This window comes from Triticum urartu, chromosome 7A, assembly GCF_056163025.1.
Source record: "Triticum urartu cultivar PI428250 chromosome 7A, HENAU_Tu73, whole genome shotgun sequence".
In the NCBI taxonomy this organism is placed as follows: Eukaryota; Viridiplantae; Streptophyta; class Magnoliopsida; order Poales; family Poaceae; genus Triticum; species Triticum urartu.
The window spans coordinates 681,345,118-681,417,206 of NC_141879.1; the positions used below are offsets into that span (position 1 = coordinate 681,345,118).

A 72,089-nucleotide genomic window follows, 5' to 3' on the forward strand; every position below is an offset into this window, starting at 1 on the left:
TTGTGTTGGTGATTAGTGGACTCGTGTGCGAAAACTATTTTACTAGTGGTGTCTTGTAGGATAGCTTAGCCAAGAGTCAAAGCTGGCTTGCTGCAATAAATCCACCACCTTCTTGAGAATGAGCATGTATAGTAGGATCTGGTGTATGACTTGCTGAGTACCTTTGTACTTATGTTGCTTTAATTACTATTTTTAGACGATAACACCGCCCCCTCCGACGGGTTTTATGTATACCTCGACGTTGATGAGTGACGTGCCACCCAGGTGATAATTCTGCCCATGGAGGGCCCTTTGTAGACAGACAGGCTTCGTCAAGCCTTCTTTCTTTCTAGTATCTGTACTCAGACTTATTTGCTTCCGCATGTGCTTGTATGCTTGTATGACTTGAGTGTCGGGTCATGTGACCCCTACCTGTATTAACATGTTATGTATGGCTCTCCGGAGCCTTTAAATAAAGTACTTGAGTTGTAGAGTTTTGTTGTGATGCCATGTTGTATTTACACATATCGAGCATATTGTGTGTATGATTGAAATGCTTGGTATGTGTGGGATCCAACAATCTAGTTGTTTATCCTTGGCAGCCTCTCTTATGGGGAAATGTAGTCTAGTGCCTCCTTGAGCCATAGTAGTCTGCTACAGCCCGGTTCACCGGAGTCATGCTAGCCCAGCACTACTGCTCAGGACACTTGACTGGCCGGCATGTGTTTCACTTCGTTCATGTGTCTGTCCCTTTGGGGAAATGTCACGCGGTGACATCCGGAGTCCTTCCTAGCCTGCTACAGCCCGGGTTCCCCGGAGTCCTGTTAGCCCAGTGCTACAGCCCGGATTCACACGCTGTTGACCGACATGCTCGATGTGATTCATGTATGCCTGTCCCCATAGGTTTGTGCCGCTTTGGGTTCACGACTAGCCATGTCAGCCCGGGTTCTCTGTCATATGGATGCTAGCGACACTATCATATACGTGAGCTAAAAGGCGCAAACGGTCCTGGGCCATGGTAAGGCGACACTCGTGGGAATACCGTGCGTGAGGCTGCAAAGTGATATGAGGTGTTACCGGCTAGATCGATGTGACTTGGAATCGGGGTCCTGATAGCGTTGGCATCAGAGCCGGACTGCTGGTAGGTTCGTTGAGCCAAACTGGTCGATGTCGAGTCTAGAAATGCTTTAGTTATATGTAGGGGAATTGATTGTGGGAGGGAACGTAAGGCTCTTTTACTCCTTTGCCTTATGCCCTCTGGTCTGAGTCATTCTCTTCTCTTTCTACGTGGGTTAAGGACTAGGCTCTCTTCTCTCTAGCAGGTTCACGTGTTACTAATCCGTAGTAGCTTATAGGATTGTTGTTACAAGCCTCAGTTCAGTTTCTACTACTTTTAGTATGTTGTGAGTTGAACCAGAACCTTGATATGATGTTGTTGAGTGGTTTTGCAAACTGTTGTGAATGTCTCAAATCTTTTTCTGAGCATTTACAGCCGTTATGTTGTCCGATTTCTCCTTGAAAATTCTAATGCCTTTGCATTATTTTGTGCTTTCAGATGGCCACCCGTTCCCAGAACCAAGTGGTTCATCTGACTCGGTGCCTCGATGTACCCGGTCACACGGCCATGCTGGTCCGGGTGATGGTCGAGACAGGCTATCGATGGTATCCTGAGTATACTGTCGAGGAGCAGTTCCGAGACTTCAATCAGAGCCGGTACCTTTGTACCGTCAGGATATATCCCTCTTATCCTGGAGCCACTGAACCCCTCCACTGCTCTTATGGACTTGGGGTTACTATTGAGATGTCCATGCAGGACGCGGCTTACTCAATGATGACTATCATTCGAGCCAGAACTGCCTTGCTCCAGAACATCGATTTCGCTACATGCCAGCCTCACTCCCTGGAGCACAGGGGTACTATCAGGCTTTGTACTATGACTCTACACATGAGGAGTCACTACTCTGCACCACTGCCGAGATGCTCGAGGACAAGGACCGCGAAAATCAGGCCTTGCGGATGGAGCTCTTCAAGTCTTGTTCTGATCACTGGGCCACTTTGACTCGGTTTGCACCTGCTGTGCAGGTGGGATACATGGACATGAGGGACGTGTACCCTTTGCGGTTTGGGTTGCCAGATTGTATGGACTGGCGTGATGTAGGAGGCATCACCCCTCCTCGTGGTCCCCGTCTGCCACCATTTGTGGGAGCAAGGCCACATCCGAGTCCCTATGGACCGCAAGCTCCACAGGACCGTCTGTTCCCAGATGATCATGTTCCGCTTCCAGGTTTTGGTGGTGACTTTTATGAGGATTACTACGGAGCTGTCTGAGCTAGTAGTAGTTTCACTAGTACTGTAATAGTTGTATTCTCCACAGTCCTGCGTGACCCATGGGATACGACTTGGTGTGTATCATGCTCCGGAGGTGTAGAAAATAATGTATAGGATCTTGGAATGCCTCCGATGAGATGTAATGTCTCTCACCATAGTTGTACTCTAGCCTGGGCTTGTACTAAACTATGTACGGTGCGTATGACCAATGGTATATATATGGCAGTTTCTATATTACCATGTCGTGCAATGAACATCTCAGCATTCCATGTTATCCATTACATTCTGCACTTCCTTGCCAAGATTGTGCCATCCTTGTCTAAACCACTGTCTTGTTTTTCCTAGGATGGTCAACACCCGCAGCAACCCTGCTGCCCCGGGGCAGGGGGGAAGCCAGTGCAGCTAGGGATGAGAATCTGCCTCACCCGCCTTCTCTGGCCGAAGTTATGCTGGAGGCAGAAAGAAACAAGCGTGAGACTAACTGCTTGCTGGAGCAGATTGAGCAGAACACTGCATGTCATCAGCGAAACGACTTGGTGTCAATCAATGACTTTATCAAGTTGTACCCACCAAAGTTTAATCATTCCATCGAGCCCCTCGACGCGGATGACTGGCTTCGCAGCATCACCCACAAGCTACGTTCTGCCAACGTAGCCGAAGCTGATAAGGTTACCTATGCTGCATATCACCTCGAAGGCCCTGCTAGCCTTTGGTGGGAAAACTTTGAGGCTATGCGCCCGGTCGGCCAAATCACTACTTGGGCTGAATTCAGTGAGGCTTTCCGTGAGCATCACATCCCGAAAGGTCTCATGGATCGTAAGAGGGAAGAGTTCTGCAATTTCACCCAAGGCAGACTGACTGTGGATGCATATAGTCGTGAGTTTGGAAATCTGGCACGTTATGCTCCTGAAGAGGTATCCACCGATGCTAAGAAGCAGGCAAGGTTTCGTAAGGGACTTAGCCCCGAGCTTCACCGCGATCTTCGTCTGCACGAGTGCACCTCCTTCCAGAAGTTGGTCAATAAGGCCATCAGTGATGAGACAGGTCAGACTGACTATGACGCTTCACGCAAGCACTCCCGTGATTTTGGTTCTTCATCTGGCTCTGGATCTCAGAAGCGCCGGGTGTGGATTCCAAGCACAGCCCTGCCACCCAGGTTCACTCCGAGGCCATCCTTTGAGGCGCCTCGCCCCAACCAGCAGTTTGCACCACCTAAGACCTATGGTGGCCCCGCTGCTAATGCTGCTCCGCGCCCCAATGTTGTGACATGTTTCAAGTGTGGAGAGCCGGGTCACTACAGTCGAGAGTGTCCCCAGAACAACAACCCCAACCAGTCTGGAAAGTCTGTTGGCCGTGGTAAGCCAGCGGGAAAGACATTCTACGCCAAGCCAGCCACCACTACACGTGGCCATGTCAACTATGTCTCAGCTGAGGAGGCTCATGATGATCCTAACGTCGTCCTTGGTACGCTCCTTGTTAATTGCCATCCGGCATCTATTCTTTTTGATACTGGAGCATCTCATTCATTCATATCTGAGAGCTATGCTCGATTGCATAACACGACATTCTGTGACATGCCCACTTCCATGGTAATTCAAACTCCGGGTTCCAAATGGCAAACTTCTAGTGTAAGCCATGGGAATGAAATTCTTGTCGATAGACTTGTCTTCCTTGCATCCTTAATAGCTCTCAAGTCCTCGGACATAAACATCATCTTGGGTATGGACTGGATGTCAGCTCATTATGCTAAGATTGATTGTGCCACTAGAACCGTTCAACTTACTCACCCATCGGGCAAGACAGTCAATGTCTTAACTCGAGTGGCCAAGCGCCAGCTTTACTCCCTAAATGCCAACCCCCTTCCAGACCTTAAAGATATTCTGGTAGTCCGAGACTTCCCGGATGTCTTTCCAGAAGAACTGCCAGGTGTTCCACCTGACAAGGATGTCAAGTTCGTGATAGACCTTGTTCGAGGAACCGTCCCAATTTCTAGAAGACCCTATAAGATGGCACCCTTAGAACTAGCCGAGCTTAAGATTCAACTCAATGAGTCCTTGAAAAGGGGTTTCATCCGTCCTAGTTCTTCTCCTTGGGCTTGCCCCGTCCTCTTCGTCAAGAAGGATGGAACGGATCGGATGGTTGTAGATTACCGACATGTCAACTTTGTCACTATCAAGAACAAGTATCCGCTCCCCAGGATCAACGATCTATATGATCAGCTCGCTGGATCCTCAGTCTTCTCCAAATTGGATTTGAGGTTGGGCTACCATAAAATCAAAATCAAAAACGGGGACATTCCCAAAACGGCTTTTGTTACTCGTTATGGCCAATACGAGTACACTGTTATGTCCTTCGGTTTAACCAATGCCCCAGCCACCTCCTCTCGGTTAATGAACTCGGTCTTCATGGAGTATTTGGATAAATTCGTCGTGGTATATCTCGATGATATACTCATCTACTCCAAGAGTGAGGAAGAACATGCCAAACATCTAAGGCTAGTATTGACGAAACTTTGAGAGCATCGCCTTTATGCCAAATTCTCCAAGTGTGAATTTTGGTTGCCAGAAGTGACCTATCTAGGCCATGTAATCTCTGGTAAGGGTATTGCTGTCAATCCCGAGCGAGTTCAAGCCGTCCTTGATTGGACACCACCTGAGACGGTCAAGCAAGTTCGGAGCTTCCTTGGCTTAGCAAGCTATTGTCGCCGCTTCGTCGAGAATTTCTCCAAGGTTGCTAAACCTCTAACTGAACTCCTCAAGAAAGATAAAAAGTTCAAGTGGACCCCACAATGCGAGTTCAGCTTGCAGGAACTGAAAATATGCCTGACATCTGCTCCCGTACTGGTACCACCAGATTTCTCCAAGGACTTTATTATCTATTGCGACGCCTCGCGACAAGGACTAGGTTGCATACTCATGAAAGATCGACAGGTAATTGCCTATGCTTCACGGCAATTACACCCCCATGAGGAAAATTATCCCACACATGATCTAGAGCTTGCAGCTGTAGTCCATGCACTTAAAACTTGGCGACATTACCTTCTCGGTAATCGTTGCAAGATCTTCACTGATCACCAAAGTTTGAAATATATCTTCACCCAACCGGATTTGAATCTCAGGCAAAGACGTTGGGTCGAGTTGACCTCGGATTACGACCTAGGAATAACTTACACCCCGGGCAAAGCCAATGTCATGGCTGATGCGCTAAGTCATAAATCTTATTGTAACAACCTGATGTTACAACAAAGTCAACCACTTCTCCATGAGGAATTTAGTAAGCTTAACCTTCACATAGTTCCTCGAGGATTCCTATCCACCCTGGTGGCGAAGCCTAACCTTACGGATCAAATCATAGCTGCCCAGAAGCGTGATAAGGGCATATCCCTGATTAAGGAAAACATCGCTAGCGGAGTTCCTAAATGTTTTTCCATGGATGAGCGAGGTGTTGTCTTCTTCGAGAACCTCTTGGTGGTTCCCAAGAAACAACATCTACGTCAGTTGATTCTTAAGGAAGCTCATGAATCCCCTCTCACCATTCATCCCGGTAGTACTAAAATGTATCAAGACCTACGCCAGAGGTTTTGGTGGACTAGGATGAAGAGAGAAATTGCTCAATACATTGCTAGTTGCGACATCTGTCGTCGTGTTAAAGCAGAGCATCAACGGCCTGCTGGCACCCTTCAACCTTTGGCTATTCCTGAATGGAAATGGGATAAAATCAGTATGGATTTCATTACTGGGTTTCCCAGGACCAAGAGAGGGAATAATGCTATCTTCGTCGTTGTCGATCGTCTTTCCAAAGTATCCCACTTCCTACCTGTTCATGAGAGTATTACCGCTAGCCAGCTAGCTGACTTATACATCTCCCGAATAGTGTCTCTTCATGGTGGCCCATTGGAAATTAACTCAGACCATGGGAGTCTCTTCACCTCTCGATTTTGGGAGAGTTTCCAAAATGCTATGGGAACTCGTCTCTCTTTTAGCACCGCCTTCCACACCCAATCAAGTGGTCAAGTAGAGCGAGTAAATCAAATTCTGGAGGATATGCTCCGAGCTTCTGTCATCTCATTCGGAATGGATTGGGAGAAATGCCTTCCATTCGCGGAGTTCGCTTATAACAATAGTTATCAAGCTAGCTTGGGCAAAGCTCCTTTCGAAGTTCTCTATGGACGAAAATGTCGAACGCCTCTTAACTGGTCAGAAACCGGGGAAAGACAACTCTTTGGCCCGGATATGATTCAGGAAGCAGAAGAGCAGGTTCGCGTTATTCGTGAGAAATTGAAAACAGCCCAATCTCGTCAAAAGAGCCAATATGACCGTAAACACAAGCTCATGACTTATGAAGTCGGTGAGAAGGCTTACCTTCGGGTTACTCCTTTAAAGGGAACCCATCGTTTCGGTATCAAAGGCAAATTGGCTCCTCGTTACATTGGACCCTTTCGCATTCTTGCCAAACGAGGAGAAGTTGCCTACCAATTGGAACTACCTCCGCATATTTCCAAAGTTCACGATGTCTTCCACGTTTCTCAACTCAGGCATTGCTTCGCGGATCCTATCCGTGGAGTGGACCATGAAACGCTTGATCTCCAAGATAATCTCACATATCGGGAATATCCCGTTCATATCCTTGATCAAGCCGAGCGTACCACTCGACGACATAACATCAAGTTTCTCAAGGTTCAATGGTCACACCATTCTGAGAAAGAAGCCACTTGGGAAAGGGAGGATCGTCTTCGACTTGAGTACCCCACCTTCTTTCCAACGGATCCTAAATCTTGGGACGAGATTCTTTTGAGTGGGGGTGAGTTGTCACACCCTAGCTAGTTCATGCATTAGAGTGTTGCATCATGTCTTCTTTTCCAGAAAACTGAAATGGGGATGACAGAACCCCCAGCACCCCCCTGAAAACCAACTAGGGTTTACTAAAATCTTTTTCAGTGAACCTAAAATGCCCTTCTAAAATGTTCATCATCTTTGCCTTGGTCTAGAACCTTTGACAAAAATGGTGCACACTTTTCTAGGACATCATAAGGTCATTGGATTAAACCATATGCTATTTGCATTTGGACATTTAAATGCTACTAAATATTTTAAATGTCCAAATAATCCCAGACTGAAATGTTCCATGAGGGATATGTTCTAAACAGTGGGCATGTGCAGTTTGGTGATTTTTGGAAATGCCTAAGTATTTTTAGAAAAGCCACAAACTTGCATAAATAAAGAAAACAGAAAAATAAAAGGGAAACTAACTTACCTGGCAAAGCCACCTGGCGGCCCAGCACTATGCTGGCCCGTGCTAGCCAGCTGCTTCGTCCCCGCCAGGCAGGCAGGGAGGTGACGCCGGCGTGCGTGAGCTCGCCAGCGCGTCAGCTGCTTGCCGCCCTCGCCCCTGGACACGTGGGCGAGCTCCACATCACCGCCCCGACCCCGCAGACACCTTGCTCACTCCTCTGCCTCTCTCCCTCGCCCTCTCCCACCATGGCCGACGCTGCCGCGCCCGTGCCACCGTGATAACCGTGTCCGTCGTCGTCCCCGTGCCGCGTCACCGTGTCCGTTCGCTCCGCCGTCATCGACTACGTCGAGCAGGCCGAGCCCCGAGCGCTCGCCCGCTCTGGAGTCGCCCCCGACCACGTCTCCCCCAACTCCGGCCGCCAAGATCGCCATCATTGCCCCGCTCAGCTCTGGCCTTCCCCGAGCCCGCGTCGACGCTTGCTGCAACCGCCGTGAGCTCAGCTCCGTCCTCCCCCTCTCCGTTAACTCTCTCCTGCATCGTATGCACCGCACCACGTTCACCCGCACCCGCCGCCGCCTAGCTCGTCGCCGACGTGACTCCGCCACCCACCGGCCACACCATCGTGACCAACGCACTCACCGCACTCGCAGAAGCCCATAGCACCTCCCACGCGCCTCGCCGTGCCCCGTAGCCTCGGGTTTGACCTCACCCGAGCTCCGGCAACCACACACCTCGTCGCCGGCGATGTTTCCGGCCACCCCAGCCCCACCCACTGCCACCACTCGATGCGGCTCACTCCCCGCATCACGTAGATGTGCTCCGTCGTCGTTTTGGTCGCCAGAGCACGAAACCCGCACCGCTCCGCCGCGTCTGGCCTCACCGGCGGCTAAACGCCTGTGAATTTGACCCTGGTTGACCCCGTGTGGGCCCAGGTTGACTCCCCCTGAGTCTATGACAAGTGGGACCGCTCTGCTAATTAACTTAGATTAGCACTAACTAAATTTAGTTAGTTAATTAACTATTGACACGCGGGTCCCACTGGTCAGGTTTGACCTGGACCAGCCCCGTTGACCACTGACGTCACCCTGACGCAATGTTGACGCAATAATTCAATTACTGGAATTATCCTTATATAGGAAATTCCAGAAAATATTACAAACTTCAAAAATTCATAACTTTTAATCTGTAACTCCAAATGCAAAGATTTATATATGAAAGTTGATCAGAAAAATTCAATCTTTCCATATGTAATGGTTTCATGCATGACAAAACACTTTAACCCTGCTGTTTAGGTGAAACAAGCTAATGCACTTATATGGCTTAAGAACATAAGCTTCCATTTGAATCCTTGATGATTGTGTTTCACAAATGGACTCAAACCAACTTGTTTCACAATGCATTAGCCAGGACACCTCATATTGCCATGTCATAGCATGCATCATATTGTTGCATATTGCCATGTGATGATTGTGTTTGGTGGTGTCTTTCGTGGTAGGTTCTGCCTCCGAGGATATTTCCGAGTATCCAATTGAAGGGCAGTACCCTACTACTACTCCATCAGGCAAGCAGCCCCATTGATCATATCGATACAATCCCATGTTCTCGCTCCTGCTCTCATTTACTGCATTAAAACAACAACGTTTCAAACCGCTGTGTGCTGCGGTAGTTGCACCCTTATCCTCTGCATGACTTGTCATTGCCACAGTAACTAGATGAAACCCACTAGCATGTGTACGAGTTGATTGAGCCATGTATGTGTTTCCTACCTTGCTATGCCTGCTATGCTTAGAGTTGTGTCAGGTCTGGTTCATCTGGGTGATGGGCTAGAGTGAAATGATTACGTCGGTAATGTCAGGGATGTGTTGAACATGATTTGGTAAAGGTATCGATGAGAGGACATGTAGGATTACATGGTGGGTTGTTTCATTGAGGCTGTCCCTAAGAACTGAGATATGTATGCGTGACTTAAGATTCAGCTACTACCACACATTGGGCCTTGAAATATGACCCCGCTCGACTTACTGACCCCTCTCGTCCTCTGTCCAGGAGTTGCAACTAGTTTCTGGTGTTTATAGGTTATGTGTTGGCGGCCGTGCGTAGCGCTGACCCCAGGGGTGGGCTATGATGTGGTAGATACACCATGGCACAGTGTACCGAGTCGTCCGTTTGGTGTCTCGGGAACCCTGCACACATCGTTTGGGGCCGTTGAGGACACCCCGGCCGGATTTCCTTGCGGATGGAACCCGAATAGGCGATAAACCTGGACTAGAGACTTGTGTGGTTAGTCAGGTGGTGGTCTACACCCACGTCGGCTTTCGCTTGAAGTCTGCCGAGCACATGTCGTGTGCAGATGCTAAGTGGTGGAAACATGTGTGACGAAGTACACCCCTGCAGGTTATAAAACTATTCGAATAGCCGCGTCTGCAGTAAAGGACTACTTGGTTGCCTATACAGTTCATAGACAAGTTAATGATTACTACTAAAAGACTCAAGATAAGTGTGAGTACCGAGGATGGCCCTCTCGTAGGATGACGAGGGAGGATCCATGGTGGAGTTTTGTGTTGGTGATTAGTGGACTCGTGTGCGAAAACTATTTTACTAGTGGTGTCTCGTAGGATAGCTTAGCCAAGAGTCAAAGCTGGCTTGCTGCAATAACTCCACCACCTTCTTGAGAATGAGCATGTATAGTAGGATCTGTTGTAAGACTTGCTGAGTACCTTTGTACTCATGTTGCTTTAATTACTATTTTCAGACGACAACACCGCCCCCTCCGACGGGTTTTACGTAGACCTCGACGTCGATGAGTGACTTGCCACCCATGTGGTGATTCTGGCCATGGAGGGGCCTTTGTAGATAGACAGGCTTTGTTAATCCTTCTTTCTTTCTAGTGTTTGTACTCAGACTTATTTGCTTCCGCATGTGCTTGTATGCTTGTATGACTTGAGTGTCGGGTCATGTGACCCCTACCTGTATGAACATGTTATGTATGGCTCTCCGGAGCCTTTAAATAAAGTACTTGATTGTAGAGTTTTTTTGTGATGCCATGTTGTATTTACACATATCGAGCATATTGTGTGTATGATTGAAATGCTTGGTATGTGTGGGATCCGACAATCTAGTTGTTTATCCCTGGCAGCCTCTCTTATGGGGAAATGTAGTCTAGTGCCTCCTTGAGCCATAGTAGTCCGCTACAGCCCGGTTCACCGGAGTCCTGCTAGCCCAGCACTGCTGCTCAGGACACTTGACTGGCCGGCATGTGTTTCACTTTGTTCCTGTGTCTGTCCCTTCGGGGAAATCTCACGCGGTGACATCCGGAGTCCTGCCTAGCCTGCTACAGCCCGGGTTCCCCGGAGTCCTGTTAGCCCAGTGCTATAGCCCGGATTCACACGCTGCTGACCGACATGCTCGATGTGATTCATGTATGCCTGTCCCCATAGGTTTGTGCCGCTTTGGGTTCACGACTAGCCATGTCGGCCCGGGTTCTCTGTCATATGGATGCTAGCGACACTATCATATATGTGAGCCAAAAGGCGCAAACGGTCCCGGGCCATGGTAAGGCGACACCCGTGGGAATACCGTGCGTGAGGCCTCAAAGTGATATGAGGTGTTACCAGCTAGATCGATGTGACTTGGAATCGGGGTCCTGACATAGTATGAATTCTTTGAATATCCATGATGCTAATGATATGCAAAGCCACAAGCTTGGGGATGCTATGTTTGATGAAGATGATATTTTTTGTCCCCCAAGTTTTGATGAGCAAATTTATTATGATGATAGCATACCTCCTATTTATGATGATTATATTGATGAAAGTGGGTTTGGAAGAGTGTCAAGTTTAGGAAGTAATGATCTCACTATTTTGGAGGATGTTGAATCTTATTGTGATAATTATAAAAGTGGATTTGGAGAGGTCATGACTTTATTTAGTAATGATTCCACTATTTTGGAAGAGGTTCCAATTGATTATGAGAACAAAGTTGCTATCTATGATGATTATTGTGTTGACACGTATGCTATAGAGAATAATGATATCCATGAAACTTTTCATCATGATTTTAACTTTCAATTGGATTATGCCTCGCACGATAGTTATTTTGTTGAGTTGCTCCCACTACTATTCATGAGAAGAAATTTACTTATGTGGAGAGTAATAAAAATTCTATGCTTGTAGATCATGAAAAGAATGCTTTATGTGATGGTTATATTGTTGAATTCATTCATGATGCTACTGAAAATTATTATGAGAGAGGAACATATGCTTTTACATATTGCAATAATATCAAGTTTCCTCTCTATGTGCTTAAAGTTTTAAAGTTTTAAAGTTATGGTTGTTTTGCCTTCCTATGCTAGTTGATTATTGTTCCCATGAGTTGTTTGCTCACAAAATCCCTATGCATAGGAAGTGGGTTAGGCTTAAATGTGCTAGTTATATTCTTCATGATGCTCTCTTTATGTTTCAATTCCTATCTTTTATGTGAGCATCATTGAAATCATCATGCCTAGCTAGGGGCGTTAAACGATAGCGCTTGTTGGGAGGCAACCCAATCTTTATTTTTGTTCTTTGCTTTTTGCTCCTGTTTAGTAATAAATAATTCATCTAGCCTCTGTTTAGATGTGGTTTTATGTTTTAATTAGTGTTTGTGCCAAGTAGAACCTTTGGGAAGACTTGGGTGAAGTCTTTGCGATCTTGCTGTAAAAAACAGGAACTTTAGCGCTCACGAGTTTTGCTGCCATTTTTTACTGGAGAGTGTGATTAGGTTGATTCTTTTTGCAGATGATTAATAGACAAATTCCTCAGGTCCACCAATTTATTTGAGAATTTTATGAGTTACATAATTATTCGAAACCTACAGATTACTACAGACTATTCTGTTTTTGACAGATTCTGTTTTCTATGTGTTGTTTGCTTATTTTGATGAATTTATGAGTAGTATCGGAGGGTATGAACCATAGATAAGTTGGAATACAGTAGATATTACACTAATATAAATAAAGAATGAGTTCAAAATAGTACCTAAGTGGTGATTTATTTTCTTATACTAACGGAGCTTACGAGTTTTCTGTTAAGTTTTGTGTTGTGAAGTTTTCAAGTTTTGGGTAAAGATTCGATGGACTATGGAATAAGGAGTGGCAAGAGTCTAAGCCTGGGGATGCCCAAGGCACCCCAAGGTAATATTCAAGGACAACCAAGAGCCTCAGCTTGGGGATGCCTCGGATGGCATCCCCTCTTTTCGTCTTCGTTCATCGGTAACTTTACTTGGAGCTATATTTTTATTCACCACATGATATGTGTTTTTCTTGGAGCGTCATTTAATTTTATTTTATTTTTGCTTTCTGTTTGAATAATATCCCAAGATCTGAAATTAAATGTTAGAGAGTCTTCATATAGCTGCATAATTATTCGACTACTCATTGATCTTCACTTATATCTTTCGGAGTAGTTTGTCATTTGCTCTAGTGCTTCACTTATATCCTTTTAGAGCACGGTGGTGGTTTTATTTTATAGAAATAGATGAACTCTCATGCTTCACTTATATTATTTTATGAGTCTTTTAGAATAGCATGGTAATTTGCTTTGGTTATGAAACTAGTCCTAATATGATGGGATCCAAGATGGGTATAATAAAAACTTTCATATAAGTGCATTGAATACTATGAGAAGTTTGATACTTGATAATTGTTTTGAGATATGAAGATGGTAATATTAGAGTCGTGCTAGTTGAGTAATTGTGAATTTGATAAATACTTGTGTTGAGGTTTGCAAGTCCCGTAGCATGCACGTATGGTAACTGTTGTGTGACAAATTTGAAGCATGAGGTGTTTCTTTGATTGCCTTCCTTATGAGTGGCGGTCGGGGACGAGCGATGGTCTTTTCCTACCAATCTATCCCCCTAGGAGCATGCGCGTAGTGCTTGGTTTTTGATGACTTGTAGATTTTTGCAATAAGTATGTGAGTTCTTTATGACTAATGTTGAGTCCATGGATTATACACACTCTCACCCTTCCATCATTGCATTGCCCTTTCTCACCTCGAGAGTTGGTGCAAACTTCGCCGGTGCATCCAAACCCCGTGATATGATACGCTCTGTCACACATAAGCCTCCTTATAGCTTCCTCAAAACAGCCACCATACCTACCTATTATGGCATTTCCATAGGCATTCCGAGATATATTTCCATGCAACTTTCCACTGTTCTGTTTATTATGACACACATCATCATTGTCATATTGCCTTGCATGATCATGTAGTTGACATCGTATTTGTGGCTAAGCCACCATGCATAATTTATCATACATGTCACTCTTGATTCATTGCCCATCCCGGTACACCACCGGAGTCATTCATATAGAGTCATACTTTGTTCTAGTATCGAGTTGTAATCATTGAGTTGTAAATAAATAGAAGTGTGATGATCATCATTAATAGAGCATTATCCCTGGAAAAAAAGGCCAAATAAAAAAGGAAGGCCCAAAAAAAGGGGGCAATGCTACTATCCTTTTTTCCACACTTGTGTTTCAAAGTAGCACCACGTCTTTATAATAGAGAATCTCTTGTTTCGTCATTTTCATATACTAGTGGGAATTATTCATTATAGAACTTGGCTTGTATATTCCAACAATGGGCTTCCTCAAATGCCCTAGGTCTTCATGAGCAAGCAAGTTGGATGCACACCCACTTAGTTTCTCTTGTTGAGCTTTCATACATTTATAGCTCTAGTGCATCTATTGCATGGCAATCCCTACTCCTTGCATTGACATCAATTGATGGGCATATTCCTAGCCCATTGATTAGCCACGTCGATGTGAGACTTTCTCCTTTTTTTGTCTTCTCCACATAACCCCCATCATCATATTATATTCCACCCATAGTGCTATATCCATGGCTCACGCTCATGTATTGCGTGAAAGTTGAAAAAATTTTGAGATTACTAAAGTGTGAAACAATTGCTTAGCTTGTCATCGGGGTTGTGCATGAGGAGAGCATTCTTGTGTGACGAAAATGGAGCATGACCAAACTATATGATTTTGTAGGGATGAACATTCTTTTGCCATGTTATTTTGAGAAGATATAATTGCTTAGTTAGTATGCTTGAAGTATTATTATTTTTATGTCAATATTAAACTTTTGTGTTGAATCTTATGGATCTGAATATTCTTGCCACAATAAAGAGGATTACATAGATAAATATGTTAGGTAGCATTCCACATCAAAAATTATGTTTTTATCATTTACCTACTCGAGGACGAGCAGGAATTAAGCTTGGGGATGCTTGATACGTCTCCAACGTATCTATAATATTTTATTGTTCCATGCTATTATATTATCAACCTTGGATGTTTTATATGCATTTATATGCTATTTTATATGATTTTTGGGACTAACCTATTAACCTAGAGCCCAGTGTCAGTTTCTGTTTTTCCTTGTTTTTGAGTTTTACAGAAAAGGAATACAAAACGGAGTCCAATTGACGTGCCAATTTTTGACGATTTTTTATGTACCAAAAGAAGACCCCGGAGTGAAAGAGTTGGGCCAGAAGAGTCCCGGGCCGTCCACGAGGGTGGGGGAGCCCCCCCCCCCCCAGGCGTGTGGGCCTGCCTCGTGGACGACTCGGGCACCTTCTTGACATGAGACCGACGCCAAAAATTCCTATAAATACATAAACCTCCAGAAAATAACCTAGATCAGGAGTTCCGCCGCCGCAAGCCTCTGTAGCTACCGAAAACCAATCTAGACCCGTTCCAGCACCCTGCCGGAGGGGGAATCCCTCTCTGGTGGCCATCTTCATCATCCCGGCGCTCTCCATGCCGAGGAGGGAGTAGTTCACCCTCGGGGCTGAGGGTATGTACCAGTAGCTATGTGTTTGATTTCTCTCTCGTGTTCTTGAGTCGGCACGATCTTGATGTATCGCGGGCTTTTCTATTATATTTGGATCTTATGATGTTTCTCCCCCTCTACTCTCTTGTGATGAATTGAGTTTTCCCTTTGAAGTTATCTTATCGGATTGAGTCTTTAAGGATTTGAGAACACTTGATGTATGTCTTGCATGTGCTTATCTGTGGTGACAATGGGATATCACGTGATCCACTTGATGTATGTTTTGGTGATCAACTTGCGAGTTCCGTGACCTCGTGAACTTATGCATAGGAGTTGGCACACATTTTCGTCTTGACTCTCCGGTAGAAACTTTGGGGCACTTTTTGAAGTTCTTTGTGTTGGTTGAATAGATGAATCTGAGATTGTGTGATGCATATTGTATAATCATACCCACGGATACTTGAGGTGACATTGGAGTATCTAGGTGACATTAGGGTTTTGGTTGATTTGTGTCTTAAGGTGTTATTATAGTATGAACTCTATGATAGATTGAACAGAAAGAATAGCTTCGTGTTATTTTACTACGGACTCTTGAATAGATCAATCAGAAAGAATAACTTTGAGGTGGTTTCGTACCCTATAATAATCTCTTCGTTTGTTTTCAGCTATTAGTGACTTTGGGGTGGCTCTTTGTTGCATGTTGAGGGATTGTTATATGATCCAATTATGTTATTATTGTTGAGAGAACTTGCACTAGTGAAAATATGAACCCTAGGCCTTGTTTCCTAGCATTGCAATACCGTTTACGCTCACTTTTACCATTAGTTACATTGCTGTTTTTATATTTTCAGATTGCAAAAACATCTATCTACCATCCATATTGCACTTGTATCACCCTCTCTTCGCCGAACTAGTGCACCTATACAATTTACCATTGTATTGGGTGTGTTGGGGACACAAGAGACTCTTTTGTTATTTGGTTGCAGGGTTGCTTGAGAGAGACCATCTTCATCCTACACCTCCCATGGATTGATAAACCTTAGGTCATCCACTTGAGGGAAATTTGCTACTGTCCTACAAACCTCTGCACTTGGAGGCCCAACAACGTCTATAAGAAGAAGGTTGTGTAGTAGACATCATGCCCTAACCACCACCTCCAACGCTTCTTCTTCGTCCTCTGGCTCCAGAGCGATGAACTCTGGTGCCACCAATGTCTTAGTCCAGAATGCTACGACATGTTGGTCTTGAGGAGCTCTGTACCCCATGTACTTGGCCCATCTTGCCCTCTGACCAGCATCGTCGGAGTCGACCTCATGCATGGCCCATCGCAGGATGTCCACTGACATGGTGACCTTCGTTGGGTCAGGAATCAACATCTTCAACTCCTCCATATCACCTTCTTTACCACAGTGTTTGCCTCCTTGTGCATGTTGTCGATGCTAGTGAAGTTGGAGCATAATTCCATGGTATTCTTGAACTTGGTGCAATCACCAAGTGAGCACCGGAGGAAGAAGGCCCTCCATTCAGTGCCCAGGGGAAGGGGATGGGTTCATGGTGTTGAGTGTGACAGTAGAGCCTTTGGGTGGGTAAATATAGGGGCTTTTGTACGATAGGATTTAATGTTGATCAATTGTGATGTTCATAATGCACATCAAGATGGAGAAAAAAGCAAGGTGTATGTGCCGACCATGGAGAAGGGGAACGAGGTGATGCTGCCCACGACTGAGGATGTGGTGCTAGAGGAGCCCCCGGCAGCAAGCACCGGAACTACGGGCACTACCATGAGGTGGAAGGGCCAACTCACTTTCTGCAAGGTGATCCTTGCCCTGAAGCTAGAGTGCTTGCCTATGCCCCTAGACTTCGCGAAGCACTTCTTGGCCGTGTTGACGGAGTTCAAGCTAAAGACGAACACGGGTTGCGCTGGAGGCTCACTATCCGGCTAATGAATGGCAGGGTCACCCTCAATCAGGGTTGGGCGCCCTTCGCCGCTGTCCACCAGATCAAGATCGGGTACATGGTGACCTTCAAGTTGCTGACTCCCAACACCCTGAAGGTGATCATCTTCAACGGTGATGGCATTGAAGTGGTCACCAAGTGCAGGAGGCACAACGACGCCCTCGCCGTGAACATCCAGGAGAGCTCTCTATTGTTCGTGTTGGTTTGGTTTGGACTATGTCGTACTGGTTTGGTTGAAAACTGCTTGGTTTAAGTGTCGTACTATGTTGAAAACTGCTTGGTTTGGTTTGAAACTATGTTTATATGCTATCTATTTGTATGCATTTGGTTTGTTTTGTCTACCTAATGTGTTGGTAACCTCATCACCTTCACGAGGAATTTACCAGACAACATGTGTTGCATGTAATGAAACACCATGGCTTGTGTTTTTGCCTAAACAAACGGGCAACCAAACAACTTACCTTTCGTTTCACCTCACGCAGGTTAGAGGGTATGCAGGCAACCAAACAACATGCATATGTTGATTTTTTGCCTGTTTTTCCTCAGCCAGGCTGAACTGAGACACGGATGCAGTGCAGGCAAAATCCTTACTCACAACCAAACACACCCAACTTGTATATAAGGTTGAATGGGCCAAGCGAGCGTTTTGAGTCAATCCAATGTACCAACTCGACCCGACTCACCTCTGCCCGAGAAGGTAACAAACTGAGCCGAGTTAGGAAATTGGGCTCATACGGTGAACAAGTCGAGCCTATTATGGCTTGGTCCAACTCGGTGGCTCATTCTCGCCCAAGCCCATGAATGATCGGAGCTTTAGAGTCGTCATAGGAATGCCACGGGTATACCACGGGTGAGACACGTGTGACAAGGATAACATATACCGTCTCCTCCTTGTGCTCGGGGACGAGGCGAATGACAGAATTCATCTTATGTCGCATTCTGTGACAAAATGACCGGGTTTCTCACAAGGATTAAGCGAGTGAACGAGTCTGGCATGGCCCATTTGTACAACGCCAATGTGGTACATGATCCAATTTTGCGAAGCTTCTAGAAGGTTTTTGGTCTGTTTTGGGAACACTATTGAAGCTCTTGAACTGGGTTTTTTTCCTTGGTGTTTTCTTCTACTAATTTTTCTGATTATCTCTTCTTTCGTTTTCTTTTTTCCTTTTTTAAAAAATCACAAACTTCATAAAATATTCCGGTTTTGAATTTTTTTTCACAAATTCAAAAAATACTCACACTTTTTAAAAAATACCAGAATTTCAAATTTTGTTCATGTTTTCATTTTTTAACAAATTCAAATAATATTCGTGTTTTAGGAAGATGTTTGATTTTTCCAAAAAGTATTCATGTTTTCCAATTTGTTCGAAATTTAAAAAATATTCCTGTTTTCAAAATTTGTTATTCACGTTTTAAAATGTTTTTTCAGGAATTTTAAAAATGTTCAAGTTTTTCATCATTTGTAAAAAGTTCAAAATATATATCTATTCAAATTAGCTCACAAATTCAAAAATGGTTCATATTTTTCAAAAAATATTGTTTATAAAAATATAAATAAATAATTATTCATAATTTCAAGAAATATTTGAAAATATCAAAAAATATTTTGTATCTTCCGTGCAAGTAGTTCTTAAATATTCGCACTGCATATTGCTCCCTCCGTTCACAAATATAAAATGTTCTAGCTTTTTTTCTTAATCGAATGTATATACACACATTTTGTGTGTTTGTTCACTCATTTTAGTCCATATATAATCCATAACGAACTGTTGAAAACATCTTATATTCGTGAACAGGGGAGCAGTCACTAACACTAACCAGCTCTAGTGGCCATCAGCGGGGGGTCGCGTGCTAGCAAATCGGTGCAATAAGAGGCACATATGAGGTCCCGTGAATGGCACTGTTTTTTTATTTCTGGCCATCGTGTTGCTTTTTTGGGGAATTTTCACACCGCTCGTCGTTGGCTGCTCCCGCATGGGCCGGCCCAGGCGAGGGACTCCCCTGTGCGAAATGGTGGCAGTCGTCGCAATAAGCAGCACATAGGACTAGGAGGTCTCGTGAATGGCGTCGTTCCCAACTTCCCATCATCTGGACAGAGGCCGTAGATCCTTTTGTAGAACTTGTGCCAAGCCGCCACCACGTCCCGAAACAACACGTCGAGGCTCATCATTGCACTACTTGTATCGTATAATCCTTTCATCATCAATAATATTGTGAATGATACTCCCTCCATTCACAAATATATAATATAAAATGTTTTGGATATGTCAATATGGACAACATACGAACTGAAATGAGTGAACAAACACACCAAGATGTTCTATATACATCTGATTCAGAGAAAAAGCTAGAACGTTGTATATTTATGAATGAAGGGAGTACCTATAAATTGATGAGTGATCTCACAAAAGATATGGACGGGCATGTAAATTCCTTGCAGGTGCGGCGCTTGAGCAAATCGTGGCGCTTCTTCTTTGAGTTGGTCTTTCGGATTCCAATTCTCCCCGGGTCCGTCCATTGGAGTCGACGAAACTCCAACATAGATTGTGGACGGAGTTGACGAAACTCCAACATAGATTCCTACCATCCTCTTTGGGCGGCGGTCCATACGCGATAGCAATCATTTTGGATCCATTCAAGTGTTCAGGGGCGAGGACTGTGGCTCTAGGACGTTGGTCCTTAAGGGCGCGTGCACAAAGACTTTTCGGCTGTCATCGACAAGGTCAAGCCGGCTCCGATAGGGTAGCGGCGACAACACACGTCGGAGGATCTTCTGCCATCGGTAGTTGTCATTTGATGGTCTAGAGATCTTGTCATTTTTATGATGTTTGAGGTGTTATACATGTGGTGAAGTTTTATAATAGATTTAGCTCCCTTTTCACAAAAAGAGTAAATAATAATTGATAAGTTTATGGCACAAAAGATATGGGCTGACATGTGATGATATGTTGGAGCTCCTAATTAAAAAGATATATGGACTGACATGTCAAGATATGTTGGACTCTCAATGTCGTGATATGTCAAGATAGTTTCTCATAAGAAGGGCTAGAAATGCTCTTAATTAAAAAAATCTCAAAGATATGCTTGCAAGACGTGTACAAGATAGCAACTGACTAGTATAGATGTGAAAATAGAAATCAGATATTTTACCATCACCGTATATTCAATATAATCTGAATAAAAGATGTCATTTCCAACATCGTTAATGATGATGTGCAACATTTTTCTTGATGTGGAGGAGAAAAAAAGCTTTGGTTCAATTTTATATTATAAGAGTTAAAAATACAGGAATTTTCCCTAAGAATTATGTTCTCATATAAATTGTCCCAAATTACTTGTCACTTCAATGGATGTATTAGTGCTAGATACATCCATTTGACTAGATATATCCATTTAAGCGACAATTAATTTGGGGCAAAGGGAGTATGAATCAGCTAAGATCTCCCTTTTTATCCGTGGAGAAATACCGTCTTTCCCTCGCTCCATGCCAGTTAAATCACACTTCGTTGTTTCTTTGTGGTTATTTCTGCATTCATCATCAATAGTGGGCAATCTCTTCCATTTCCCCACTGCTCCCAGCCCAACACTCTCGTGTCCTAAAATCATAGGACTGAAGGGTTGTTACTAAAGCGCCCCCCCCCCTCCCCCTCCTCTTTACTTCCGGTTCTTATATGAATCGGGACTAAAGGCTCTCCACGTGGCCGCCATCGGGAGCTTCACCAACCGGGACTAAAGAAAATTTTATGAATTTTTTTAAAAAATTATTTTTTAAAAATTTTATTGTTGATTTTCAAATTTCTAGATTATTTTATAATTTAATCTCTAATCATCCCTCATCACTGCTCAATTTAATCTCTAATCTCTAATAATCCATCATCATCTCAAATCATCTAACTTTACGGCCGGTCATCCATCCTCTCACTACTCCAGTCTGAGCACGCTTAACTTTCGGGTTCTATTCCCCCTCGTTTCCAAGTCTGCACTTATTGTTTCCTGACAATAGTAAGATGTCAACCCTATTAACCCTCAGGAGTTTAGTTTGAGCATGAAGTCACACGTTTCATTGTTTGAGTTTGAAACTATTATTATAAAAAACAATAATTATTTAGTAACACTAATATTTCTTGAATAAGTAGTCTGACCATATTTGACCAGATTTGACCAAAATTCAAAAAAATTAAAATAATTATTTAGTAACACTAATATTCTTGAATAATTATGTAGTAACACTAATACTTCTTGAATAAGTAGTTTGACCATAGTTTGACCAGATTTAACCAAAATTCAAAAAAAACTGAAATTTGAGCATATCTTTTTTTCCTTTTAGAATTTGAGGATTCTAAAAATTTGCAAACAGGCCATAGGCCGTCAAAATCGGATGCAGATTTTTGTGCTGAAAAATTTGATATATTATACATTTTTTCCTGACATCGTATGCAAAAGTTATAGCCGTTTTACATTTTCATGACACTTTTTTGCAAAACATGTCCAAATTTAAGTTTTTAAATTTTCCTAACTAGTAGATGTAGTAATATAACTACATCTCGAAGGATTTTATTTTTTGAAGTTTTTATCATTTTCTTTTGTTTTTTCAAAACTGAAATGGTGATACACCGGGGGGTAGAGTTTGAGAAATGTGTCCTTTAGTCCCGGTTTGAGACACGAACCGGGACTAAAGGGCATTGCACCCTTTAGTCCCGGATCATGTCTCCTTTAGTCCCGGTTTGAGACACGAACCGGGACTAAAGTGTGCGATGCCCTTTAGTCCCGGTTCGTGTCTCAAACCAGGACTAAAGGGCCCATTTGAACCGGGACTAAAAAGCCCATTTGAACCAGGACTAATGCCTTTAGCCGTTCGAATCGGGACTAATGTTCGTAATGCAACCGGGACTAATGTGTATATTGCGCTCAAACCAAAGCCCTGTTTTCTACTAGTGTAAGGAGTCGCCCAAATCATAGGACTTTTTGGTTTCGCCCGCCAACAACTACATATGCAGAGCAAGAAAGGACACACAAAGTGGTACATACACACATGTAAATTTGTGTAGACAATTCCCGCATTTATTGATCGTTGTTCGGGCTACATGCCGCTGCTGGATCTAACGATACTCATAATTATAACTTTTTTTACGGGATACTCATGATAACAACTTGCCAAGCGAGTAAGCCAGCAATGCCTTGTTTCGGTCGGCCAAAACCAAGGGGTACACCGGCGACGTGTACATAGCCGGCCCTATGAACCGGTCCCTGCAACTATTCAGGCTGGCCAGCGCGCTGAGGTAGTCGTCGTTGATCCCCTGAAAGAAGCAGTTCGGCAGCATCACGACGAGGGTGTGGTCGAGGGAGTTCAACGCCGCGCCGTAGTCAGTGAGGCACGCCCCGTAGAATGCCCTTTCCTGGACGGAGATGGACGCGTTCTTCTGGAGCTGGTAGGTCAGCGTGTGCGACGTGGTCCTCGTGGACTCCACGGCGGCGCTTAGCACGAGGATGGCGTACGCGGTGGTCTCTTCTTTGTGCGACGGAGATAGGTCGATGTGGCCCTGTTGCATCGTCTTGATGCAGAGGTCGTAGATGAGCTTCGTACCGCAACCATGGTAGCAGGTCGCCACAGCGCCGTTGTATGGCACGCCGGGGCACTTGAGGCGGGCGGTGACGGACACGCAGAGGAGTGCAAGGATGAGGAGGAGGAGAATGATCTTCATTGCGGCTCTACCTTGGATTTCTCTGTGCCATCGAAGATGCAAAATATTGCACTATTTGTAGCATGTGTGCTCTTTAATCCTTCAAATGTCATTGTAAATGCATATCTTTTATTGGTTTGAATTGATTAAAGATATGGATAATCATCTATCCAACATTGTCAAATCCATATTTAGCGTGTAATTAATAACATGCCAAATATAGAATATCCATGTAATTAACGTGTAACTGATAACCTACCTAATACTAATGTGCAATAAAAAAATCCCCGATATCGATGTGCAGTTAATTTCCTGCCTTATATTAACGTGCATTGCACGTATGCATTACTATTCTACTTAAAACATGTAACATTATGTATTTAGCCCATTCTACTTCTCGCTCGTCCTATATTTATCCTTTCGTCCACTCCTCATCATCGTTTAGTTTCTTCACCCCTCTTGTCTTTTTCTTCTTTAGCCCTCATTGGAACAAGGGACAATTCCATTTCTCCCCCTAACTTGAGCCACCACCTGGCATTTGCCCCTAATTTTCAGGTATGCTCAAAAATACCCCTCTTCCGTCAAGTCACCTTACAGAAATGCCCTTGCCGTCCGGTCAAAGGGGTTTGACCGTCCGATGAACAGTAACATGGTGAACATTAAATTCGAAAAAAAATAGCAAAAAAAATCAAAAAAATCTGAAATTTTGTGGGATCGAAGATACTCAAGGGCGCAAGGTGCGTGCAAATTTTCAAGCTATTTGGACATTCCAGAAACTCATGGAAAAGGAAAAAATGTAAATCTATACGCTGTGAACAGTAAATTAGAAAAAAATAGCAAGAAAAATTTAAAAAGTATGAATTTTTTTGGCATCAAAGAGGCTTGGGTGCGCAAGGCGCTTGCAATTTTTTTTGATCAAATGACATGCGAGGTGCTCTAGCAAAAAAAAACAAAATAGTGCATTTTTCAGAGTTTTTTTCTGCGTCAAATATAGTTTTTTTTTCTCCATGAGCTCCTACAGTGTCGAAACACAACAAAAATTTGCACGCACCTTGCGCACCCCAGCCTCTTTGATGCCAAATTTTTTCATATTTTTTTGAATTTTCTTACTATTTTTTTTGAATTTACTATTTACAGCGTATATTTTAAAGTTTTTCCTTTGACACGATCTCCTGGAATGTTCAAACTGTGCCAAAATTTGTACGCACCTTGCTCCCTTGAGTATCTTCGATCCCACAAAATTTCAGATTTTTTTGATTTTTTTTGCTATTTTTTTCGAATTTACTGTTCACCATGTTACTGTTCATCGGACGGTCAAACCCCTTTGACCGGACGGTAACGGCAGAAAAGGTCATTTCTGTAAGGTAACTTAACGGAAGAGGGGTATTTTTGAGCATACCTGAAAATTAGGGGCAAATGCCAGGTGGTGGCTCAAGTTAGGGGGATAAATGGAATTGTCCCTTGGAACAAACATATCTTGCTGAAGTGATCACTCCATCGAGTTCGCTCTTGTTTTCATCATTTGTCCTTACATCAAAACCAATATGACTCTCCATAACATGTCCAGAAGTTCCAAGCCTCTTTTGTGGAATTAAATTTCATACCAATCCGAGGCATCCAACTAGGAACCACATGTGTCCTGTAAAAATTACACATGACATATTTGTTTGATGCTTACACTACAGTCACTAGTAATAATGTACATGTAATACACGTTTATATTAGGTAGGATATTAGTTGCACGTTATATTAGTTAAGATATATCTGTTGCACGTTGGTATTTGGTAAGATATCAATTACTTTTTCGCGGGAATGGTAGGATATTAATTACATGACAGATTTTAAAGGATAGCGTTGAGTCAAAACGTGTTTATAACCAATCGCAGTGATGGGTAATTAAAGTGTTAAACGTGTTTGGTGCTCAACATTGAAGCGATTTGAACCGTTAGATAACATGATTTGACGGTCGAGATGGTTTGGGTCTGCCCATTTGGGTTTTTTTTATATTGGTATAGATATAGATAAGGTGATATGACCTAAGAATTTAACAAAGGTCAATACGTGTTAGCATCCTCATTAGCGCTAGTCATATTCTCCATTAGACCTTCTCTTCACCTTTAGTGTAATCTGTGATGTCATAGCAAACTCAATCTAGAAATCCCCTTGCTGCTTGAGAACGTGAACACAATCAGAACATATGCCACATACCTTAAGAATGATCGTCTTCTTTTTTGTTGCTAGGAGAAGGACAACAAAAGAGAGATCATGTCCATTAATCTCCTGTCATGTTTTGGAAATCCCAGGTACTTGACGAGCAAATCACCCCTGTTGCAGGTAAATATTTGAATACATTCATGCATTTTCTCTTGAGCTTGTCCAAAACAATAGAGATCACTGCTATTAAAATTATTATTATTCTTCACTCTTAATGTACTCTAAAAGATGTCGAAAATAAGTTTTGCATCTTGTCCTTATCATTCTCTATTATTAAGAAAATAGTCGCATAGCAAACCCAATCCACGAATTGTGTGCCTTGAGACAGTACCCGTGTAGTAATAGTAACCCCTCTCCACAATACACATCCACTCGGCCGAACCGAAGCCGCAGTTTACCCCCCACCAAAACTCGACTAAAAGTCAAGCAAAAACCTAAATCGCAGCGCGACGGCGACGGCGACGCGCCGATGGGCAACGCCGGAAGCAGCGGCCGCCCCAACCTGCCACCGCCGCGGCCTCATCTGCATGGGGTGCCCCCACCGTACTACCACCAGTACCCGCCGTGGCGCCCGGGCGCCGCCGCGCCGCCGCCGGTGCCGTTCCCCACGCACGTGGAGCGGCACAGGGCCGTTGCGGTGAGCGCCGGCGTCAACGTCAAGGGGCATACCCTGCGGCTGGAGCGCGACGACGACGGCGGCGGCCACCTGCTCGCCTTCTCCTTCGACGCCGACGCCCCCGGGAGGTCAGCCCCCCTCGTACTCTTCTCTGTTTTGCTGATTAGATGGAGGCCTGTAGTGTCGTTGTGGACCCTTGTGGCCGATCATTAGGCTTTATCCCGTGATGATATTAGTTAGCCAGTGTAAAATTTCTGCCGTCATGTACATATTTTGTTGGAGCCATGATACTTTCATATTTGGTTGGAGCCACATGATACTTTTGTTTTGTGTTTTGTTGTCCATTTGAACAAAACTGGGACATTCTGTGTCAACTTTCTGAATTCTTCATATTTGAGTCCGAGTAACAAGGAGCAGTAACCTGTAGAAACAGATTTATGGCGCACTTATGGCTCATGTATGTGCTTGTCTTGGTGAAGAAGGGAGGTCTTCACTTGATATGTTAGAGTACTGTATATTGTTTGCACGGCTTGTTGTTGAAGGAAGTAGTAGGCCTAGGTATGGAATCTGAACTTAATCATATTCATGTGTGTGGGAAAGTGAAAAACTCAGGGTACATGAGGCTCAATGGAGCTTTAATGGTCTTGGGCTGTCTACTACCTTCTGTAATTTTACCATGGCAAAGCTATGCTTAATGAATTTCTCCAAATGCATGCCTGGCTCTGTCCCGTTCCGAGGTTTGACTATCCCCATTTTATGCCCATTTGTTGCATAGTGTTTATTAGTAGCATCTCATGCTTTGTACCTGTGTAGTGCGTGCCTCTACTTCTTTTAATATTTTGACAAGACTGTCATGTTATTTTTAATCAAATACTGACTCTTAATTTCTGATCCTGCAAACAGCATAACAGTCTACTTCTTTGCACAAGAAGCTGATGATTCTGTCCTGAAGGGTACAAAGGAAAATTTGCTCAAACCTGTCACGGTAACTTTTAAGGAAGGTCATGGTCAGGAGTTCAGGCAACCTAGTGGAACTGGAATCAAGCTCTCAATGTTTGAGGAATCTGAGCTAACTAAGGTTGGGGAGGATCATGTATTTCCGCTTGCATTCAAAGTGGAAGTGGGTTTGCCAAGTAACCAAGAATTAGGAAGGGAACATGATGCTGAAGACTCGAAGTCTTTGGCTAAATTTGCTGTGTTTGTTAAGAAAGACAGTGCTGAATATGGGATCAACATTGTGCAGCAGATACTGTGGGTAAATGGAACCAGATATGTCTTGCAGGAGATATACGGTATTGGGAACAGGAACACAGCTGACAGGAATGTTAATGAGGATGATTCTGGAAAAGAATGTGTGGTTTGTCTAACAGAACCAAGAGATACAACTGTTCTTCCATGCAGGCATATGGTAGGTTATCCTTTTGTACTAAATGTCCTTTAGATGTATAGATGTAGATATAAGGCTTATGGCTGTTGAAACTTGTTTTAAATATAAAAATTGATAACCTTTCTTCTTAAAGATAATTAGGATGGAAACAGGCCTGGCAAGATTAGTTATATTACCCACATCCACAAATGCATTGCATCCTAGAAAGCGCGTTGTCAAAGAGTTCTAACTGTGACTACTACTATATAAAAAATTAGTTTGCCAAAGTGAAAATAATTTTATTATATCTGTGGAATAATATGTCATAATATAATACTCCCTCCGTTCCTAAATATAAGTCTTTTTAGAGATTTCAATATAGACTACATACGGATGTATATATACATATTTTAGAGTGTAGATTCACTCATTTTGCTCCGTATGTAGTCCATATTGGAATTCTCTAGAAAGACTTATATTTAGGAATGGAGGGAGTATCTTATACTTCTCTTCTAAGCTGTACAGAAAGCAATGATGAAAGATGATTGCTGGAGGTCATGTCACTGTCTAAAACATCATCTAGAGTATTTTTTTAACAAAGTTAGTATCAGTTTTGTAGAGTCTTTGGTTCTTATTTCATTGTGGAATTTTCTTTTTTGGGTATTTTTTTTGTGTGCACATTCATCATTGCATATTTGATTAACATTAAAAAGCACCCACAATTGCTGTGAAATGCACTCAGTAATCTGGTTAGCATGCATCGAAATAACTATTCGTTTCTTATCAGGAAAGTTTACCAAGTCTTGCTGTTTAGCTAGTTACTTGTAATATCCATTCCCATTTCTTTCTGCTTTCTTCAATGCTTGCTATTTTGGCAAAGATACATCCTGCACTGTTTCCATGCTTTCCTGACAAATGAATAGGAAAAGTTTTAGAGCACATCAGGCCTCATTTGTAGTCGCCCATAGATGGAAGAACTACTACTTACCAAAGCCACAAAATGTGAATATCATGAATTTCTGTTTTGTACGTACATAGTTGGAAACACTGCAAAATCTTCAAAATTACTACAGATATGGGCCATATGGGCATATACGGCAGTGCAGCGTGGCACAGTATATCAACTGTAAACTGGCCCCTAGCTTGAAACCAACACAAGAACCTTATGTCTGTAGCAGCGTGCCCAATGTTTCTACCTTTTCTCATACATCTAGCTGAAATTAATACAATCGTGTTTCATATATTCCTCAAGATGCAACCATTTTATCTTATGTTGCAGATGAAAATAAGCCAAATTTCATTGACCTGTCATCTTCATGAAACCAGTGAAACTGAAAATCATGCCGTGTGCTCTTTTGCAGTGCCTATGCAGGGAGTGTGCTCAGACATTAAGGTTCCAGACCAACAAATGCCCCATGTGCAGGCAGCCTGTTGAGAGCCTTCTTGAGATTAAGGTTGATAGCACACCCAGGCATCAAGGAGGAGATCAGTAGTTTGGGAACCCTCAAAGGAAGTTCCGTTTGATTGTTAGCAACTGTAATTGGATGTATATATATCGCGTGTTAAAATGAAATTACCGTGCTTTCGGCAAAGAACAGAACATGGAAGGTATACACTAAGCTGACCGTGATGTTCTCTTTGCGTGTGACATGGAATTTAAAACAGGCAACATCTATTGTCTGGGCTTGAGCTTTCAAATCTACGACTGGTTCTAACGTTACACGTAGCTCTGTTGAAGGTTTCCATTTTCGTTTGTGAAGTGTTATGTCTGCATCTGTTTAGCATGTGTTGTGGTATGTTGTTTGTTGTGAAAATCGTTTGTATTAGAACATGAAGGAGAAAACCTTTGCAGTATAAAATTTGAGGAAATCTGGTCAGTATAAATTTATATAAATATCTGAGAAAATCTGGTCAGCATAAGTATCTAGTGATCTTGTTGATTAAGATTAAGATAGGATTGATTGAGGACCTGCTGCAGGCAGGATTCATTCCCCTAGAAGTAAAAACAACATGTCAACAAGAACTGGGATAGATTCATTGCCAAAGGAAAAACGATGAACCTTCAGATTGTATACAACATGCATTTTTTGAGAGAAGTGCATATTTCAACCCTCAACTCTTGCCCTAGTCTAATCTATAACTCAACTATACCGTCTAAAAATCAACCTCAAATTCTTATAATCGGTCAGGATTCAACCCTCTCCTCCCCACACCTTGGTTTTGACACAGTTGACCATCCAGTCATCAAGCCATGTTCGTATAAATTTCAACATTTCCAGGCAAAACCAAAAAAATCTGTAAAATAAAAAATCCAGAAAAACAAGAAATATTTCTGTAAAATTAAAAAATCAAATAAATTATATAAAAAATTTTAAAATCGAAAAAAGCGGTAATATTCTGCCCAATTTTTGCGAAATGTTGTCAGAAAATAAATTTTCCATTACTTTCTGAAAAAATATGTAAAATCAAGAAAACAATACTAAGCATTCTGGAAAGCTTCAACTTTTTTGCTTAAAAATAATGAAAATTATCATCAAATTATAATTTTGCCGAAAAAATTTCAAAATTTCAAAATTCCCGCATTTTTTTTAAAAACATGTATACTTTGGAAAACAATACTAAGAATTTTAGGAAAGTTTCAAAAAACTTAAATTAATGTACATTATCGTCAAATTTCATTTTCCCCAAATTTAGAATTTGTTTATTAAAAAATATAAGGTTTTTTCTGGAATTTTCTATTTACAGATTTTTTTATTTCTCTGGAATTTTTCAATTTTTGCTGAGTGGCTTGCTGACCGGATGATCAACGGGTCAAACCCAGGGTGTGGAGAGGGGAGGGTTGAATCCTCACCGGTTTTAAGAGTTCGGCATTGATTCTTAGATGGTATTATAGTTGTGTTTTGTAGATTAGGCTAGGGTAGGCGTTGAGAGTTGAGATATGCACTTCTTTTAGGGGAAATGAACGAGGAAACGAAAGTGAACAACGAGGAGCCCAGGACCACCGTTATCAGCCCGAAGCCCAAACAAAGCAAAGAAAAAAAAGAAGAGAGAGAGAGAGAGTCGTCGGCCTGTTCCCGGAGAGGAAAAGCTCGCCGCCGGCATCGACCGGGCGCCCCCGCCGTTACAGGTGAGAATCGCGGCGCGTTTCCCGCTGCTTGCTTCGCCCGCCCGTTGTTCCCCTGGTACTGATCGGAAGCTGCCGCGCCGCGTAGTAGACGCGCGCATAGCTGCTGCGGAAGCCATTCGATCGATTCCTCAATCCAACTTGAAATTCCTAGGTTTCCATCTCCCCCCCGAGAGCTCCGGACCACCGTGCGAGCAGGAACCGGAAGGGTGATGGATAGAGGAGGAGACGGCTCTGATCTGGAGCTGCAGAAGCAACAATGGGCGAGGTCTGTATATGCCCAATCCATCGATTCCATGAGCTTTCCATTCAGTTCGTCTCAGGTTGAATCAAAGGGAGTAGATTCGATTCATGCCGTCTGGTGATGCAGGACGCAGGATTTGCTCAGGGGTAGGCTCGTTCTTGAGGATGATTTCGAGTGGTCTTTACCTTCGGTGAGCTCGAAGTCAGACCAGAGTGATGCCAGGGGCAAGCTGAAGTATATAGGCGGGGTTGACATTAGCTTCCTGAAAGAAGACCCGTCTACAGCGTGTGCCGCGGTGGTGGTTCTGGATGCCGATACCTTGGAAATCGTCCATGAGGAGTTCGATGTTGTCCGGATGCAAGTGCCTTACATTCCGGGTTTTCTTGCTTTCAGAGAGGTATGACACACCATATATGCACTTTCTTTCGCTGAATTTGTTTGGAACAATGAAGATATAGACACGTGCAGTTTATCTATGGTAGACACTTTGTTCTTCAGTTGGACCTCTACAGTTTAATTTGCTTTGACAGTAAATAAGTAAGATAAAATTCTTGGACTACTGTTGTATCACCGAACAATCTTGTCTTTACTTGCATCAATGGTACAAAGTTTATTATGTCTGGACAGTAGTCCTCAAATGTGCAAATCAGGCTGAAAAAAATCTGATTCAATCAGTGTTATTTGTTACGTGCTCGACATGCCTTCAGCTTATTGTTATCTCTAGAGTCAGAAGTGAGTCTAGTGTTGCCAGGGCAATGTCTAGTTATTATAGAACATAGGAGAGGTAATCGTGATTGACTTTGCTTCCTTGTTTGGTTGCAAACATCTGTGATCATTTATCTTTCTTCAGTTTATGAATCTGCATGAATCATATGTAAGAAAACTATCTACCTGTGCAGGCCCCCATTCTTCTAGGACTCCTGGAGAAGATGAAGATCAATGCTCATCATTTCTACCCTCAGGTAGAATTATCCTTTGTGGTGCTTGCAACTCTACTAATCTTAGCCTGTATTTGGTGAATAACACTAATTTAGAACATGATGTTCTGTATAGCATTTCTGTTAGCAAACAGGAACTTCCGTAGAAGAAAAAGCTGCAAGCATGCTTAAGTTAGATGACATCACTTGCCGAAATGTCCACATAAGGGAATAGGAACCAGATGTAACGATTCTTTGGCAAATAGGGTTACTGAGGATATATTCTCAACTATCTCATGGGGTCGCATGCCTTATTTCCTGTTGGTGTACCTGTGATGACGAGAACAAAAAGTACAGTACTATGCAGTCAGAGAATTCGTTTTGGATTAAAATCTCATGTGAATTTACATTTTACATATAACAGTAGTAGTTTTCTAATTCAACATGTAGTAATCATCTTTCTTTGCCAGTGCATTTTCTAAGGTTTATCATTCTGCTTTGGCAGTTACTCATGGTTGATGGAAATGGGTTACTCCATCCACGAGGTAACAGACCAATTACAGTCACACTTATGCACTCTTTACAGTTTTCAAGTAATAGTAGCAAGTTTGGCAGTAGTAGAATACGCTGCACATGTGAAATTAGGTTCTAGAATCATATAATATGTACGCGGTGTTATTGGATTTTTTTTATTGATATAGTTCGTAAGACTGAGGTGATTTCTGTGTTTATGAAAGAATGAGTTCATTTGTAATCCCTGAAGCCCTTAACATGTAATCCTGGTGATACAATACATCTTGTTACGTTATGCATATTTGTGGCAAGCTGCATTAGCTGTAGTTAATATATGTGAATTGGTCATCCTCTAATAAATATATGTTCAGCAGGTTTTGGTTTAGCATGTCATCTTGGTGTCCTTGCAGACCTGCCAACCATCGGAGTTGGAAAAAATGTAGGTTAATTTTACTGCTGTTGCAATTTTTTTTTTTGTAGTGTCTCGAGTTCTTCTCCCACAGTTGTACTTTTAGGGAAGACTAAATCCTCAGCATTTTCAATGCTCCAGTTGCACCATGTGGATGGTCTTGACCAATCTGAAGTCAGAAAACAGCTTGAAGCAAAAGGAAACTGCAATAAGGAATGTATTTCATTGACTGGGCAGTCTGGGACGACATGGGGAGCGGTAAGAGACTCTATATTGCACCAAAAATTTATATTATATTGCTAAACGTGTAACGGGGTTTCCTTTCTTTTATATACTTCCTGTTAATGAAATGTATGTTTGTTGCACATGAACTCAAACAACTTGTCCTAGGCAATGTGTTCATGCCCTGGTTCATCGAGGCCAATCTACATCTCAGTTGGTCATCGCATTTCGCTCGACTCTGCCATTGGGATAGTGAAGTACTGCTGTAGATATCGTGTTCCAGAGCCTACACGCCAGGTTAAATTTAAAGAATATCATATATCGAGTTTCCACACGTCGGCAGTTGCATTTTGTGTACTAATTGGCCATCCTTTGCCCAGGCTGATATAAGATCGAAGGTATTCCTCCAAAAGTACCAAAGATTACAGCAGTAACAAGATTCGACAATGGCAAACTGTACCCTTGGATAGCCTTCTCATCTTTCTAGCTGTTGTGAAATTTGAGAAAGAAACTGACGAGGCATTGGAACCTCAAGTAACCAATGTACAGCCTTCTCTAATACTAGTATGGAATTGCATTTTATCCCAGAACAGTTTGGCTGTAAAATAGATTGTGATGCCCTTTTTTTTATCAATATCTGAATTTGTCCATCTTGCTGTGCACATGCACAATGCACATAGCAATTAGCAAGAAGAATCAAGGACCTGGATATACATCGCAGCAGTGCTGCTTTGTGCGGCCGTAAAAGCACCGGTATATCTTGGAGTACAACTATTCGCAAAGAAAAAAAAATCTTGCAGTACAATAAAGCCACAATGGGAAGACATTGTACTGCTTTAATATCACTAGCATATCTTCTGCATTTAGTCTGATATTTTTTTTCTTCTCAAAAGGATTTCCCCAATTATCAAAGTATCTATCTCTGATTTACACTTCAGCAAAAGCACTGGTATATTTCCTTCCAGTACAATAAAGCCATGATGGGAAGGCATTGTACTGCCGTAAATCTCAAGCACATCTTGCATTTAATCTGATAGATTTCCTTCTCGAAGGGATGTTACCGATCAATTAACAGCATATATATTTTGATTAAGCTCAGGCTTCGAGCCATGTAATCTACTTTGCTTGCTCCGTGCTGCTTTCGGCCTCCGTGCTCGTGTTTGTGATCTAAGACTCTGTCAGTCACGCTGCCTAGTTGTCGGCTTTATTAATTTAAAGCCGGACGCGTCCAGCGTCTTCGTTCTAAAAAATATATATTTTTTGATCTAACCGATTATGCTCTTTAATGCACACTGCCTATATAAACATGTGGAGATGAGATACCAGCAGTGCAGCATATACAAAGAACACTTCTGCTTAATTTCCAGAGACCTACGTAGACAACATTGAGATGGCTGCAACTTTTCACTCCGTCGTTTGCAAGATCCTTGTGATTGCTATAGTTTGTGCTGCCCTCCTTTTCTCATCAGGTATCTATGCTCTCTACTCCATCCAAATCTGCTTTTGTAAATCTAAGATCAGCACAGTTTCCATCTCTATTATTAAATCAGTTGTGTAAGCTGTAACTGGTTATTTGCACTAATCCTCTGAAGTGAAGCACTTCTCATCCAAATACACACATCGTGTGACCTGATAAAACTTCATTCAGGACATATCTGATTTCGCAGAAAACAAAAGGCATACTGGTTACTTTTCTCTGTTACAAATTGGAACTTACCGTTAGGGTTTTGGATGCAGGAATGGCGCAGTACATGTGCATGGGCAAATGCGCGGACATACCCGACTGCGACAACTACTGCAAGACGAAGGGAGTGTACCCCAAGGGAGGGGTGTGCCTGCCCCTCCACCATTACTGCTGCTGCTACATTTAGCGGGGTCGGACGTCGTCCCCTTCCCGACTTTCCCCGTGAATTTTTGTTATCAGTCGTCGATGGCACAATTGATGGCATCTAAATAAAATGGAAACACTTTTATGAAATTTTACGGGGCTCGGGACGGGACTCGTTTGCTTGTCTGATGAAACATTTTGTGAAATAGCTGTAGCTATCTTCTTGGATTGCTGTTTGGATTTTACAGTGCCGCAAACGGGGCGGAGTTGTTCGTGCTCCCGCACCCATCGGGTTACTTAGCTAGAGGATTCACCACATGATCGAGGAACAGAACTTCGCCGGTTCTGTCCTCGGCGATGGCCAACAAGAACGGCCGGTCCGCCACGAAATCCACCGGAGGTTGTACTATGTTTCCACCTTGATCTGTGGGCATGCCTGTGGTGGCGGCAGCAGCAGTGCTGAGCTCGTCCACCTCGATGGTACGCTCTGCTGATGGAGAGCCCGTCTCCATGGGTCACCATGTCCGAGAAGTCACCGCCTCCAAAAGCTCCGCCGACTCCCCCAAAAGCTCCGCCGACTCCCATCTCTCTCATGTCCGACGACACCTCGAACTTGGGGACCATGAACCGCCTGACCAGAACCTTGGCCGCCGGCGTGTAGTTCTTGACGAACTCCGGTGTCATGACGATGTTGACGTAGAGATCAGCGAGCTTGACGCCGACGGTGGTGCTGTCCGGGAGAAATAGAAGCATGTAGAATGCGGTCGCTTGCTGCACATCGTTCTTGCTGCGGTAGTAGGGCAGCTTGACAGTCCTGAAGCGGGGGAAGACGGCGACGAGCCTGTCGCCGTCATGAACGGCGCGCGCACGGTGGTGCCGTCGTCGACGTGGAACCGCGCGGTGAACGTCGCCGACGGGTCAAACGGCTGGGAAGTGGACTGCGTCGACGAGGGCCACCGCCGTCGTCAAGTTGACGGAGCCGGCAGGGAGGACGTCGTGGATGAGGTTGTCCGTCGCGCTCGCCACGGCCAAGCATAGCACAACCCTCCAGAAACAATTAGATATACACGCAAAACAAATAGCTCAGTATAGTTAAGTTGGTCAATGGAATGAGTTCAGTGGTGCAGCTAACGACTGCTGTCCATTGCCAGTTCCTTTTGGTGGCTTCTCTGGGGTCTTCTAACCGTGAGGGCATATGCTGGCTTCGGAATGCCTGCTCTTTAGTCGATTTGTTTTACAAAGGTAGATTTTATTAGTCAAAATGAAGTATCAAGTGGATATAAACATAGTGAGCACACACTTAACCTTTATTTTTGAGATGAACATAACCAATAAATACACATACACATATAAACACGTCTGTAAGAGACTAAAGCTATGCCTAGGTAAGAAAAAAGGAGAAGAAAAACCCTGAAACGATCAAAACAACGATCGCTAAACTACAATAATGACCATATCCGCGCCAGTCATCTCTTGGCACCATAAAGACAATGAGGTTCTTCAATAACAACGCCATCAGAAGGAGAACGACCCTCAATCACCACCATCAACAGATCCAATCACCAAATGCCATATTCTAGGTTTTCACTATGAGGAACAAGTATGAGCATATCTCAAACTAATAGTGCAAGGCATATTTGCAGAGGTGTTTTGGTGCCCTGGGGCGTCTACATCCGCACATGAACAATAATCTTGAAAAAAATTAGTAAACGATTTCAAAAGAAAATAAAAAATAGCATCCAAGATGCTTGCAAGGAGCGTGCAAATTTTTGTGCTGAAACGGCATTCGAGGAGCTCTAAAAAAATTCAACAACAAAGAAACTTTGAAAAGACATTTTGGAGACTCACTTTTTTTGTGAATAGCTCCTTGAATGTTGTTTCCCCACGGAATTTTGCTCCCTCCTTGCAAACTCGAGCGTCTTGAATGCCAAAGAAATTCTTTTTTTGTATATAGCTCCACGAACGTTGTTTCGCCACGAATTTTTGCTCTCTCCTTGCAAACTCGAGCATCTTGGATACCCAATTTTTTTAGATTTTTGGGATTTTTAAAACTATTTTTAGAGTTCACTGTTGATAAAGTGCAGATGAGCCTGGGCTCATCTATCGATTACCACATCTTAGCACCCTTTCCTTATTCTAGAACTCCCTTAAACTTCTTCTCAAATCTTAACTCCTAGAAAATGAGGATTATAAAAGGTTTGGAGGTTCCCTCCAAAAATTAACTCCTGGAAATAAAAAGAATTGTGCAAAGGTAAGTCATTGGAATCTCAAACTGATACTAGGTTAAGACCATGTAGTGTTTAACTATACATAACAGTCCATAACTAAACATCCCAGTGCACAATTAAACTAGATACCACTTTATTAAAGGTAAAACGAGTTAAATAGAGCTAAAATGAACTAATCATCATTATAGAAGAGGTAGACCAGGCCTTGTCGGAGCCTGATGCCCTGGCGTTGTGGGTGCCTCATCGAGCTCATTATCGTTGTCGAAACTTGAGAAGGCCATCGTGACGCCCGCCACGGCCACACCCCCACCGCCTCTACCACGAGTAGGCGTACTCGTGGGTGGGGAGGCCGCGAGGTAGAGCAGAGTCGAGAGCTCGGTGGTGGTGGCGGCGATTCAGAATAAATGGGTTACGACGGGCGTGCATTAGGGTTTGGATGGGGCTACGGTGCGGTTTTATAACGGCAGGGGGAGTGGTCAATTGGGCGGCACGCTGGTGGTTGAGCCATTATTTTTCATTGGGAGAAAGGAAAGAGGATATTTGGGGAAAAATGCCATGGCTGCTCAAATTTGAGCAGAAGTGCAAACTTTTGAGCAGTTATAGCCATAGGGAAATGGTTAGTTGGGGTCTAACTCCTTAAAAGGGAAGTTAAGGAAATTGGAGGGAACTTCAAAGCATAATTGTTTGTTTTGGGACCCTCTTAGCTGGTGAACGTTTGCTGGGGAGGATGACATTTACGAATGATTTTCATGACAATTTTAGTTATATAAGAAGTGATAATTTCTTCAGACTAGCATGCCAATTCCTTCCTAGAGAAGACAATTTTGTTGAAAAAGGGCCATCGGCTGCGAGGGTGTTCGCTTGGAGTTCCTTCCAAGCAAACGTTTGCCAGTTAGCATTATTGTTGTTTGTGTGCACAAGATGATAGAGGTAGTTTTTTTTTGTGTGTGTGTGTGTGTGTGTGTGTGATTTCAGCAATATTTTCATGATTTTTTTTGGAGAATTCATTTCGGATCCTATAGTTTGCGGACAAACATTGGACCCGTTTCCTTTGGGATATCCAAATCTTTGGAAAGCAAGCAACCTGCTATCAGAAAGCTAGCTCTGTCTGTTACAGAACACACGGGCGCGTGTGAGTTACAGTAAAAAGCAGACTGGCGGGAGTAATCCAATTTTACACAACCACGTACGTCCACATCTTTTTTAGTGGATCCAATAAATACATGAAGATGATGCCAAACAAAGGACTGGAGTAATTAATAAGTTCACGCATATCTTCTCACTGCTGTCCTATGCCCTTTAATGCTCGGTCTATATAAACATGCTGTTGAGATGAGGATTCCTGCGATGCATCGGCATATACTAGACTCAAGAAGACATTCATAGTTTCCGCAAGATGGCTGCAACCTCTCTCTCTCTCATCTTCAAGATCCTCGTCATCGCGCTAGCCAGTTCTTCCCTCCTTCTCACCCCAGGTATGTGTGTCGATCCATGGCTCTTTAGGTCTCTACCACTCCAATGGAAGCCTTCAATTTCTATCTAAGATCAGTGCAGGTTCTCTCGAAACGGCGAGACCGGATAAATGCTACTCCTACCTTTGTAACTCAATATAACACATTTTCTAACACTATGTCGACAGTGTAAAAAAACGCCTTATATTAAGTTACGGAGCGAGTTTGTTTGAACATAGGATCTTCCGCTGATTCTACAGATATTGAACAAATTTTGTTAAAAAGTCCTATATCATCTTGTGATTTAACTTTTGAACTGAATCAGTCTTGACTCAGTTTTAGTAACATTGTGGTTATGGACGCATGCATGCAGGAGAGGGCAAGTACGTGTGTCAAGGCAAATGCGAGGACATACCGGACTGCGACAACTGGTGCAAGTCGCCCGGCGGTTACTCCAAAGGAGGGCAGTGCGTGCCGCCGCTCTACCAGTTCTGCTGCTGCATTGAATAGTCATCCATTATATTTCTCAAATGTCTTGTAATCGTGTGTACAATCAGCATCGGTAATAAAATGTGAGTCGGTAGGAGTTAAAGGTAATTCTTTGACCAGTGGGGAGACCACAGGAGCGAACATACTCGCTAGGCACACGTGCCCCGGCACGGTAAATGGTCTCTAACGCACCATCTCGGTTTCAAAGTGTTATGAAGCACCAGACCACGGTATTTCATGGTGATCATGGTGACGGGATGGTGCTCGATGCCGTCGCCCCCCATCGTCCACGACCAACTCTAGATGGTGCTCGTCGCAGCCCCGTCGAGCACGATGACACGAAAATCTTGCCATTGCACGTGCCATTGCTGTGGTGACATGTCGGCCATTTTCCCCTAAGCAGTTTTCACTGACCTGTAACTGATAGAACAATCCGGGGCGCACGTCGATCTACCGACGACAAGCAATCACACAAGCATAAACTTTTGCATTTGTTTCTACCATGATTCTGCGGCAACACATGGGTTACCCTCTAGTTCTTAAAGAAAGGAAAGCTCGGACATGGCACTGACCGGCGCACAAAGTTTCAGAAAAGTGGCTCCTCCATACCAGAAAGATGTGAAGGCATTGATCTGCAACCCCTTCAGCTCGCTCTCGGGTGCCAGCTCGGACCATTCCGCTGCAAAATACCTCAGCATGCTTCTCTCTGACAGAAAACTTACCAAAACCGACTGTCAGCCAGTCATGGACAAATTTGGTTCCAAATGCACCATCAGGAAGATTGGCTGGATGAACATTTCGGGCACGCTTATCCTGGTGCTCATGGCCCTCTCTGCCCTCCTCACTTTCTACATGATTTCCATTGCTCAACCGTAGCGCCAGACAAGATGATTGTGCGAAGTATGCCAAGACCATACAGGTTTCGTTTTCTGACTGTGAGCGCTGTTTGGATTATAAGCTGATGATCTACACTGCCTATGTTGTCCAGAGGAAGGGATGCACTAGTAGAAAAAGAGCCTATTATCCCGGTTCGTAAGGGCCTTTTATCCCGGTTCCTGAACCGGGACTAAAGGGTCGGTACTAATGCCCTGTCCCTTTAGTCCCGGTTCAATCCAGAACCAGGATAGAAGGGCCTCCACGTGGCCTGTGTGCGGAGCCCAGACAGGAGGGCTTTTGGCCACGCTTCAGCATTTCTGTGGTTGGGGTTTTTGTCTTTTTTAGATGTGTGTGTGTGGGGGGGGGGGGGGGGGGGGTTGGGGGTTTTGGGGATTAATTGGATTAATTTAGGTGTTTCATATATTGTATTAGATAGCTATAATTAATAGAGAGAAGTGTCCTCTCTTATGTTCGTGCTTGGTCGACGCTACATACTATACATACGTATAGAGAGAACTAGACACGCTACCTAGCTAGTAAGCAAACGAAGGAAATAGAAAATTGTCATGAACATATATGCATACAGAGAGAAGTGATATCGACCACCTCTCCTTCTCCGAGAGATTGGTCGAACAACAAGTTCTCGTATATCTATCCGACACTACCGGTTACATATATACAATAATTATCTCTTACAAATATAATCTCCTAACATACGGATTCATGGTCCACATAGTATTCTCCGTCTTGAGCGATCACGTGGTCAAGAAAGAATGCCGCCAATTCCTCTTGAATTGCTCGCATGCGAGCTGGTGCTAGGAGTTCATCCCGCTTCTGAAACATCTAATTTAAAGAAGGGGGTCAATACATATATATATATATGAATGAATGAAACTCAACACAAATGATGATAATAAAATAAAATTGTGAATGTTGTTATTTACGTACTTCATATTGTTCGTCAGAGTAGCCCCGCTCACAGGTCGTGTGGCGGATGCACTCGCAAACGTAGTATCCACAAAAATCATTCCCTTATTCCTGCCACAACCACTTTACATGAAATAGAGGTCAATCAAACTGATAAGCAAGAATGCCAAATGGTATTGATGAAACTAGCGCTTGAATCAATAGGAGATGCGCGGAACATGCTATTATAGTACTTTTGGGTGTCTAAATTGCAGCTTCTTCGGGAGTCCTGGAGCTTTTTTGGTGAATTTTTTCCAAACCCTGCCAGACAAAGAAAACAATTACTTGATATATCAGGAAATGAACAAAGTTGCTGATATGGTGAATAATGATCGATTTAACTTACTTCTCGAGCATTTGAGTCATGTCCGCATAGTACTGGAGATCTTTTCGTCTTGAGTCTAAGACGGTTACTAGTCCCTGCTCAAGCTTAATCTCTAGGAGAATATAGTGGAAACTGCACACGCATGCATAACTCATCAATTACATTACTATAATCTTGACTAATATATAAGGGAAACCGAATACGCATAAGACAGTAACACTCACTTGAAGTTGTAAGAAAAGAGTATTATATTTTTGTTTTCATTTATTACCAACGATTGTAGCAAGTTGGCCTCGGTATCTGCGGCATGAAATTTAACCTCAGTTGCATCTATGAGATATGTGTTAATGAACCCAATATCACCGACTTGTCTTTTCTTCAATTCGGCGATCTTCAATTTGCATAATATAGTGAGGATAATTATAAATACATGCAATGAAAGAGCTGAGCTATATAGAGAGATTTAATGACAGAAGTAGTAGTACTTACAGACAGTAGCAGGTGACCGTTGCTTTATCGAGAGCCAATTGATTGAAAAACTGAAAGAACTCCTCAAATGGAACAGGCAACAGTTCAATTCCAACGAGGTCATGCTCCTTTTTAACTCTCACATACAAAGTACTCCTCCCCCTAGACTCTCTGCAGATTTTCAAGTATCAATCATGCAATCTTCGCATCATCGTTGATAGAGATCTTTCATCTTTGATGAGAGGATTCCCGTACTCGTATCTTTGTATCTGCACCTCCATGAAATCATAATGTACATCGTCGGGCAGGTAATCGCCAAGATTGCTATAACAGGGTACCATCCTCGGATCATTAGCGACGATGTCGCTAGGCACCTTGAGTGGGGGGCATGATTGCTTCGCTTGTTCGCCGAGCTGGGCAATTTGTTTCCCAGCTTGTCGTTCTTTCAGCCTTTGATCACTGACAGTACTTCCCGACCGCTTCGCTTTGGAAAATTCCTTTCCAATAATGCGCTCATAGTTTCCTTTCGACGGAGACTTGGGTGGTTTTTTCAGGGCAGCCAGAGTGTGCTTCGCTTTCATCGGATCTACCTTCTCCTCCGGAGGTGGATGTTTCTTTGCTTTCACCCCTTCAAAGAAGTTCCTCACTTCTTCTCGCGCGATCTCGGCGTTCTCCTCCGGGGTCCTCTCGTATGGTAACTTCTCTGAAGTCTTCAGAGAAGGACCGAATCTGTATGTCCTCCAGCCTCTGGCTGTACTGCTAGACGCCGGCAGAGCAGATGGAGCGGTTGTCTTCTTTACTTGCTTAGGAGGTGGAGGAGAAGGACTACGACGCGCCGGAGCAGCCGGAGCGGCGGCAGGTCTCTTCCGCCCTTGCTGACGAGGCGGAGAAGGAGGCGGAGTGCCGCCACACGCCGGAGAGGGAGTCGGCCGAGTGCCCGGATCGTCACTCGCCGGAGGAGGAGACGGTGGAGGAGGCGGAGTGCCCTGACTCGCCGGAGGAGGAGGAGGAGGCGGAGGCGTCCAGTTCGGAAGGTTGATGAGCTCCTTCCGCCATAGGCATGGAGTCTTCAGAGCAGAACCCAGCCGAGTCTCCCCTTCACCGGTAGGGTGGTCAAGATGGAGGTCCTCAAATCCCTCCGTTATTTCATCCACCATCACCCTAGCATATCCTTCTGGAATCGGCCGGCAGTGAAAAGTTGCGCCGGGTTCAGTAGGAAAAACAGAGCCAACAACCGCCTTGACCTTCATATTAATCCATTGCGTCATAAGGTGGCAATTTTGAGACTCCGTGATAGCATCCACGGGATAGCTGGCAGGAGCCGTCAAGACATGCTCCGGCTGAAGCAGCTCGGTGGAAGCCACGCTGCTTCTCCGCTGAGATGGCGGGGTAGCTTCGGGGGAAGTTTCGACAGTTCGTTTGCTGCGATTTGCTTCTCGTTCCTCTATCGCTTGTACCCTTGCTTGTAGCGCCTGCATTTGGGTCTGCTGCACTTTTTTCCTCCTCTCCTGGCATTTGTAACCGCCTGCGTCCGGAAACCCAACCTTCCATGGAATGGAGCCTGGCGTGCCTCGTGTCCGTCCAGGGTGTTCAGGATTCCCGAGGGCCATTGTGAGCTTGTCGTTCTCTCTGTCTGGAACGAACGTCCCTTGCTGCGCTGCTTCGATATACTGCTGAAGCTTCTTGACTGGTATGTCCATTTGATCGTTTGTCCAAATGCACTTTCCTGATACAGGGTCCAAGGTTCCGCCAGCCCCGAAGAACCAAGTCCGGCAACGGTCTGGCCAGTTAATTGTCTCTGGTTCGATCCCTTTATCAACCAGATCATTCTCAGTCTTGGCCCACTTAGGCCGGGCTACGAGATAGCCACCTGACCCCATGCGATGGTGATGCTTCTTCTTCGCAGCATTTTACTTGCTTGTCGCCGACATCTTCTTACTCTTTTCCGATGTCTTGTGGGCCACAAATGCGGGCTAGTGATCTCTGATCTTCTCATATCTGCCCTTGAATTCTGGTGTCTCTTTATTTTCGACAAACTTATTGAGCTCTTTCTTCCACCTCCTGAATAGTTCTGCCATCCTCTTAAGAGCAAAAGACTTGATTAATTGCTCTTTAACTGGCTTCTCCGGATCATCCTCTTGCGGTAGGGTGAAATTTTACTTTAGCTCAGTCCAAAAATCATTTTTCTGCATATCATTGACATAAGACACCTCAGGGTCTTTTGTAGCCGGCTTTAACCATTGCTGGATGCTGATCGGGATCTTGTCCCTAACCAAAACCCCGCACTGAGCAACAAATGCGCTCTTTGTCCGGAGGGGTCCAATCGGTTGGCCGTCGGGCGCGATTGCTATGATCTCAAACTTTTCATCCGAGCTCAACTTTTTCTTCGGGCCTCGCCTCTTTACCGAAGTTGTGCTCGATCCGGAGGGCTAGAAAAAAGAACAAAGACTTAATTAATATGTGTACATACCAAAACAATGAATGCATCAATTAGCTAGTCAGCAGAAGCTTAACTAATATATATACCTGGCCGGACTCAGTTCGGTCACCGGAGATGTCATCACGGTCTCCTTCTTGCACCGGCATTGTGTCACCGGAGCCGTCCTCATGGTCTCCTTCTTGCACCGGCATTAGGTCACCGGAGCCATCATAATCATAGCCAGCTGCTTCCAGACCATCAGTGTCGTTGAGAAACAACGAGCAGACGACATTACTTCCTCGTGTGATTATGTCCCCCAACAACTCTTCTTGTACTTCGTCTCGGGCGGTGTCCATAGTTTCTACAAATATTTACAATATGGCAATTATTATTCAAATATGACAGATGGATATATTAGTGGCAAATGTAGAACTAATATTAATTAGTGGCCTCGACGCTGCTTCTCTAGGGTTTGGGGTGGCCTCGATGCTGCTTCTCTAGGGTCTGGGGTGGCCTCGACGCTGATTCTCTAGGGTTTTGGGGTGGCCTCGACAACGCTTCAAGGATAAAAAAAGAAGAGGAAGAAACTCCTCTATTCTTTCTTCTCCTCTTTTTTCTTCTTCTTCCTCTTTTTTTAATCGAAAACGAGGGTCGTCGAGGGTCGCCGAGCGGTAGAGGAAACCCTAAATAGCAAGTATCGTGGGTGTGAGATACATGTGACCGTCGGTGTCGGACACTACATCCACGTCCCACAAGTGACGTGGGCGTCGAAGCCCGCGTCACTTGTGGGATGTGGATGTAGTGTCCGACACCGACGGCCACATGTATCTCACACCGACGATACTTGCTATTTAGGGTTTCCTCTACCGCTCGACAACCCTCGACGACCCTCGTTCCTGATAAAAAAAAGAGGAAGAAGAAGAAAAAAAAGAGAAGAAGAAAGAATAGAGGAGATCTTCTCCTTTTTTTTCTTCTTCCTCTTCTTTTTTTATCCTCTTCTTCCTCTCATGTTCGACGACCCTCAACCCCTCGGCGGCCCTAGACCCCCTCTCGACCCTCGACCCCTCGGCGACCGTCGACCCCCTCTCGACCCTCGACCCCTCGGCGACCCTCGACGACCCTCGTTCCCGATAAAAAAAAGAGGAAGAAGAAGAAAAAAAAGAGGAGAAGAAAGAATAGAGGAGAAACCTCCTCTATTCTTTCTTCTCCTCTTTTTTTCTTCTTCCTCTTCTTTTTTTATCCTCTTCTGCCTGTCATGTTCGGCGATCCTAGACGACCCTCGTTCCCGATAAAAAAAGAGGAAGAAGAAGAAAAAAAGAGGAGAAGAAAGAATAGAGGAGAATCTCCTTTATTCTTTATTCTCCTCTTTTTTTTCTTCTTCCTCTTCTTTTTTATCATCTTCTTCCTCTCATGTTTGACGACCCTCGACCCCTCGGCGACCGTCGACCCCCTCTCGACCCTCATATATAAAACATTTTCTTCCTTCTTCTTCCTTCTATTCCTTCTTCCTAAATATATAAAACTTTTTTTAAAATGAAACTAACCTAAAATGTACTAAATCAAAGAACATATATAGATAAAACTTTTCTAATTAAAAATCTAACTTTTGCATATATGTATTTTTAAAACATCATTACAATTGAAAACATACATACATATATACATATATGAACATACATAAAAAAACATATATCTAAAAAATACATACATACATATATATATGAAAATCTAAAAACATGTAAAAAAGCATGTATAATTAAAAAAAATTGCACGGCGACGGCGGGGGCGGCAGACGCGCGGTGCTCACAGAGGCGGCAACGCGTCGAGGCAGGGGACGGCCGGCGAGGGCGCGGGTGACGAGGGCGCGGGCGAGGGCGCGGGCGACGGCGACGACGGGCGCGGGCGACGGCGACGACGGGCGAGGGCGCGGGCGACGGCGACGGCGGGGGCGGCGGGCGGCGTCGGGGCAGCCTGGTGGCGTCGATGTGTTCGGCGTCGTCGGGGGCAACTGCGAGAGAAATGTGAAAATTTCCTAAGTGCTGGCTTATATAGCAAAGGCATTGGTCCCGGTTCGTGGCTCAAACCGGGACCAATGCCCCCCTTTAGTTCCGGTTGGTGCCACCAACCGGGACCAAAGGCCGCCGCTTCCCGGTTGGTGCCACCAACCGGGACCAAAGGCCGCCGCTTCCCGCCCTTTGGGCTGCTGAAAAGAGGCCTTTGGTCCCGGTTGGTGCCATCAACCGGGACCAAAGGCCTGTGCCTGCCCCGCGCCAAAACTTTAGTCCCACCTCGCTAGCTGAGAGAGCTCGAGAGTGGTTTATAAGCGCTACTGCGCCTTCCCTCTCGAGCTCCTCTCAAATGCAGGCTTTCAGGCCTAACCCTGCGCTGTGTGCCTGTGGGCCTACTGGGCCTCTTGCGGACCTGAATCCTAGCCCATGATAGGGTTTCTAGTCGTATTCAGGCCGTGGGGGCCCAGTAGGTGACACTTTTTTTTGCCTTTGTTGCTTTATTTATTTTATTTTGTTTCTACTTACAACAAAATACTTATTGTTGCTATTTTTTCCAGTTTTTTTGTTTTGTTTTCTGCATTATTTATTTTCTTTTGTTTTTTGCTTTATTTTTTAATTCTTTTTTTCTTTTAGTTTTACAAAAATTATGAACTTTCTGTTAGTGCCATTAGTTTTCAAATTTGAAAACACTTTTTTTGTTTTTTCTTTGTTGCTTTATTTATTTTATTTTGTTTCTACTTACAACAAAATACTTATTGTTGCTATTTTTTCCCAGTTTTTTTGTTTTGTTTTCTGCATTATTTATTTTCTTTTGTTTTTTGTTTTGTTTTTTAATTCTTTTTTCTTTTAGTTTTAGAAAAATTATAAACTTTCTGTTAGTGCCATTAGTTTTCAAATTTGAAAACACTTTTTTAGTTTTTTTGTTTTCTTTGTTGCTTTATTTATTTTATTTTGTTTCTATTTAAAAAAATACTTATTGTTGCTATTTTTATTTTTTTCCAGATTTTTTGTTTTGTTTTCTGCATTATTTATTTTCTTTTGTTTTTTGCTTTATTTTTTATTTCTTTTTTCTTTTAGGTCAGCAAAATTATAAACTTTCTGTTAGTGCCATTAGTTTTAGAAAAATTATAAACTTTCTGTTAGTGCCATTAGTTTTCAAATTTGAATTATTTGAAATTTGTGTGAATCACAAATTTGTGATTAACTTTACTAAAAAATGAACATAGATGCACCTATAAAGAAAATTCAACCTAAATTCATAGTTTTCAAATGAACTCTGAAAAAATTGGCATAGCATACTCGTGTGTTACAAAGTTGGCATGGTATCATCATAATAGTTACGGGAGAAAGTCTTCACTTTTCCTTCGCTTGTGTCATTTGCTTATTGCGGCGTAACCATGGATAATCTTCATCATTTATCAGGATGCTTGGGTCAGCCTTGACATTGAAGGGAGGAATTTCATGAAACTTTTCATAATCTTCAGACATGTCTGTCTTGTCCTCCACTCCCAGGATATCCCTTTTTCCTGAAAGAACTATGTGACGCTTTGGCTCATCGTATGATGTATTCGCTTCTTTATCTTTTCTTTTTCTCGGTTTGGTAGACATGTTCTTCACATAGATAACCTGTGCCACATCATTGGTTAGGACAAACGGTTCGTCAGAGTACCCAAGATTTTTCAGATCCACTGTTGTTATTCCGTACTGTGAGTCTACATGTACCCCGCCGCATGACAGATTGACCCATTTGCACTTAAACAAAGGGACCTTAAAATCATGTCCGTAGTCAAGTTCCCATATGTCCACTATGTAACCATAATATGTGTCCTTTCCGCTCTCGGTTGCTGCATCAAAGCAGATACCGCTGTTTTGGTTGGTGCTCTTTTGATCTTGGGCGATCGTGTAAAATGTATTCCCATTTATCTTGTATCCTTTGTAAGTCAATACAGTCAAAGATGGTCCCCTGGACAACAAGTACAGCTCATCACAAACAGTGTTGTCACCTCTGAGATGTGTTTCCAACCAACTGCTGAAAGTCCTGATGTGTTCACATGCAATCCAGTCGTCGCACTGCTCCGGGTGTTTGGAGCGCAGACTGTTCTTGTGTTCATCGACATACGGGGTCACCAAGTAGAGTTCTGTAGAACTGTGTAGTGTGCTTGAGACCAAGAATATCCGTCCCTACATATTATTGAGTCACTTCCAAGAGTGCCTTTTCCAGTCAGTCTTCCCTCATACCGCGATTTAGGGAGACCTATCTTCTTAAGGCCAGGAATGAAGTCAACACAAAACCCGATAACATCCTCTGTTTGATGGCCCATGGAGATGCTTCCTTCTGGCTTAGCGCGGTTACGGACATATTTCTTTAGGACTCCCATGAACCTCTCAAAGAGGAACATATTGTGTAGAAATACGGGCCCCAGGATGACAATCTCGTCGACTAGATGAACTAGGACGTGCGTCATGATATTGAAGAAGGATGGTGGGAACACCAGCTCGAAACTGACAAGACATTGCGCCACATCACTCCTTAGCCTTGGTATGATTTCTGGATCGATCACCTTCTGAGAGATTGCATTGAGGAATGCACATAGCTTCGCAATGGCTAATCGGACGTTTTCCGGTAGAAGCCCCCTCAATGCAACCGGAAGCAGTTGCGTCATAATCACGTGGCAGTCATGAGACTTTAGGTTCTGAAACTTTTTTTCTAACATATTTATTATTCCCTTTATATTCGACGAGAAGCCAGTCGTGACCTTCATATTGAGCAGGCATTCAAAAAAGATTTCTTTCTCTTCTTTCGTAAGAGCGTAGCTGGCAGGACCTTTATACTGCTTCGGAGGCATGCCGTCTTTTTTGTGCAAACGTTGCAGGTCCTCCCGTTCCTCAGGTGTATCTTTTGTCTTCCCATACATGCCCAAGAAGCCTAGCAGGTTCACGCAAAGGTTCTTCGTCACGTGCATCACGTCGATTGAAAAGCGGACCTCTAGGTCTTTCTAGTAGGGTAGGTCCCAAAATATAGATTTCTTCTTCCACATGGGTGCGTGTCCCTCAGCGTCATTCGGAACAGCTAGTCCGCCGGGACCCTTTTCAAAGATTACGTGTAAATCATTGACCATAGCAAGTACGTGATCACCGGTACGCATGGCGGGCTTCTTCCGGTGATCTGCCTCGCCTTTGAAATGCTTGCCTTTCTTTCGGCATTGATGGTTGGTCGAAGAAATCGACGATGGCCCAGGTACACATTCTTCCTGCATTTGTTCAGGTATATACTTTCAGTGTCATCTAAACAGTGCATGCATGCGTGGTATTCTTTGTTTGTTTGTCCTGAAAGGTTACTGAGAGCGGGCCAATCGTTGATGGTCACGAACAGCAACGCCTTTAGGTTAAATCCCTCCTGTCTGTGCTCATCCCACGTACGTGCACCGTTTCCATTCCACAGCTGTAAAAGTTCTTCAACTAATGGCCTTAGGTACACATCAATGTCGTTGCCGGGTTGCTTAGGGCCTTGGATGAGAACTGGCATCATAATGAACTTCCGCTTCATGCACATCCAAGGAGGAAGGTTATACATACATAGAGTCACGGGCCAGGTGCTGTGATTGCTGCTCTGCTCCCCGAAAGGATTAATGCCATCCGCGCTTAAAGCAAACCATACATTCCTTGGGTCCTTTGCAAACTCATCCCAGTACTTTCTCTCGATTTTTCTCCACTGCGACCCGTCAGCGGGTGCTCTCAACTTGCCGTCTTTCTTCCGGTCCTCACTGTGCCATCGCATCAACTTGGCATGCTCTTCATTTCTGAACAGACGTTTCAACCATGGTATTATAGGAGCATACCACATCACCTTCGCAGGAACCCTCTTTCTGGGGGGCTCGCCGTCAACATAACCAGAGTCATCTCGTCTGATCTTATACCGCAATGCACCGCATACCGGGCATGCGTTCAGATCCTTGTATGCACCGCGGTAGAGGATGCAGTCATTAGTGCATGCATGTATCTTCTCCACCTCCAATCCTAGAGGGCATACGACCTTCTTTGCTGCGTATGTACTATCGGGCAATTCTTTATCCTTTGGAAGCTTCTTCTTCAATATTTTCAGTAGCTTCTCAAATCCTTTGTCAGCCACAGCATTCTCTGCCTTCCACTGCAGCAATTCCAATATGGTACCGAGCTTTGTGTTGCCATCTTCGCAATTGGGGTATAACCCTTTTTTGTGATCCTCTAACATGCGATCGAACTTCAACTTCTCCTTTTGACTTTCGCATTGCGTCCTTGCATCGACAATGACCCGGCGGAGATCATCATCATCGGGCACATCGTCTGGTTCCTCTTGATCTTCAGCAGCTTCACCCGTTGCAGCATCATTGGGCACATCGTCTGGTTCCTCTTCATCTTCACCAGCTCCCCCCGTTGCAGCATCACCGTATTCAGGGGGCACATAGTTGTCATCGTACTCTTCTTCTTCGTCGTCTTCCATCATAACCCCTATTTCTCCGTGCCTCGTCCAAACATTATAGTGTGGCATGAAACCCTTGTAAAGCAGGTGGGAGTGAAGGATTTTCCGGTTAGAGTAAGACCTCGTATTCCCACATTCAGTGCATGGACAACACATAAAACCATTCTGCTTGTTTGCCTCAGCCGCATCGAGAAACTCATGCACGCCCTTAATATACTCGGAGGTGTGTTTGTCACCGTACATCCATTGTCGGTTCATCTGTGTGCATTATATATAATTAAGTGTCCAAATTAATAAAAGTTCATCATCACATTAAAACCAAAGTGCATACATAGTTCTCATCTAACAACATATAGCTCTCCAGAGCATCTAATTAATTAAACTATACATTGAAACTATGTAAAACATTTCAATGCGAAAACAAATGCAATCATAATCGCAACCAAGGTAACAATTGATCCAACGACATAATGATACCAAGCCTCGGTATGAATGGCATATTTTCTAATCTTTTTAATCTTCAAGCGCATTGCATCCATCTTGATCTTGTGACCATCGACGACATCCGCAACATGCAACTCCAATATCATCTTCTCCTCAATTTTTTTCCTTCAACAAATTGTTTTCTTCTTCAACTAAATTTAACCTCTCGACAATAGGGTCGGTTGGCATTTCCGATTCACATACATCCTACATAAATAAAATCTATGTCACGTTGGTCGGCATAATTTTCATAAACAATAAATGAACCAATAGTTATAAAGATAATATATATACCACATCCGAATCATAGACAGGACGAGGGCCGACGGGGGCGGATAACAAAACCATTGCACTATATAAGATGCAATAATAAAAGTAAGAAAATAATACAAGTATCTATGTAAACATACAAGTAAGAATATTTTTCCTTTCAGAAAGAAGATAAGAACAAGAGGCTCACCACGGTGGTGCTGGCGATGAGCTCGGCGCGGGTGATCGACGGCGGTGAAGACGGGGACGGGGCGTGACGGACCGCTAAACCTAGACAAATATTGAGGAAAATGAAGCTTGGAGGTCGAGCTTGGAGGAGAAAGCTTAGTGTGGCTCGGGCATTCCATCGAACACCTTGTGTGCATAGGAGGTGAGCTAGAGCACCACCAAGCCCTCTCCCCATCGGCCAGAAAAAACAGAGCAATGTGCTCTGCTCTTACGCGAGGGGGTATATATAGGCACCTCATTGGTCCCGATTGGTGGCATGAACTGGGACTAAAGGTGAGGCCCATTGGTCCCGGTTCGTCCCACCAACCGGGACCAATGGTGGTGGGCCAGGAGCGAGGCCCATTGGTCCCGGTTCGTCCCACCAACCGGGACCAAAAGGTCCAGATGAACCGGGACCAATGGCCTACGTGGCCCGGCCGCCCCCCTGGTCTCACGAACCGGGTCCAATGCCCCCATTGGTCCCGGTTCTGGACTGAACCGGGACTAATGGGCTGACCCGGGCTGGACCAAAGCCCTGTTTTCTACTAGTGATGGCCTCACAGCCCCGTCTACAAGTTATGTTGCATTCACCTAGAATCAGCTCTTAACTTTCTTGCCCAATGCCCTTTCACCCGCGCTGTCTGGCAGGACGTGCTGCAACGTTGCGATGCCAACAACTGCCCGAAGAAGATGCCACCCAAAGAAGACGACCACAAAGATCTGCTCCATTATCATCTGTGCCTAGGGGAAAATATATCTGGTGAGGTACATTCCTGGAGCTTGGCTGGCCTTGCAGGGGCGATGTGGATGCCACCCTGTCTAGTATCCAAAATATATTTCTTCGGCTCTTTCCATATTTATTTAACATATTGGCATTACAAAAAACAATGCTCCACATTTCCTTTCAATTACAAAGATGATACTCATACCTTGTTGTGATTGATCGCACTTGAAGTTGGATACCCGTAAGAAGGCAATTACGATCCTTCTCCATAAAACCACCTCCATCTTGTAAGGATGCTTCTTTCCAATTTTATGGTGGATTTGATAAGAATTGCCCATAAGTTTCTCTCCAAGCTTTTTCCATAGAACCTTGATTTGACGATGCTTTTTTGGCATAATCACTTTGGTTTTTCTAGAATGGCTGGGATCTGGCTAGGTTATGTGCAGATCTGGCTGAATATACTCCAATCTTAGTGAGTGGCCAAGGTGGAAAATCAGTACAACCTTCAGAACTTACTGGAATAATGAGAATCCTCTCTGCAATCTCTCCAGGAAAGAGGTCAATGGAAGTCACCTGCAGGAGATAACCAATCGAAGAAACAAAAGTAGTGTAGCTACAATTAATAAATGCAGGAAATATCAGGATGTCATTAATAGAAAAACTAAAGCAGCAAGTACAAAAAGGACATGGGCTAGAGCAACAAAATGCAGTATAAAGTTAGAGTGGTTTTGGGTCTGGGATATACCGACACTGTTGTTAAATAGATGGTTTACAAACACTGTTGAAGCATTGATGCAGAAAATTTTAAAAACAGCTGTACTTTCAATTTGGATCCTTTAGAAGAAAAAAAACAGAGCAGAAAATTATTCAAGCCTCATCAAGATATTATGATCATTTCTGACATAATATAAACCAACTGGGATATGAATCATCAAAAATGACCTTTTCTCAACCTTCTGAGCTAGCATGACCACATTACATGGTGTACACATATGCAAACCTGTATGAATATAACATCAAACAAGAAAAAACAAAGATGCCAAGAAAACCTTGCAAACACCTAGATAGAACTGTATGTGCAAAAAACCATAACATAAGCAACTCTTGGTTAGCCATTCAGGTAAAACATAAATAAAAAAAATCAAATTCGTAAACCCTCATTATCATTACTTTCTAGCTGTTGACTAGTAAAAAGCTTTGGATAAGGGCTATTACTTTCATCCAAATTTTTGAAGCTGGAACAGAGTTAAATAGATGGTTTCCCAACACCGTTCAAGCATGGATGCGGAAAATTAAACTAGATAATGTAGCCATAGTTTCAATTTGAATCCTTTAGAAGAAAGAACAGACCAGGAAACTGTCCATGCATCATCAAGAGATTATGATCATTTCTGACACTACAATGACCTTTGTCAACCTTTGAGCTAGCATGATCACATTACATGCTGTACACATATGCAAACTTCTATGAACAATAACATAAACAAGTAAAAACAAGAGGCCAAGAAACATTGCAAACACCTAGATAGAATTGTATGTGCACATATCAGAGCATAAGCAACTCTTGCTTAGCCACTCAGGTAAAACATAAAAAAAAATAGAACACACTAGTGTCTCACTGTCTCATATATGGCTCTACTTGTTGCACATCAAAAGGCACAGAATATTCTACAGCTCATACCAAGTGTCTTGTACACATCCATAGTAGAAGATAAATAATTCTGGCTTAGCCAATGGAGGTACACACGGAAATGTCTTATACAGCCATACTTGTTGCCCATCAAAAGGCATAGAGTATACTACAACTCAGACTAACACATCCATGAGGGAAACATCCAATGACACAAATACTAGAAATGAAAACCAATGCAGATCAAACTGAAACTAAAGGTAGCATTTTCTATGAACAATACAGCATCTCCGTTTGAATCTTTGTGAAGAGTTCACTTGAAAACGCAACGGCCAACTGAGCACCTCATCCATGGCTTCCCATTTTCAATCAGCGGAACATTCATCAACTGGGCGTTGGCAGCCGTAGGCTGGACAGCAGTGGCACATATGGGAAATATTGCTCATGTGCGAGGTAGGTCCGCTCAATGTGGTGTACAGCTGTACTTTCACGATGATCCAAATCATATGCCAACAGCTCATTATTGTTGAAATCAGCCATAAAGATGATATTGGCATGTGGGTGTACTCCGATGACTTTGAGGTCCCAGCCGAGACAAAAATTCTCCTTTGGAATCACATCTGAAAGCTTGTGCAACAATATCCAATGCGCGCATCCGTCGTCCAAATAAGACGCATCCCAGTTATAAATCCCGCTGCTGAGAACGTAGACAGATATAGTTGAGAATGAGGTCGAGCCATATCCTTCTTCACTGTCGTCAGAGTTGATATAGAACAGTTGTCCTGCAGATTTTCCGATGAAACCCGAGAAACTCGGGTCGATGAAATTTGGCACGGGGATGGTCCTCCAGTTTAGCCCTTGTGCATCAAGTATTGCCAACCCATCAAGATGTATGAGCAGGTGCAAACACCCCTTATGGAAAACTCCAGGTGGACCGCCGCACAAGCTAACTTGGATGTCCCATTTGGGTTCCATTGCTACCCATGCACCAGTTTCTGAAGAGTAAATGTTGACTCCTGTCACAACCGGGGGAACCCAGTGCTCGTCTGCCCATTCCACAAACTCGAACACATGAAACTCTTCAGTGGAGACACCACTGTCGAACCCCAAGTAAGGGCCACAGCAGTTGCCGGCGTAGCCAGAGTGGGGCAGCAGAGTGTACTCACCGGTAGCTGGATTGGAGACCATGTAGCGAAACTGTAGCTCCGGCGTGCCCGTCCCAATCCGGGTAAGAAACAGCCCATCGCAGGAATCCTTGAGAGTGAAGGAACAGTCTGCGCTGTCTGGCGGTAGTGGCAGGCGCGGGTAGGTCCTGGGCACGCTGGACCAAGGGAAGGCAGAGAGGTCGGCGTAGTTGACGGCCAAGCCGCGGGGCTCGGCAGAGTCGGCCGGGATGTGGTAGAAGAAACCGGCCAGGGACTGCACAATCTTCTTCCGACTCTCCGGATCTGCGATGAGGTCGCGCCAGGCAGGGCACACACACTTGCAGATGCAGAGTGATTTGTAGGGCACGCGAGAGAGGATCTCCGCCATTAGGTCGTGGGTGAGCCTCGACATCGGCTCCTCCATGCCGTGTGTCCGCCGCGAGCGCTGGCTACGGTTCTTGGGTGGAATAGGTAGGCGGCGGCAGCGGCGGAGATGGATGGATGGCGGCGGCGGCGGCGGCGTGCCTTTGGAGCTGGGGACTCGGAGTGGGGGGAGTGGGGAGTGGGTGGTGCTCGGGTCGGGTGTGGCATGGGCCAACTAGGGTGTGGCCGTGTGGGGCCTTTTTGAGGGAAATGCGTTTATATAAAAAAAATCAGGGAAATGAGTTTATTTTTTGATAAAGGGAGCTTTATTATCTAAAAAGATTAAGCATTACATCCAGCCTCTGTATAACTGAGATGCAAGTCCAGGGAAATGAGTTTATAAATGTCTTGGAAAGGAAGAGTGATGAAAACCTCTAACATAAAAATAAGAATGTTTTTTTTTGTTGCTTCGATTTGAAGAGCACAAGGTCCTTTTATTTTAGAAAAATTCAAAGATGACTGCAATTTTGAATTTTTCCGAGAGCAATCTGGTGTGTAGATCTTAGAGTGGGTCATGTACCAGTAAATTTTGCGATTTTTTTTATTAATTTGCGACATGGATAAAAAACAAGAGTCACCTTTTTCACGAATCACGAAAAAAGTTGTGTTTTTCATAAAATTTTCATGTGCAAACATACTTGACTCATTTGCACATGCGGTTTTTATAATTTGCGGATTTTTTTAAAGAAGTACATGCTTCGGGTGTATCTTTTTTTTTTGAAACAAGGCAAAAAATTTGCCATTTTCATTGATTAAGAAGAAGAGAATTGCCCGGTTAATTGACGGAAAGCCGGGCTAAAACCGATACAACTCAACCCACATGACATGGGCATCACCGGCCAACCTGGCCACTGACATGGGATCATAGAGCTACAAACAGCTGCATAGAAAACCATGATGGCACATGCCAACAGAAGGCCACACGCGTGAACAACCGACAGCTCCGACTTTGACGATGATCATCACAAGGGAAATATGCAGGACTTGCGCCGCCCGTGCCCTCCGAAACCGACCACCGAGCGCCTGTCATCGTCACCGCCTGGACACACTCCACCGCAGCTCCGACTTCAAAGCAACCAAGCAACCAGCGGAAGAGCACCTCGGACACGCCGGGAAGATCCGACTACCGAAGCCCGAGCCGTGACCAAAGCTCCTCTCGAAGCCATCATCGTTGCCAAACAGAAATCCACGCCCCCGAAATGGCCGCCTCAGCAAACTACGTGGCGAAGATGCGGCAAACCACGCGGCGAAGATGCCGCAACCCACACGGCGAAGATGCCACCATCCACTGGTCTCCAGGTTGTGGCCGGCTCCGAGACGATGCCCCCAAGGAGGAAGAAGACGTGAAGGCGCCTTCATCGCCCGATCCTGAAGATCTGAGGTTTCCCTCCGAAGCCAAGGCCGCGGGGAGGAAGGAGGAGCACCACACAACAGCAACGCTTCCAAGAAAGACCACGACGCCCACGGATGTCGTCGTCGCCCGATCCGGCAAAGGCCGGACACAGGATTTCTCCCGGAGATGCTCAACCACCACCTGCCCGCATCAACGCAACCAACAAACCCCATCCTGCCAAGGCCAACCTCGCACTGGTCGTGGGATCCCACGACCCACCACGCCCAGACGCGCGCACCACCCCCAGCCGAAGCCGCTTCCACCAAATCCGGGGCCGCCGCCCCGGCAGCCTCCACCACGCCGCCACCCACGCCGGGCTAGCAAGCCGGCCAGCACCGTAGCACCAAGCAAGGAGGGGGGGCCGCCACCCCACCCCATCTCACCGAGCAGAGTTGCCGGGCCGAAACCCGAGCACATCTGCCACAGCCACAATAGCAGCAGGGGCGGCGCCGCCGAAGAGCCAGGAGCCTCCGGCCGCAGCCCCAACCACCGGATCCATGCTGCCAAGAGCCGCCAGAGCACCTTCACCATCCGGATCCACTCCGTCAGATCGGGGCCCGCCGCCCCATCGAGCCGCCCGAGCCCCGCTGCCACCGCCGAGCCGCCGAACCACTGCAGGTCGCCAAGCCGCAGCAGGACCACCGCCTCCACGCCAGGGCACAAGGCTGCTTGCCGACGCCAGCCGCTGCCCAACGCCACGAGATCCCCATCCTGCAGCGCCCGCCAGCGCGAGAGGAGACCCCGCCGCCGCCCGCTCCGCACGAGCTTTGCCTGCGAGAGGCACCGGCGACGGCGAGGGGGCGGAGGGGATCAAGGGGCCGAGCGCCTCGGTGGCTGGGGTCGCCGCCCGTGCCACCCCTGGGGCCGGAGCGACGCGGGGGCAGAGTCTTCGAATGGATGCGTATCACCTTCCCAAGAGCACTCCTTGGCCCTCATATTTTCCGGCTCACGACCCGTTTTCACAATGAATTATGCCATTTATTTTTAATAAAAATATGATACTTAATATGTTGCAGGCATATTCCGTGATTTCGAGACTAGACTTCATCCGAAAACTAGAGGCCGAGCCCAACAACAACTGTCAAATAAATCTACAGTATTCCGTCTCAAAAAAAAAAAATCTACAGTACGATGCACACAAACAAATATAAGATACCCCGGCTTAGGGGTAGCAAACTTTATTTAATTCATACTATAATGTCTGGGATCGAGCTAAGCAATAATTTAGACTGAGATAAAAGATAAATCTATATCTATATTTATATCTATATCTATATCTATATCTATACTCTATACCTACTATTAAAGGAAGGTGGTATTCTTGGTTTCGTCCCGTTTTGTTTGGTCTCGCTTCAATTAATTTCACGTACGCTATTTGGTTTCGTTATTACTTTTTTTTTGAGGCAAACCAACAAATCTTTATTCACCCGTCACACAGTTACAGGGACGAACAAAAGATCCCCAGGGTAACCTAATCAGACATGGCGGCCAACCCCGAGCGTTAACTCATGCTTTGCTAGTCTTTGAGCCTCGACATTCGAGATTCTAAATTCACGGCTAAAAAAACCGGAAACTAAAGAAATAGCTTGTGCCTTAATTTCCAACACAATTGCCGCATAAGATGAGGCAGTTCCTTCCTTGATGGCCTTGACGGCCTGCTTACAATCGGATGCCACATGAACTTGCTGAATGTACATGTCATTAGCCAGTGCTAACGCCTCTCTGATCGCTAGAGTTTTCAAAACTTCAGGATCATCAATATTTCTGAAAATTACTACAGAAGCTCCCTGATAGATGCCTTCTGAGTTACGCGCAACAGCGCTCACAGCACCAAAACCTCCCGCTCTAGGAGTAGCTGCGTCGACATTGATCTTCACATGTCCAGTCGTCGGCGGGATCCAGGAATTAGGTCGTGCCTTCTGAGGCGCCGGTCTTAGTACCGGCTTCTTCAACGCTTGTAGTTCAGAGAGGTAAATTGTGATAAAGCTATGAGTCGCAAAAGGTGTTTGGAAGATTCCCTTGTCGATTACCTTGCGACGTGCATGCCAAATCGCCCACATGGTGACTATCAGTTCCGTGAAGTCTTCAGATGGTACTGATTCACTCATAGTAAAAAGCCAGCTCTCCGCGTTGTCATCTCTATTCGCGCACATGTGTTGAACCAGCTCCTCTTTGCTCAAGGCCCACACACTTTTCGCCATGGTGCACTCAAGCAACGAGTGTCTCCAGTTATCTTCAACTCCGCACAGTGCGCACACATGAGTAGACGCCATATTACGGTGATGTAGGACGTCACCCGTCGGCAGCGAGTGTTGAGCCAGCCTCCATGTGAAAACCTTAAGTTTTGATGGAACTTGCATAGACCAGATTGAGGACCATCCCTTCTTCTCGATGGCAGTGTTAGAAGCATTATGCCCCTCCTCCAACCATGCCTCTCTGCTCGCCTTGATGCGTGAGATCATCCTGTATGCCGAAGAAACAGAGAATCGGCCTCGAGGATCCTCTAACCATGCCCAAAAATCACCAACCTATCTCGTGCATAGAGGGATCTTGAGGATTGTTTCAGCATCCAGTGGCACGAATACATCCCGCACTAGATCCTCTCTCCATGAAGCCGTGGTGGCATTGATAAGTTGTGAAACAAGTTGCGGAGGGTTAGCAACCCTTGAAGAAAGAGGCCTCATCAGCCCGTCCCTGGGCAGCCAATTATGCTCCCAAATATGTGTTGTGGTTCCGTCTCCTATCCTCCGAATAATTCCGTTCAACATGGTGTCTCGCCCGTCCACAATAGAACGCCAAATCTGCGATGGTGATGATCCAAGTTCAGCGTCAACAACAGTGGTGTTCGGGAAGTAGATTGCCTTCAGTATACGCGAACTCAAGGACTCTAGGTTTTGAAGTAGCCGCCAAGCTTGCCAAGACAACAGGGCTAGGTTAAAAAGTTCCATGTCCCGAAAGCCTAGATCACCCAAGTTTTTAGGATTAGTCATAATATCCCAAGATACCCAACACGGCTTTCTTTTTCCATGTTTGATGCCCCACCAGAATTGACGAATGAGAGAAGTTATGCTCTCACAGAGACCCCTTGGCAATCTAAAGCAAGACATTGAAAATACCGGAATAGCTTGTGCTACTGATTTAATCAAAACCTCCTTCCCAGCGGCAGACAAGAGCTTCTCCATCCATCCCTTGATCCTTTCCCATACCCTATCACGAAGGTATTTGAAAGTGCCATTCTTTGACTGACCAACCTCTGTCGGCATCCCTAGATACCTTTCACTCAAGGTCTCGTTTTGCACATTAAGGACATCCTTTACCTCCTGTCTTTGAGAGACAGGGCACCCCTTGCTGAAGAAAATAGATGATTTTTCATTGTTTACCTTCTGTCCCGACGCTCCACAGTAAATATCCAACAGGTTTGAAACCTTGGTTGCACCCTCCACACTAGACTTAAAAAGCAGCAGGCTGTCATCCGCAAACAAAAGGTGGTTGACAGCAAGAGCTGTCGGTGCCACCTTGACGCCACTGAGCACTGATGACTGAGAATTAGATTTTAAAAGGCACGAAAGGCCCTCCGTTGCTAGCAAGAATAGATAGGGGGAGATGGGATCTCCCTGCCGTATACCTCTTGTAGGTTTGAACTGTTCCAGCTTCTCTCCATTGAATAAGATCGAAAAAGATACGGACCTGACCATAGACATCACCACATCAACCCAAGCTGGGGCAAAACCCAGTTTCACCATGATCGCCTGTAAATAATCCCACTCAAGCCTATCGTAGGCCTTCATCATATCCAGCTTCAAGGCACAAAGTCCGGAAGTTTTTGATCTATTCCTCTTCATGAAATGCAGACACTCATAGGCACATATAATGTTGTCAGTAATAAGCCTTCCAGGTACAAACGCAGACTGTTCTTCTGATATGATATCAGGAAGAATTTGTTTTAATCTATTCGCTACCACCTTGGAAGCTATTTTGTACAACACATTACAAAGACTGATAGGCCTGAACTGAGACAGTAATGTAGGGTTTGTTACCTTAGGGATAAGTACCAACACCGTGTCATTAATAATTTCTGCACTCTCTTCACCCTTGATGATGCGCAGTACGACCTTAGTAAGTTCCTCGCCACATAGATCCCAATGCCTCTGATAGAAATGAGCTGGGAACCCGTCGGGTCCCGGGGCCTTGGTTGGGAACATCAGAAATAACGCATGCTTAACTTCCTCGCTGGTATAAGGGGCACATAAGATATCGTTCATGGCCGGGGTTACTTTCTGGGAACGTGCTGCAACACCTCCTCAACACCGATGACACCCTCTGACGTGTATAGTGCCTCATAGAACTCACGAACCATGGTGCGTAGCTCGGCTGGGTCATCGGTGTGTACACCCAATGAGTTGTATAATGCCTTGATCATGTTCTTCTTCCTTCTCATGCTTGCCCGCATATGAAAAAACTTAGTGTTTCTGTCTCCTACTGACAGCCATTCCAATCTTGATCTTTTCCGCCACATAATCTCCTCTCTATGGTACAACTCCACCAACTTTTCATTCATTTTGATCTCTATGTGCGTCGGTCCCGTGCGTGCTAGATCACTTCGCATCCTCCCAAGTGAGGATTTTAGCTCCTTTATCTCCTTCCGGACACTACCGAAGGTGTCTCTGCTCCAAGATGTTATTTGATGGGATATGGAGAGAAGCTTGTCTCTGAAATCTCCTACGCCATAACCCGGGGACACATCATCCCATCTTGACTCGATAGTTCGCCTGCAGTCCTCATGTGACTCCCACATGACCTCATGTTTGAAGGCCTTCACACCTCCCATCTGTTGCGGCTCTTGATCAAAGCTAAGAAGAATTGGGCCATGATCCGAGCTAGCTGACGTAAGGTGTTTCAGGGTCGCTGTAGGGAACATGTCCATCCAACCAGTAGACGCCAGAGCCCTGTCCAGTCGCACCCTGGCATAAGAACCCCCGTCCACCTTCTTCTCAAAAGTCCAGAATCTTCCCTGATACCCAATGTCCATCAACATGTAAACATCCACAGCATCCCGGAAAGCTTGGATTTGTGCATTGCTTCTATTAGCTACGCCCTGGTTTTCTTCCTAACGTAGCATCTCGTTGAAATCACCCACACAGACCCAAGGCAATTCATTCAAAGCTGCCAAGTTTTTCATTAGATCCCAGGTTTGGTGCCTCAGACTAGTTTGGGCCTCCCCATAAAAGCATGTCAATCGCCATGGGTCCTGCCCCGCCCCCTGTATTCTCGCATCAATGTGATAAACAGAGTCGCCCAAAATCTCAACATCGATTGTATTATTCCAAAACTTTCCAATTCCACCACTTCTACCCTGACTATTCATTGCATAAGAGTTATCATACCCCAGAGTGCTAGCAAAAGCTTCTACACGTACACCACTGATTTGTGTCTCGACAATAGATAGCACGGTAGGGGCAAACTTCAACGCAAAATCACGAAGTTCGCGAACTGCCGCAGGTTTGCCCGCGCCATGGCAGTTCCAGCAGAAGACACTCAGCCTGGCGGCGCCCCACCTGGGAGCCCGCCAAACTGTTTTTCGGAGCACTTTCCTTCTCTTCTACAGCATGTTTGTTTCTCTTGGGGTCCCTCTTCGGCGGAGGGCTGATTGGCGAAGGAAGGTGGGGGACAATCGCCAATTGGTTAGATGCTATTTGTGTGCTGTTCTGGTCATTTTGGCCCCCTTTAACCATCTGCTGAGTCTGCATGGAGTTTGCAACGCATAGATTGGATCTCTTCCTATTCTGATCATTCATGTCCACATCAATCAAAGCTGCTGATCCATCCCCAATGTCCTGACGAAATTCCTCTTGGGTTGCTCCTGGATCACCCCTCGTCCGTCCTCCAGTGCAGCCACCAGCGCGGCCACCACGACGACCATTGCCCTCACCCGGTCCTCGCCCTGCGCGCATGAACCAGGAAGCACATAGATCCTTGAAAACCAACGCCGAGGGTGGGTGTATTCCATTACCATGCCCCTTGTAAAGATGCCCTAACATACCACACACGGCACACCAGTCAGGAAGCCGCTCATACTTTACCCTGTAGATTTGCCTCTGTCCATCTCTTATCACCGAAACAACATTCTTCAGAGGTTTGAGAACATTGATGTGAACCCACACACGATAAAAGTTTCCAGTAAAATCATTAGAGCCCGTTTCAGCATACATCACCTCTCCTACCTTCTTCGCCATCAGACCAACTAAGTGGGCATACAGGTCAGGCACATCATGAATCTGAATCCAAATGTCAATAGTTTCCAGCTTGATAGCTGATGGTTTAGTGACTCCATCATACGACACTATGAACACCACATCACCCCTAAAATTCCACGGGCCGTCTTGCATGACTCTCTCCCAGTCCCCAAGGCACGAAAATTTGACTATATAGAGATTTTCTTGCGGAGGTTTAAACTTCACTTCCTGTGCTGCTTCCCATGCCGAGCGCAGTTCCTGTAAAACCAGGTCTGGATATAGGTCTTTCTCGTGTTGACCCTAGCCAAAGCCATCCATCTTACCGCCTCTTGCGACGCCTCCTTCTCGTCGAAGACGACGTCGTTGAGGTCCTCCTCGCGAAGGCCTAGATCCTCCATCATCTTCTCCACCTCGCTGAGACCAGAGGAGCTCGGGACTCCATCAGATGCCATCTGTATCTCTAACCCGATGAGACGATCTTGAAAACGGGTTTTGTGTGGAAACCCTAGCTCTGCCGCACCCCGCAGCCCCTACCAGAGAACAGGCAGCGACCCGCCGGCCGCCCCTCTCTCTCTGGGGTAACGGCAGGGCGTGGATCGGCGGCAGTGAAACCGGGGAACTCAACGGCGGCGTTGTCGCCCCGAGAGGAGGTAGAAACCCTAATGTGAGGGGAAAAACATATCATCCACGAAGACTCGTGGTGTTTACTTGCCACCCGTTTTGGTCGAACGGAGGAAGACCATCTGGCGGCGCACTGTGGCCCAGGTCCGGAGAAAAATAAAATTGCCGATGGGAGGATTGAATCTCACAACCTGCCAACCGGCCACACATAGTTTATCCAACTGACCCAGCTAGAGATATGAGTGGATTTTTTTTCTCCCGTTGCAACGCACGAGCCTTTTTGCTAGTAGAGCTAAATTTAATAACAACGTAGCAGAGTGACATTTGAAGGATTGGGCTTGGGACATCTGGTCTTCACTTCTCGAATCCTGTATGCTCCTTCACCGAGAACTATGTTGTATGTGTAAATCTAATAGTAAGATGTTGGAATATTAGGCAAGTTCATGATTAATTTTAATAAATAATTCATGACTAGAATAGAGAATAGCAAGCAACAATCTAGCATACTAGATGAATAGTAAAACATGCACATGTAACAGTAACTAAGAAAAGTAAGACATGAACAGATCACGAGGAATGTACTATTCGTTAGCTGCTGCAGGAGTGACGTTGTGTTGATGATGATGGTGATGACGATCTGTTGCTGATGGCATTGGAGACGAGGATGAGTAGGCCGCCCAACTTGGGAGCAAGACAAGACGACTCGTGATGACGAACTTGAGCAGTCACGCAGAGCGCTTTTCAAAAACCTATTTCGTCCTCTCCCGATGCAGGATCACAAGGACGAATGGTTCCGGAGACCCGCACTCCCGCACGCCGACGTTCGGGATAGACCAGACTACGGTAGCGGCGCAAGTTGCGAAAAGAGGCAAAACCCAAGGTGTTTTCGGTGTATCTTTGGCCGGGGCCAGTAAGAAGTATATATAGGAGGACTAGAGGCGGTATCGTGTCACGATCATGATCTCAAATCTCTACTCCTAATATCTCAGTTGGTAGAATAACCTCCACGATTTTTTTCGTCCCACCATTTTCGTCCCCTCCCACCTTCTCCACCCCACGAAAGAGGCTACCCCTCACATGAAACGAAAAAAGACCAGGCGAAGAGCCCCCTCACCCGTAGCAAAAAAATATCAGGCAACAACGCTCCCCTCGATCTATTTGCTACAGACGCTGCTTCAATTACGTCACTGAAGCTCAGTCCATTTGCTATGCCCTAGGTCATGTCGGCGCCGCTTCTACCATTTCGCTCGTATGCCGCCGCCATTCCGCTCGCACGCTGCCGTCACCATTCACCCCTCACGCATGCCGCCGCCATCACCCATCACTACTGGTCGGACATGGAGCTCGTGTGCCATGACCTCCATGGCACCCATGGCCGTCAAGACGGGACCCTCGGCCTCGGCCATGGCCGCCTTCTCGGGAGACAGGGACGCCATGTCCGACGCCGCCAGCGCCTCATGGACCTCAGCTCCAGGTCTATTGCCATCGAACTCAGGTACGCCTCTGTTGGAACTCTCCCACAGGATCGATTACACAAAATCACAACGAACACGCGCACACGAAAACTGATAGCCAAAGGCACGTGTCGTGCCTCTTTTCTTTATTTCTTTTTCTCTTTTTCTTGACTCACGGTTTTACAATCTAAGCAGACCTATACGTGTATATATACACGCTAGGACCTGACCCATCAGACCGACACCAACAAGACCGCCTTGACCTATGCGGACACATATTTCACCAACACAAGGCAATAGCCACAGCCGTATAGGACAAGGAAACTTAACTAAAACTTACCTAATCTAATTACACGGCAGCGCTGATCACTTCCTAACCGGACTCAACCCTGTGTCTCACGCAGACTGCTAGCTTGCACATAACTAGAACTTACCTAGCTAAAACCAACTTATGTTTGGATTACCTGACAATCACCCCCTAATCCAACATCCGACATTTTACTCGAGGGGACACACAGACGATCACCTCTTTATCTTGTCCCGTCGATTGCCTTCGGTGACGCGACCTACCGGACCGCAACTTCTCTCATCTTGCAAGAATGGCCACCACCTCAACACCATATTTTGTTTCTTATGCCGATTTGCAGACTAGAACAAACGATTACCTGGACTACCAGCCACGCTGCCACATCTTAGCGTACTACATGCAGACTAAACACATAGCCTCATGCAGGAACTCAACTTAACTGGTGCGCGTTCATCTTCACGTTGATCTTCATCTTCTCGTAGGTTGTTTGTACGCGGGGAGACACAACTCTTCACCCATCACATCTTCAATCTTTCTCATTGTCGCTGATGCCACATCTTATCGAACGACACCTGTTGTCTAGCGGCAACACAACTCGCCATATATGTGCAACGCATCTCCACCGTATATGAACTCGCCGAAACTCCACGATCACGAACGGAAACGCAAGGCACGAATTCCTTTTTCCGCCCGCTCTCGCTCGCAATTCTCCTCCGCCAGTGACGCATCTCAACTGCAGCAGAAGACTCACACATCTGAGCTCTTGGACACACCTTGCAAGAACTCATGTGCACACTTTGACGACAGCTCGCAACTTTGTCATCTCTTCCTCACTCCCACCAACTACGATCTTGGATGAGTTTCCGGCACCGCACCTTGGCACGACCGCTCCCATCAACGATCTCTTTCCACCGTCTTGCCGACGCCAGCCTTGTCGCCCTCCTCCAGGTTATTCCGTCGAATGCCAATCACCCGTCGCCTCGCTTGCGACAGCGTCATCGCCGCCTCCTCCTCGTCACACCGCCGAATGACAATCAACCTGATCCTTCACGTCGTTGCACCCCCAACGACTAAATCACCTGCTCTCCTTGTCGCTGCATCACCCAACGACCATATCGCCCGCTCTTTCTCGTTGCTGCACCGGTGACTGTATTGCCCGCTCGTCGTTGTTGCTACACCAACAACTGTATCGCCCACCCCGAGGCGCTAGCAGGGTCGCCACCCCGGGGCAAGCGCGGCTTCAAATTCTCAAACCTTGCTCTGATACCAATTGTTGGAACTCTTCCACAGGATCGATCACACAAAATCACGACGAACACGCGCACACAAAAACTGATAGCCAAAGGCACGTGTCGTGCCTCTTTTCTTTATTTCTTTTTCTCTTTTTCTTGACTCACGGTTTTACAATCTAAGCAGCCCTATACGTGCATATATACACGCTAGGACCTGACCCATCAAACCGACACCAACAAGACCTCCTTGACCTATGCGGACACATATTTCACCAACACAAGGCAATAGCCACAGCCGTATAGGACTAGGAAACTTAACTAAAACTTACCTAATCTAATTACACGGCAGCGCTGATCACTTCCTAACCGGACTTAACCCTGTGTCTCACGCAGACTGCTAGCTTGCACATAACTAGAACTTACCTAGCTAAAACCAACTTATGTTTGGATTACCTAACAGCCTCGTCCACGACGATGGCCATGGTCGCCACGTCCATGGCCGATCAACTGATCTGATCTGAGACGAAGTTCCACAGGAAGAGACTTTAGAAATTCTTGCGCTGGATGCAGTAGACGAAACTGATCTGTTTGATCTGATCCCAACTTCCCAAGTCCTGATGAGAACGTATACCCACGTGGATCCAAGTCGAGTTGGGAGCGGCATCGATCCGATGAATGTGCAAGGAATTTTTGAATCCATCACTTCTATTTGAGTATGGGTATGTTCGTTGGTTATTCAATTCAATTGTTCATACAACGGCAGAATTTTCCCTTTAGCACGAACTAGCGAAGTGGCCCGCTCGATGCGCGGGCTAGTATTTAATAAAGTTTATTAATTATAACATATATTTTTTGCATAGAGAGTAAGGGTCCACAAAATTATGGATATAGGTATGTAGATCTAAATGTTGTGCTTCATTTATTGAAAAAAGTTTCACCAAATTACCGTTCTTGTTATAGTTAGCTTGTCACATACTTTTAATATAGTTGAATTTCATATCACATTAGATATTTGTTAACAAATTTAATTTTTTATCTTATGGGTTGTTTGGTTCTTTTCCTATTTTGGATTTGTGATATAAATTTAAAATGTAGAGGAATATGTAGCCAAAAAAATCTTGATTCCCTTTTTTGTTAATATTCCTCATATATTAGTAATGTATTACTTATGCTGCATATATTAAAAGAATTAAGTATCAGCCCACTCATTCGCTGGGCAAAATTTTCTATGTAATGGTGACATATTGACAAAGTTTTTTTTGGAGAGTTGTTTCAGTTTCCCTCTGATTTGAGTTGAGTTCTCTAGATAGACATCGAAAATAACATAGAGTGTGTGTGTGTGTAGCGAAAAGAATTAGGCACAACATTGACATATTATAGGATGAGATGCGTGCACCCGTTCATCATGTCAAAGCAAAGGAAAAATATTATAGGATGCAGTTTTTTGTTGTAACACATGTAATGATGTCAGATGTGAGGATGCTCAGGATATCCTTAATTAACAATGTAGTAGAGAATATATGTGTTCCTTTTTCTTTCAATATGTCATATTCAAAGTGTGCAAGGATGACCAGTTAGGTTTTATCTTCTGCTGTTTATGGCTTCACAGCTCCAAATATGCAATCATGTAGTAGTGTCTCCCATGTTTATTTGCTGCCTGCCTCTAAGAAGTCTAGAAAGTTGTCATCTATATGAAATTTGTGTTCTTTGTTTTATCATTGGCGAGTCAAGAAAGTATCTTCCTTGCTCATTAGATAGGTTGATCTGTAGAAAATCAAATAGGTGAAAATATGTTTCCCGCGCATCTGGGTAGGACTTAATTTGCAAGCCATTAAGAAGAAACCTTACAGACGGACATTGAAAATACATGAGAGCATGGATTTCCTATTAATTGTTGGTGCTATTGGAAACACTAAACAAAGCATAAGCAATTTCGCCAAAATACAAACTGCTTCCAAAGCTAGAAAAATGCAGAGGGAGAAGATAAATTTTTTTGACCCCGTGACACATCGCTGGAGCCTCCCTTACTCTGCTTGCAGCATAAGCAAAATTCAGAAATGATCTAGAAATTGAAACTCACAGGGATAATCAAGGTGAATCTTCTGAGAGACCCATTGTCGTTCCTGGACGTGCAAAGGCAAGGTGCAGCCTCAAAGAACTTATGTGCTAGGGCACGCTGGCTCATTCATATATCCAGCTTGCTGGTGCGTGTCGACGGAGTCATATGGTTCTTTACGACAGCTGCAACTCATCAAACTGCATGCACATGATGTACTCCAAGTAATTGATAAACGCCAGCCAACTCTTTTTTCTCACGATTGACAGCTGCTGCACCAATTTTGCTCACGATGTGTATTTTCTCAAGGCATGCCTGCATGTAGTATTAAATGATTTCGATGCTAAATCGCAAAACCTGGACGGGCACTACATCATGTAGCCTCAAAGAACTTGTTATGGGGAACTGTAGTGGAAAAAAAAGATCAAGTAAGCATCGAAGGATTTTATTTCATTGGGATATGTCATCAAAGATGAAGGGAGTGCACCATATGTGTCGTACTTTCGTATCACATAACCTGTCATATCTTCTTTCTTCTTTTGCAAAATCATAACCTCCCATATCTTTGTTTCACATGCATGTCACTGAACTATGGATATTTCTCACGGATTAGCTACCTCCACACCAATAAAAAATAACCTATTATATTATATTATCTGTTTTGGATGTTTGATGGGCTTTAATATGCTCTTTTATATTACTTTGGGACTAACCTATTCACCGGAGGCCCAGTGTCAGTTTCTGGTTTTTTGCCTATTTCAGTATTTTATAGAAAAGGAATATCAACCGGAATACAAACGGAACGAAACCTTCGCGAGAATCTTTCTTGAAACAAACGCAAACCAGGAGACTTGGAGTGGAAGTCTGGAACTCCGCGAAGCTTCCACGAGATAGGAGGGCGCCGCCCCCCACCCTCATGGGCCCCACGAAGATCCACCGACGTACTTCTTTCGCCTATATATACTCTTATACCCTAAAAACATCAGGGGGAGCCACGAAACCACTTTTCCACCGCCGCAACCTTCTGTACCCGTGAGATCCCATCTGGGGCCTTTTCCGATGATCTGCCGGAGGGGGATTCAATCACGGAGGGCTTCTACATCAACACCATAGCCTCTCCGATGATGTGTGAGTAGTTTACCACAAATCTTCGGGTCCATAGTTATTAGCTAGATGACTTCTTCTCTCTCTTTGGTTCTCAATACAAAGTTCTCCTCGATGTTCTTGGATATCTATTTGATGTAATACTTTTTGCGGTGTGTTTGCCGAGATCCGATGAATTGTGGATTTATGATAAAGTTTATCTATGAACAATATTTGGTTCTTCTCCGAATTCTTATATGCATGATTTGGTATCTTTGCAAGTCTCTTCGAATTATCGGTTTAGTTTAGCCTACTAGATTGATCTTTCTTGCAATGGGAGAAGTGCTTAGCTTTGGGTTCAATCTTGCGGTGTCCTTTCCCAGTGACAGTAGGGGCAGCAAGGCACGTATTGTATTGTTGCCATCGAGGACAAAAAAATGGGATTTATATCATATTGCTTGAGTTTATCGCTCTACATCATGTCATCTTGCTTAAAGCGTTACTCTGTTCTTATGAACTTAATACTCTAGATGCATACTGGATAGCGGTCGATGTGTGGAGTAATAGTAGTAGATGCAGAATCGTTTCGGTCTACTTAATACAGACGTGATGCCTATATTTCATAATCATTGCCTAGATATTCTCATAACTATGCGCTCTTCTATCAATTGCTCGGCAGTAATTTGTTCACCCACCGTAATACATGCTATCATGAGAGAAGCCACTAGTGAAACCTATGGCCCCGGGTCTCCTTCTTATTATATTGCATCTCTTTTATTATCGCATCTCGTTTACTATTTTGCAATCTTTACTTTCCAATCTATACAACAAAAATACCAAAAAAAATTATCTTATTATCTTTATTAGATCTCACTTCGGCAAGTGACCGTGAAGGGATTGACAACCACTTTATCGCATTGGTTGCGAGGTTCTTAATTGTTTGTGCAGGTACTAGGTGACCTGCATGTTATCTCCTACTGGATTAATATCTTGGTTCTCAAAAACCGAGGGAAATATTTACGCTACTTTGCTGCATCACCCTTTCCTCTTCAAGGGAAAACCAACACATGCTCAAGAGGTAGCAGTTGGTCACATGGCGATGTGAACTGTGGGTGTTAATCACATAAAGATGTGAACTATTGGTGCTAAATCATATGGCGATGTGAACTAGATTATTGACTCTAGTGCAAGTGGGAGACTGAAGGAAATATGCCCTAGAGGCAATAATAAAGTTGTTATTTATATTTCCTTATATCATGATAAATGTTTATTGTTCATGCTAGAATTGTGTTAACCCGGACTTAGTACATGTGTGAATACATAGACAAAACACAGTGTCCCTAGTATGCCTCTACTTGACTAGCTCGTTAATCAAAGATGGTTATGTTGTCATTTGATGAACGAGATCACATCATTAGAGAATGACGTGATGGACAAGACCCATCCATTAGCTTAGCATTATGATCGTTGAGTTTTATTGCTATTGCTTTCTTCATGACTTATACATGTTCCTCTGACTATGGGATTATGCAACTCCCGAATACCGAAGGAACACCTTATGTGCTATCAAACGTCACAACGTAACTGGGTGATTATAAAGATGCTCTACAGGTGTCTCTGAAGGTGTTTGTTGGGTTGGCATAGATCAAGATTAGGATGTGTCACTCCGTGTATCGGAGAGGTATCTCTGGGCCCTCTCGGTAATGCACATCACTACAAGCCTTGCAAGCAATGTGACTAATGAGTTAGTTGCGGGATGATGCATTACGGAACGAGTAAAGAGACTTACCGGTAACAATATTGAACTAGGTATGGTGATACCGACGATCGAATCTCGGGCAAGTAACATACCGATGACAAAGGGAACAATGTATGTTGTTATGTGATAATCCCCAAGTGTAGGAAATCATTGTAGCAATTCCCAATGGTGGAAGTGATAAGTATGGAGTGTCGAACCCACAAGGAGCTAAAGGTAAGATCAATATTCTCTCAACTCCTATCTGCCACTGATACGACTCTATGTACACCGAACGTTTGCTTCCAACTAGCAATGAGAAATAAAACTACGTTGTGAGTATGAAGAGGATAACTTTGTATGATATCAGAGAGCTAAAATATGAAAGTAGGTGTTGTTATCATAAAGTTAGAATATATTATTAAATATTATAAATAGCGAGTGTGGAATCATGTTGGATCGGTGTGCGGAATTGTCCTAGGCAATTGTTAACAAGATCGGTAATCACTATTGCAGTTTCATATGAGGGAGAGGCATAAGCTAACATACTTTCTCTTCTTGGATCATATGCACTTATGATTGGAACTCTGGTGTCCCACAAGTGTAGGGGATCTATCGTAGCTTTTCATTAAGTAAGAGTGTCAAACCCAACTGAAAGATCGTGGATGTCGCCTAGAGGGGGGGGGGGGGTGAATAGGCGCTTTAAAATAATTACGGTTTAGGCTTGAACAAATGTGGAATAAACCTAGCGGTTAAGTTGTCACACACAAAACCTACAACAACTAGGCTCACCTATGTGCACCAACAACTTATACTAAGCAAGATAAACAACTATGTGATAGCAAGATATATGACAAGAAACAATATGGCTATCACAAAGTAAAGTGCATAAGTAAAGGGCTCGGGTAAGAGATAACCGAGGCACGCGGAGACGACGATGTTGTTGGGGAACGTAGT

General features: G+C 44.5%; 4 protein-coding genes across 4 annotated transcripts; 2 read left to right on the top strand and 2 right to left on the bottom strand.

Annotated features, from left to right (window-relative positions):
* Positions 1-22,357: 22,357 nt before the first annotated feature.
* Positions 22,358-23,053, bottom strand: LOC125528182 (uncharacterized). The gene has a single exon (XM_048692687.2). It carries the CDS (start codon positions 23,012-23,014, stop codon positions 22,451-22,453), a length of 564 nt encoding a protein of 187 aa, XP_048548644.2. The 5' UTR covers positions 23,015-23,053; the 3' UTR covers positions 22,358-22,450.
* Positions 23,054-25,560: 2,507 nt separating this feature from the next.
* On the top strand, positions 25,561-28,909 carry LOC147961428 (putative E3 ubiquitin-protein ligase LOG2). The gene is made up of 3 exons (XM_087535659.1): positions 25,561-25,951; positions 26,727-27,231; positions 28,551-28,909. Exons 1-3 carry the CDS (start codon positions 25,677-25,679, stop codon positions 28,680-28,682), a joined length of 912 nt encoding a protein of 303 aa, XP_087391785.1. The 5' UTR covers positions 25,561-25,676; the 3' UTR covers positions 28,683-28,909.
* A 1,297-nt stretch (positions 28,910-30,206) lies between these two features.
* LOC147961429 (endonuclease V family protein) lies at positions 30,207-33,268 on the top strand. The gene is made up of 9 exons (XM_087536465.1): positions 30,207-30,316; positions 30,468-30,581; positions 30,684-30,954; positions 31,457-31,519; positions 31,980-32,019; positions 32,362-32,426; positions 32,538-32,654; positions 32,787-32,915; positions 32,999-33,268. The coding sequence occupies exons 2-9, from the start codon at positions 30,526-30,528 to the stop codon at positions 33,050-33,052; spliced, it is 795 nt and encodes a 264-aa protein (XP_087392591.1). The 5' UTR covers positions 30,207-30,316; positions 30,468-30,525; the 3' UTR covers positions 33,053-33,268.
* Positions 33,269-53,315: 20,047 nt separating this feature from the next.
* LOC147961430 (F-box protein At5g07610-like) lies at positions 53,316-55,129 on the bottom strand. The gene is made up of 2 exons (XM_087536369.1): positions 54,617-55,129; positions 53,316-54,496 (listed from the first exon to the last, which is right to left on the bottom strand). Exons 1-2 carry the CDS (start codon positions 55,017-55,019, stop codon positions 53,835-53,837), a joined length of 1,065 nt encoding a protein of 354 aa, XP_087392495.1. The 5' UTR covers positions 55,020-55,129; the 3' UTR covers positions 53,316-53,834.
* Positions 55,130-72,089: the final 16,960 nt, after the last annotated feature.

Bases quoted from the DNA above. Each gene is read 5' to 3' on its own strand.
- LOC125528182 (XM_048692687.2), bottom strand. From the start codon at position 23,014: ATGAAGATCATTCTCCTCCTCCTCATCCTTGCACTCCTCTGCGTGTCC.
- LOC147961428 (XM_087535659.1), top strand. From the start codon at position 25,677: ATGGGCAACGCCGGAAGCAGCGGCCGCCCCAACCTGCCACCGCCGCGG. The intron at 25,952-26,726 runs GTCAGCCCCCCT...TCCTGCAAACAG, and splicing joins GACGCCGACGCCCCCGGGAG to CATAACAGTCTACTTCTTTG. The intron at 27,232-28,550 runs GTAGGTTATCCT...GCTCTTTTGCAG, and splicing joins TTCTTCCATGCAGGCATATG to TGCCTATGCAGGGAGTGTGC.
- LOC147961429 (XM_087536465.1), top strand. From the start codon at position 30,526: ATGGATAGAGGAGGAGACGGCTCTGATCTGGAGCTGCAGAAGCAACAA. The intron at 30,582-30,683 runs GTCTGTATATGC...CTGGTGATGCAG, and splicing joins CAGAAGCAACAATGGGCGAG to GACGCAGGATTTGCTCAGGG. The intron at 32,655-32,786 runs GTAAGAGACTCT...AACTTGTCCTAG, and splicing joins CTGGGACGACATGGGGAGCG to GCAATGTGTTCATGCCCTGG.
- LOC147961430 (XM_087536369.1), bottom strand. From the start codon at position 55,019: ATGGAGGAGCCGATGTCGAGGCTCACCCACGACCTAATGGCGGAGATC. The intron at 54,497-54,616 runs GTGAGTACACTC...TGGAATGGGCAG, and splicing joins GGTCTCCAATCCAGCTACCG to ACGAGCACTGGGTTCCCCCG.